Consider the following 72089-nt stretch of genomic DNA (forward strand, 5'->3'; position numbering starts at 1 on the left):
TCCTTCCGATAAACATTCTGGAACTAAGAGCGATATTCAATGCTCTTCAGGCTTGGCCTCAACTAGCTGTGGCCAAGTTCATCAGATTTCAGTCGGACAATATCACGACTGTAGCCTATATCAACCATCAGGGGGGAACAAGGAGCCCCCTGGCCATGATGGAGGTTTCCAAGATAATTCTATGGGCAGAGGTTCACTCTTGCCATCTCTCAGCTATCCATATCCCAGGAGTAGAGAACTGGGAGGCGGATTTTCTAAGTCGGCAGACTTTTCATCCGGGGGAGTGGGAGCTCCATCCGGAGGTTTTTGCCCAGCTGATTCATCTATGGGGCAAACCAGAACTGGATCTGATGGCGTCTCGTTAGAACGCCAAGCTTCCTCGTTACGGGTCCAGGTCAAGGGATCCCCAGGCGACGCTGATAGATGCTCTAGCAGCGCCCTGGTCCTTCAGCCTGGCTTATGTGTTTCCACCATTTCCTCTCCTCCCTTGTCTAATTGCCAAGATCAAGCAGGAGAGAGCTTAGGTGATTTTGATAGCACCTGCGTGGCCACGCAGGACTTGGTATGCAGATCTGGTGGACATGTCATCCTTCCCACCATGGACTCTGCCGCTGAGGCAGGACCTTCTGCTGCAAGGTCCTTTCAAACATCCAAATCTAGTTTCTCTGCATCTGACTGCTAGGAGATTGAACGCTTGATTTTATCAAAGCGTGGTTTCTCCGAATTGGTCATTGATACCTTGATTCAGGCTCGGAAGCCTGTCACCAGGAAAATCTATCATAAGATATGGTGTAAATATCTTCATTGGTGTGAATCCAAGGGTTACTCATGGAGTAAGGTCAGGATTCCTAGGATACTATCTTTTCTCCAAGAAGGATTGGAAAAGGGATTATTGGCTAGTTCCTTAAAGGGACAGATTTCTGCTCTGTCTATCCTTTTGCACAAGCGCCTGGCTGACGTTCCAGACGTTCAGGCGTTTTGTCAGGCTTTGGTTAGAATCAGGCCTGTGTTTAAACCTGTTGCTCCGCCATGGAGTTTAAATTTAGTTCTTAAGGTTCTTCGAGGGGTTCTGTTTGAACCCTTGCATTCCATAGATATCAAGCTTTTATCTTGGAAAGTTCTGTTTTTAGTTGCTATCTCTTCGGCTCGAAGAGTTTCAGAGTTATCTGCCTTGCAGTGTGATTCACCTTATCTGATCTTCCATGCAGATAAGGTAGTTTTGCGTACCAAACCTGTGTTTCTTCCTAAGGTAGTATCTAATAGGAATATCAATCAGGAGATTGTTGTTCCGTCACTGTGTCCTAATCCTTCTTCAAAGAAGGAACGTCTGTTACACAATCTTGACGTGGTTCATGCTTTAAAGTTTTATTTGCAAGCTACTAAGGATTTTCGTCAAACATCTGCATTGTTTGTTGTCTACTCTGGAAAGAGGAGAGGCCAAAAGACTTTGGCAACTTCTCTTTCTTTTTGGCTAAGAAGCATAATCCGTTTGGCTTATGAGACTGCTGGCCAGCAGCCTCCTGAAAGAATTACAGCTCATTCTACTAGAGCGGTAGCTTCCACATGGGCTTTTAAAAATGAGGCCTCTGTTGAACAGATTTGTAAGGCGGCGACTTGGTCTTCGCTTCATACTTTTTCCAAATTTTACAAATTTGATACTTTTGCTTCTTCGGAGGCTATTTTTGGGAGAAAGGTCTTACAGGCAGTGGTGCCTTCCGTTTAAGTACCTGCCTTGTCCCTCCCTTCATCCGTGTCCTAAAGCTTTGGTATTGGTATCCCACAAGTAATGGATGAACCCGTGGACTGGATACACCTTACAAGAGAAAACAAAATTTATGCTTACCTGATAAATTTCTTTCTCTTGTGGTGTATCCAGTCCACGGCCCGCCCTGTCACTTTAAGGCAGGTGTTTTTTATTTTTAAACTACAGTCACCACTGCACCCTATAGTTTCTCCTTTTTTCTTGCTTGTCTTCGGTCGAATGACTGGGGGTGGCAGTTAGGGGAGGAGCTATATAGACAGCTCTGCTGTGGGTGTCCTCTTGCAACTTCCTGTTGGGAAGGAGAATATTCCACAAGTAATGGATGGACCCGTGGACTGGATACACCACAAGAGAAAGAAATTTATCAGGTAAGCATAAATGTTGTTTTTTTGTGTTTTTAATAAATTATATTTTTTAATTAATCTGCGAGTGGATCACTCTACCTACTTTCTGCCTGACATTCTACACAAGAGATATCCCTAACATTTGGTACAAGTTTACTTTGGAAAATTGGATCTACTACCTCATAACATTGGAGATTGTGCCTTGAGGTGAGCTGCCACACCTGCTTAAATCTGCAGTTGTGCCTTGAGGTGAGCTGCCACACCTGCTTAAATCTGCAGCCTGTTCCCACCAGCACATTGGTGTGCTTTTGGAGCATGTGAGTACCCATTTTATATCCAGTACAATGTTGCTGTTTATACTCTTAATGGTCTGCACATGTAGTGCTCCTTTCCTGTGTTTCCTGTAATTCTCCAGCATCACATCAATGAGAGCGTGACTGAATGGGTGAGCTGTCACACCTGTAATAATCTGCAGCCTGTCCCTACGAACACATCAGTGTGTTCTTGGAGTATGTGAGTACCCATTTGGCTATCTTTTGAATTAATTGTGTTTACATCTGACAATACATCACATGAGGCGCCCCTCTGTTCTTTTCCTTTTTGTATAGTATCACCTGGACCTGCCAGTGAGGAGGAGGCAGCCACCACTTGAAAAGCAGCTTATACCTTACCAAGGACATTATACTCTGTTTTTATGCCAATGGTGTTCTAAGAATCATTCCAATTTGTATATAAGATTTATTTCTGTTTGTTTTACACTGCTTTTTACAGACGTGTCAATCTGACACTATTTTACCTTGCATATAGCATATTGTAGCGCCCCCTTGTGTGACTAGGTCACACTGTTTGTATTTATATTTTTAATGTACATATAATTACCCAGTGGCTGTGGGTAAAGCCCAAAATAAGATCATACTTTGGGCTTTACCCGGGTAATCCTAGGTTTACCCAAACGCTTCTGGATAAAGCTAATAAAGTCATACATTTGACTTTACCCGGGTAATGCTAAATTAAACATTTTTATTTTGGATTACACAAACACTTATGTTTTGTACAATGTTTTTGTTACAACAGGAAATTAAACATTTTTATATTTCATATGTGGATTTTTCATATGTTTTCTACCATGTTTTTTTTTATAACAACAGGAAATTAAACATTTTTGTTTTATTGTGTTCTTTGACAGACCAGGCTGTCTGTCGCGCACGCATTCTGTTGGAGAAAATTTAAAATCATGTTGTGGGGGGTGGGACTCATGGTTAGGTTCCCAGAGGTAGCTGCAGTGCCCGAGGCTCTGATTTGAACAGAACTCTCTGGAGCGTATCTGCCCTCGACCGTTAATGCAAGTTCTTTTCTGATTGGTTGAGCATCCAGTGACCTCAGGGAGACACAGAGCAATCAGATCATGCATTTATGGCCGAGGGCAGATACGCTCCAGAGAGTTCTGTTCAAATCAGAGCATCGGGCACCGCAACCGCCTCTGGGAACCTAACCATGGGTCCCACTCCCCACAACGTGATTTTAAAGTCTCTCGGACAGAATGCATGTGCGACAGACAGTCCGGTCTGTCCAAGATCACAATAACAAAAAGTGTTTAATTTTCTGTTCTAAAAAAAATGGTAGAAAACATGAAAAAAACACATATGAAAAATAAAAATGTTTAATTTTGAAATATAAAAATGTTTAATTTTGAAAAATACAAATGTTTAATTTTGAAAAATAAAAATGTTTTGTGAATAAAAATGTTTCATGTTGTTGTAAAACTGTTTAATTTCCTGTTGTTGTAACAAAATATGGTACAAAACATGAAAAATCTACATATGAAATAACAAAACATGGTATAAAACATATGAAAAATCCACATATAAAAATGTTTAATTTCCTTTTGTAACAAAAACTTGTACAAAACATAAGTGTTTGTGTAATCCAAAATAAAAATGTTTAATTTACTGTTGGTGTGTTTTCCTAGCATTACCCGGGTAAAGCCAAATGTATGATATTAGCTTTATCCAGAAGCGTTTGGGTAAACCTAGGATTACCTGGGTAAAGCCCAAAGTATGATCTTATTTTGGGCTTTACTCACAGCCACTGGGTAATCCTAGGATTACCCAATTTCTGACTTTACCCGTAACACATATAATCATTATCTGTATTTATGACTCTTTTGTTAGCACTTAAGGTTTAATACATGCTATTATTATTATTATTATCATTTATTTGTATAGCGCCGCCAAATTCCGTAGCGCTGGGTACAATGATGGGGGTATACAATGACAAAGATCTGTGATACAATACAAAACATAACAAGACTAAACAAATCTAGCACAGGATGAAGAGGGCCCTGCTCCGGAGAGCTCACAGTCTATAGGTTTAGGGTGCAGAGACATAAGGTTGGGGTAGCTTGTTACATCGGTTGTATTTGCAGCAGTGAGTCAGGCAGTTCATGTACATGTATTAGCTTGGTTCGGATGCGGGATGGAGGAGAGATGATAAGCCTCTCTGAATAGGTGGGTTTTCAAGGATCTTCTGAAGCTATACAAGGTTGGAGACAGTCTGATGGAGCGGGGTAGAGAGTTCCAGAGGACAGGAGCAGCACGTGCGAAGTCTTGGAGGCGGGAGTGGGATGTAGAGATAACAGGAGTGTAGAGACGTAGGTCAGAGTTTGATCGAAGAGGACGGGATGGGGAGTATTTCACGATGAGAGAGGAGATATAGTTGGGAGTTAGACTGTTGAGTGCTTTGTAAGTTAGGGTTAATACTTTAAACTGTATTCTGGAGTGTATGGGGAGCCAGTGTAGAGACTGGCAGAGCGGAGCAGCTGATGTAGATCGTCGACTTAGGTAGATGAGTCTAGCAGAAGCATTCATAATAGATTGGAGGGAGGAGAGGCGGTGTTTTGGAAGGCCATTTAAGAGTAGATTGCAATAATCAATGCGTGACAGGATGAGGGAATGAATAAGTATTTTTGTAGTATTTTGAGTAAGGAAGGGACGAATTCTGGAAATGTTGCGTAGGTGTGACCGGCAGGATTTGGTAAGCGTTTGTATATGTGGGTTGAATGTGAGTTCTGAGTCTAGTGTGACCCCAAGGCAGCGGACCTGGGGTGAGGTGTTGAGAATAGAGTCTCCAACCATCAGAGAAATGTCAGGTGTTGGATGTCTCGAAGAGGGGGGAATAAGAAGCAGCTCAGTTTTGGACAGATTGAGTTGGAGGTAGTGTGAAGACATCCAAGAGAAAATTGCAGAGAGGCAGTCAGAAATCTGGTTGAGTAAAGAGGGAGAGATATCAGGAGAGGAAAGATAGATTTGGGTATCATCAGCATATAGGTGGTACTGGAATCCAAAGGAGGCTATAAGTTTTCCAAGGCAGGATGTATAAAGAGAGAAAAGCAAGGGACCCAAGACAGAGCCTTGCGGTACTCCAACTGAGAGAGGCATAGGATCACAAGATGTGTTGTTAAAGGAAACTGAAAACGAGCGGTTTGAAAGATATGATGCAAACCAGGAGAGGGCTGTGTCTCGGATGCCAAATGAATGTAGTATTTTTAGGAGGAGAGGATGGTCAACTGTGTCAAAAGCTGCGGACAGGTCAAGAAGAATTAGTAATGAGTAATGGCCTTTTGCTTTGGCTGATAACAGGTCATTTGTTACTTTAGCAAGAGCGGTTTCTGTTGAGTGTTTAGGGCGGAAACCAGATTGTAGTGGATCAAGTAAGGAGTTAGTTGTGAGAAATTGAGTTAGCCGATTATAGACTAGTCGTTCCAATAATTTTGAAGTAAAGGGAAGTAAGGAGACTGGTCGATAGTTAGAAGGCGTGGAGGGGTCAAGCGAGGGCTTTTTTAGGATTGGTATGATTGTCGCATGCTTGAATGTGTCAGGAAATGTGCCTGCAGTGAGGGATTGGTTAAAGAGATAAGTTAGGGTAGGGGTTAGTGAAGCAGAGAGAAGGGGAATAAGTCGTGAAGGAATAGGGTCAAGTGGGCAGGTTGTGAGATGAGCCGAGGATAGGAGTGCAGAGACTTCTTCCTCTGTTACAGGAGGGAAATAGCATAGATTTTTAGTGTGAACTCTGACTTTTTTTTTTTTATTGAGGTACTAAGTTAGGCATACAAGCAGAATAAACATACAGAGAAAATTGTAATACAACAAATTGTAGCATTGATAGTCAAATGAATACACAACGCCCATATAAAAGCCAACCTTCTGTTACAAACTTAAAGGTCACTCTTGGACCTAGAGTAAAAGGACAAGTCTAAAAGTATAAGAAGGTATAATAGAATAGAGAGACCACTTTTGGATCTCACAATGAAGACCTCAGATTTTATATTTTATTTTGCTATGCAACCAAGTAACATTCTATAAGTAAAAAAAAACGTTTATATTATTAAGAGACTCTGTGGGCCTACCCATGGGCAGATAAAACAGATAATGGTCAGTTCGGAGTACTACTCCAACTACAATATAGATTATACTAGGCATTTAGCTTTAAAAAATTTTTTTATCAGCCACGGAGACAGTGTGTGCTTAATTCTTTTGTTAATATACAAATCTACATCGCCAAATGATCAGCGCAATTAGAAGAGGTGAGGCCAACTCTGAGGGAAATAGCAAGCTTACTATCCTGACTGTGCAACAGGGCTAGGTTGGGGTCCTGTACCAGCATATTAGGGGCTAGGTCAATCTATAGTAAGAGAACAAACTGTAAGACAAATTGTAGCATTGTGAAAGGGCCATGCATGGATTAGTGTTTTATTTGTTTGTGGAGTCAATACTACATATCAGAAGACTTTGCAGAATTCAACCCTGCAGCCATAAACCTAGTTGAGAACAATGTTTGCTATCTAAATATGTCTGATCAATCCCCTAAATTATAAGAAGAAACTATGATGAACATGCCTTACTGTCTCGGCCGCGGACAGTCCAGCATTGGGGATATGTTACATATAGGTAGGAATTGCTACTGGAGTATGGCCACAAGGTTATAGGAGCAGAGGTCATAATAAGAGATCTATTCAAACATGGATGTAAAGAATCCTGAGGAGCTTCTGATTTTCCAAATTGGCTATACCTAACACACAGAGGCCATATGTAAAATTACATTGTTTATCTTGTGATCAAACCCCCATAGTAGCACAACAGCATAGATAGGCTAAAGCATCTTGTACTCATGTTTGTTTTTTACACTAGATATAAATGATAGTACATACTATAACTGTAAACAGTGAACACACATAGGGCTATGCATACCTTTAACCTATTAGCAATTATTTAGACACCAGTGATGTAGTTAGACATACAAGCCCTAAACAGGATGATTAAGTGAACAAATTATTCATGCAGAATCCTAGATATTAAATCCTAACCTTTCTAGAGGAATTAAAGTTGTCATCTAAACACCCCAAACAGTTCAAGTAATCAAGGCAGCAAACCAGATACAGTGCAATTATATAGAAATAAAAAAATAAAGAATTTATTGTACCCATGTTTGTGATATATCTTATATATAAATGATAGTACATACTTTAGCGGTACACAGTGGACATAGAGGGCTATGCATAACTTTAACCTGTTGTTAATTATGTATTATAAACACCAGTATGGCAGCTAGACATACAAGCATGGTAACCAAGTGAACAAAACATTCATGCAGTATCCTAGGCAGTAAATCTAAGAGCTTTCAGACTTATAGTCAACATTTTATGACTGTAAACTGTGCATGGCGGATAGAGGACCATGGCAAACCCCCCAAAAGGGATTAAAGCTGTCTTGTAAGCTGCGCAGTTTGAGTAATCAAGGCAGCGACCCAAATAGAGTGCAATTATATACAGGGGGGATATAGAGATAGCCAGAGCTACGGAATCTGTCCCAGCAAAGGGAAGAATACTTAATAATGCTTGTTGCAATGTCCAAACATTCACCGTCTCTCAAGTCTCAGGCTGTAGTGCCGTCATTAGGATCCTTGTATATTAGTTTTGGACAAGTAAATGACACTTAGCTATAAAACAAAAAGTCCCCATAAAAAGAAAATTATAAAAGCATGTTCCCTATGCTCAACTGCAAGCAACTGAGGAGATTTTAAGATACTTCTCTAGCGTCATCTCCCATATCACTGCTGCACATGTGGGATTTCAGTGGTCATCCGATACCGGACCGCCATGAAAGACTGAGTCTATCAGCGATATTCCCCATAAACAGGGTAAGACAGTGCCTATGCAGGATGAATAGGATCTTTGTACAGTCCACTTCAGGGTTTGCCGTGTACTCTCTACTTCGTGGCACGCAGATTGAGGTTAAACTGCGCAGCTCCTTCACTAGCTGGCTTAAAGGACTAACAGACCTCCTGGCGGCGCGAGAATCCATGATGTGATCTGAGACCACAGCAGCACTCCCTGGGCACAGCTCTACACAAATGTTGTCGGCAATGTGCTCCCCGGACATCTCCCTCCCCTGGGGGTCCGGCTCTGAGTATTGTAGGTAGCAAGGGGTCGCTGTATGGGCTTCATGTTGGAGTTGTAGATCTCCACAAATTTCCTCTGCCGTTATGACTGGATCCTGGGTTGTTAGGTCGTTAGAGCAAAAACACTGATCTATTAGCCGATGCAGCTTAAGAAAATGCTCCTCCAGAAGTACAGAGATTGCTTCTTGGATATAATGCATGATATATGTTTAGACCCACAGAGTTGACAGGTAGCACCTGGTTGCGTTTCAGCACTCATGTAGTGCTGCGTAACGACAGGATAGTAGTATGCCCTGCCGGGGGGGTATAGAGGAGGCCAAGGCTTCCAAGTATCTCCGAGCACTGATGCCAGCAGCAATCTCGTCAATATCAGGCTCATTTGATGCGTTGTTTGCAATAGCCTTCAGTTCTGTATATCATATGTATGGATGGTGCTATTATAAGGTGATATTATAAAAGTAATGCTGAAAAGCTGAAGCAGCATGCAGATGTGCGACCAAACATGGCCGCTGCCCGGAAGTCCCCCCTAGCATAGATTTTTAGATGCTAACCAATACAGATATACTCCGGCACTCAAGGGTTAATCCCAAAAATACAAATCAGCAGCACCTCAATATGATTCAAAAGTTTATTGGAGAGACAGGTACAAAAAATAGCAAATTTTCGGGGACAGCCCCCTTAATCATGCATACATCATATCCTGTCTGCCTTAAATAGTATCAAGGGTTAATACCCGCCGGCATACAAAATAACAAATTTATGTAATACACTAAATATTTTGCTGCAATGAAACAACACATAATTGAACCAACAGTTCCTTTAGGCTTTAAACTGTATGATCCACCATAGATGAAGAAATAGTGGCCCTTTAGAAATTCAAATCCGCCACAAATATAAGCCTATGATTCCAATATTGTGTCTATTTTAAGTTCTTGCAAAGTTCTTTTGGCTTTTAACACCTTCTTGCAAAATGTATATGGCTTATAGTGAGTAATGATATATAACTTTATCCCGTAGCAGGGATTTCATTGGTGATAAGTAACTATTATGTTATGCGTTGTGTTTTATGCACAATACGTATTACCTTTCGGTGTCTGACTTCAAATCCGGTCGTTTCACTTGTGTCCTACCAAGCCATAATAGTAATAACACTCACAATATTTTCAATGGCGTGCAGATCCTTCAGAATTCCTCCGGAGTTAACCACCACTTAAGATGTATCTTAAGTTGAGCACTTCCATACAGAGTAAACAAAGTCACTGCAGCATGAAACGTGTAATCAATAAAAACATTGCCTCGTTCACAGGCAACATGCGTTTCAGGCTCAGCCCTTCTACCTGGCCTGTGTGTAAACTACGTATTAATGGCTATTTAAGCCTCTTGCATCCTATTGTAACGAAAAGTCTTTCTGCATGGGATTTAACTTGTTCATTGGTACATTACATTTGCCTCTTTTATTTACAACCAGGGGTGCCTGGTTTCGTAATATAGTTGTATTCATAATTTTTGAGTTGCTTCTTTGTGAGGTTTAATAAAGCTTTTCCACTATTTTCTAAAATTTATTATATATTTTTTAAAGTGCACAAATTATATTATATAATATGAATTTATGTATTTATGTGTGTATATATGTATTTACAGACATATATACTTATATAAACAAATAAATACATATGTGCTCACATGTATACAGTGCATTGGGGCCTGTAGATGTTCACAAGCAGTTAGGAGTCATTTGATGAACTGGTAATTAATTAATTTATTATGATGATTGCCATTAAACCTCTGACATTGCTACTAGCATTTTCACTACTACTCCACTTCCTGTCTCCGCACCCTTGCATCCTGTTTTCAAACATCCTCCCCCACACATTTATCTATATGTACAACACACACATATTCTACATCTTTCCCCTTTTAAAGAATATATATATATATATATATATATATATATATATATCATAACATAAACCAATAAAATAAAATGCAGCATAACAATAAATAAAAACATTATGTACATAATACTCCATAACATGAAATGTTGTAAGCTTTCAGTGTGTGAGAAAGTCTTTCAACTTTTGATTAGATTTGCACACTCTTCTTAACCGAGTAACAACCAGTGGGGCTTGTAAGTCTGAAACCTCTTGCCTGGAACTGTCAGTGATTTTTTTTAATGGAGTGTTACATCCATATTGTGAAGTGTCATTCTCATTTGGCGCCACAGCAGATGGCCATGCTTGGGGTTCTAAAAAGATTATGGGCACTGATGAGGTGGTCAGTAGGACAGTATGATTCAGCTACCTGTAGGAGGTGATGGTATTTCCTTAAATAGGTCTTACCATTTGAGTGGACAACATAGCTGTTGGGTTGGCAGCCTTTCTTGAAACCATAACCAGTTTGTCAAAACCATGAGTTTTCTCCATCCTTAACACCTACCACCTACACCTATCTTAAGGGCTGTATGTGCTGGATTACATATTTTGTTATATCTTTAAAAAGGTTAGGATGGCATGGAATGTCCTACCTTATATAGCGTCCTGCGGCCACCTACTTTTAGATAATGGAATATCGAGCTGAGGGGGGAGCATGCCTATCATCGTAGGCAGTTCCCTATGATCCAATCCCGGCTTTAAAATGACATTGCATCATGATTTATTTTTTCCATTATATGTTTACATCAGAACTTTATTCCGATCTAAGCACTTGCACCCCAGCATGAAGGGGTTAAATATGTTTGTTCATTCTCTTTTATGTAAATGCACTGTGACTACTTTTCTTTGCAAAAAAATTATTATTAGTATGTTTTCAATTTGTCTGTCTGAACTACGTTTGTGAATTATAATAGCTTTGGGTTTTCTATAGATTTTAACTAAATTGTGGGTTTTTTTGTTTTAATCTACTAGTTTGTGTTTTTCCTATGGACTTCCCATTCCACTAGCCCTGGTTGGTGTCAGTGAATAAAAGTATATCAGTGTGGGCAGGACCAGACTGGGAATAAAAAGCAACCCTGGAAAAAAAAATTCAAAGTGTGAAAATGATTAATGTGACACACTCAAAACTGTTTTTCACTATCTCACAGTGTGACTTGACTAGACACTGCAAACCATTCAGAGAAGGGCTACTTATATGGTACATGGTCTAGTAAATAACATTTACAAGGAAATACTTTGGGGCAGGAATACGTAAAGCTCAGAGGAGAAAAGCAGCACTACCCCCTTAAATTGTAGCTGACCAGCCTCAGCTGCTGTGCCCCTGGGAAATCTCCTGGTATCCTGAAAGGCCAGTCAGACCTTGAGTGTGGGTGCAATAATGAAGAATTTTAGTTAGTCGTTATTACAGAACTATAGTTATGTTAAGTTATCTTCTTAATATAATTTCTGTAACGTTGTCCTAATTATTTGTATTACTTTTTGTCTTTGAAATATTGAAGGGTCCAAGGAACCTTACCAGTTCCCTTGTTATCTTTTGATCATGACCAGGAGAAAAAGTGGCATATGTCCCATCTCACCTGTCCCATTGTCCTACAAAGAGTCATGCTGGGTGAAGGAGGACGGTTATGTAGATGTAGCCATCATCAGATCCCCCACGTCACAGACTTGGAGTATGACCAACTAATAAACAATCAGATGGCATGTAAAGAACAGATCACAGTTGTATGTGTTGTATCTTCAGAGGAAGAATGTAGAGAAGATCGGAGCAAAGATGTATTAGAACAGCTGTATGAAAAGAAGAACCAATACAGAAGTATGCCATGCATGCAGGTATGTAGCTGGCATTATTCTACTATTAAAGGGATAGGAAACAGCTTGTAATTGCAAGATTTTTCTGCACACTAGGTGACACGCAATAGCACCTTGTTTTGATGCAATTGTTTTTCAATGGTCAAATCCCAATCCATCACTTGCATTATTTAGAGGAGCCCATCTTAAATTGTTACTGAAGTAACAACATAATAAAGGGACATGAAACCTAAAATACTTCTTTGATGGTTCAGGTAGAGCATACCATTTTTAAAAACTTTCCAGTTTATTTCTATTATCAATTTTACTTCATTCATTCTCTTGGTATTCTTTGTTGAAGAAGTAGCAATGCACTTCTGGGAGGTATCTGAACACTTTGGTAAGCAAATGACAAGAGTCATATAAGTGCAGCCACCAATCGGCAGCTTGCTGCCAGCTCCTGAGTCTATCTACAGTATGTATGGTTTTCAACAAAGGATACCAAGAAAACTAAGCACATTAGATAATAGAAAGTAAATTGGAAAGTTATTCAAAATTGTATGCTCTAGCTGAATCATGAAAGAAACATTTTTGGTTCCATATACCTTTAAATTCCATTATTTTGCAGTATTTTATCTTATTGTCTCTGCTGAGGCCAATAAGGGACAGATATATGGCAGGGTAACCCACAAAGGGGTTAAATACATAGCTAAAGTCTTGTTTGTTAGCTGCAGAGAACTGCTCCCAAACAGAAAACTGTCTGTGGCTGTGCTCAGTGCTTGTGGCTCCTTGTGTTTAATCCCCTTTACTTAGAGTTGCAGCATCGATAGTGCAAGAATTCCATACTTTAATAAATTAGAGAATGCAATTTAAGCACTATAATGGCCCTTTAAATAATGTGTGAATTTTATGTGAAAAGGTCAGAATTTATTTTTGGTGCTGAATAATAAATTAATCCAAATAATTATCTTAATGCATGTTTATTTAAAGGGACAGTGAAGACAAAAGTAAAAATTCATAATTCAGACAAAGTATGTAATATTATACACATTTCTAAATTTGCTTTGTTCTCTTGATGTAATTTGTTGAAGAGTAAACCATAGGAGTATGTATTGGTCTTTAGCAGTCTAAGGCAAAGTGATTGCAACTATATATAACATTCTCATATACATTGTTGCAAACACTGGTGACAATTAAGTGAAGTGCAGAAATGGTAAACTCTGATGTGCTGTAAAATTATGAGTGCTTTGCCTTATTGCAAACTTCAATGTGAATGTACAGCCAATACCTTTAAAGGGACATGAAAGTTTTACGTTAAATGAAAAACAATCCAAATTCAATTTTAAGCCCCTTTGAAAATAACCATAACTACCATGTTTGTGTTTTCTGGTTTTCAAAGGTGCAAAACACCCAATTTACCTCTGTTTGGCTATATTATAATACTGCAGTAAGCCTTGTGAGCCCGTTTACTGCATACTGTATGCATAGTTCCAACCCGGTAATATCACTGTGTCAACATTATAATTGGTGGGGATCCGTGTATCGATTTCTAGTAGACTAATAAACAGTATATAGCTCTCCAGTAGACTAATAAACAGTATATAGCTCTCCAGTAGACTAATAAACAGTATATAGCTCTCCAGTAGACTAATAAACAGTATATAGCTCTCCAGTAGACTAATAAACAGTATATAGCTCTCCAGTAGACTAATAAACAGTATATAGCTCTCCAGTAGACTAATAAACAGTATATAGCTCTCCAGTAGACTAATAAACAGTATATAGATCTCCAGTAGACTAATAAACAGTATATAGCTCTCCAGTAGACTAATAAACAGTATATAGCTCTCCAGTAGACTAATAAACAGTATATAGATCTCCAGTAGACTAATAAACAGTATATAGCTCTCCAGTAGACTAATAAACAGTATATAGCTCTCCAGTAGACTAATAAACAGTATATAGCTCTCTAATAGACTAATAAACAGTATATAGCTCTCCAGTAGACTAATAAACAGTATATAGCTCTCTAGTAGACTAATAAACAGTATATAGCTCTCCAGTAGACTAATAAACAGTATATAGCTCTCCAGTAGACTAATAAACAGTATATAGCTCTCCAGTAGACTAATAAACAGTATATAGATCTCCAGTAGACTAATAAACAGTATATAGCTCTCTAGTAGACTAATAAACAGTATATAGCTCTCCAGTAGACTAATAAAAAGTATATAGCTCTCCAGTAGACTAATAAACAGTATATAGCTCTCCAGTAGACTAATAAACAGTATATAGCTCTCCAGTAGACTAATAAACAGTATATAGCTCTCCAGTAGACTAATAAACAGTATATAGCTCTCTAGTAGACTAATAAACAGTATATAGCTCTCCAGTAGACTAATAAACAGTATATAGCTCTCCAGTAGACTAATAAACAGTATATAGCTCTCCAGTAGACTAATAAAGAGTATATAGCTCTCCAGTAGACTAATAAACAGTATATAGCTCTCCAGTAGACTAATAAACAGTATATAGCTCTCCAGTAGACTAATAAACAGTATATAGCTCTCTAGTAGACTAATAAACATTATATAGCTCTCCAGTAGACTAATAAACAGTATATAGCTCTCTAGTAGACTAATAAACAGTATATAGCTCTCCAGTAGACTAATAAACAGTATATAGCTCTCCAGTAGACTAATAAACAGTATATAGCTCTCCAGTAGACTAATAAACAGTATATAGCTCTCCAGTAGACAAATAAACAGTATATAGCTCTCCAGTAGACTAATAAACAGTATATAGCTCTCCAAGTAAAACTGCTATACCCCCAGATTTTTTGGGGTTCCTACTCCCATGCAAGTAAATTAAAGGGACATGAAGCCCAGAATATTTATTTTGTGATTCAGATACAGCATGCAGTTTTAAACAACTTTCCATTTTAGTTATATTGTTTAATTGGCTTTCTTCTCTTGGTAACTTTTGTTGAAAAGCATACCTAGGTAGGCTCAGGAGCAGCAATGCAATAATGAAAGTTAGCTGCTAATTGGAGGCTGCACATATGTGCCTCTTGTCATTGGTTCTCCCAATGTGTTCAGCTAGCTCCCAGTAGTGCATTGCTGCTCCTTCAACAAATAATAACAAGGGAATGAAGTAAATTGGAAGGTTGTTTTAAATGATGTACTCTGCCTGAATAATGAAAGAAACATTTTGGGTTTAATGTCTCTTTAAATAATGGATTATATTGCATTGTGGTATCATTATGCTCGTGTTGATTGGAAGTTTGCTTTCTTTGTCTACGGTAATGTTAGTTATTATATACTTCCTTATTACAGAGCCGTCTGGATTCTTTTCGTCTGTTGAAGTATGACATTAACTCATGCAGTGAGCTCACAGGACACACGGGATCCCTACTTGTACAGAGGCACAATGTAGCTCCCGGCATGTTCCTGGTACTGTATGTCTCACATTCTGTGTATTATGTGATATGAAACCCCAAACAAATATTGTGTCATATAGACAGAGCATACAATTGTAAAATAGTTTCCAATTTACTTCTATTGTCAAATTAATTTGTACCCATGGTATTCTTTGTTGAAGAGATACCATACCTAGGTAGTTGTCTGGAGCACTATATGACAGGAAATAGTGCTGCCATTGTGTTCTCTTGCAAAAGGATAATATTCTTGCAAAACTGCTGCCATATAGTGCCCCAGACACGTGCACACTCCTGAGCTTATGTCCCTGCTTTTAAACAAAAGATACCAAGAGAAGAAAAAAAAAATTGGTAACAGTAGTAAATTAGAAAGTTGTTTAAAAACAACAAAAAACTATAAAAATTCCCAATCACCTGAAGGACAAAGTACAATATATATACAATATATACAGGATATATATATATATATATATATATATATATATATATATATATATATATATATATATATATATATATATATATATATACAGGGAGTGCAGAATTATTAGGCAAATGAGTATTTTGACCACATCATCCTCTTTATGCATGTTGTCTTACTCCAAGCTGTATAGGCTCGGAAGCCTACTACCAATTAAGCATATTAGGTGATGTGCATCTCTGTAATGAGAAGGGGTGTGGTCTAATGACATCAACACCCTATATCAGGTGTGCATAATTATTAGGCAACTTCCTTTCCTTTGGCAAAATGGGTCAAAAGAAGGACTTGACAGGCTCAGAAAAGTCAAAAATAGTGAGATATCTTGCAGAGGGATGCAGCACTCTTAAAATTGCAAAGCTTCTGAAGCGTGATCATCGAACAATCAAGCGTTTCATTCAAAATAGTCAACAGGGTCGCAAGAAGCGTGTGGAAAAACCAAGGCGCAAAATAACTGCCCATGAACTGAGAAAAGTAAAGCGTGCAGCTGCCAAGATGCCACTTGCCACCAGTTTGGCCATATTTCAGAGCTGCAACATCACTGGAGTGCCCAAAAGCACAAGGTGTGCAATACTCAGAGACATGGCCAAGGTAAGAAAGGCTGAAAGACGACCACCACTGAACAAGACACACAAGCTGAAACGTCAAGACTGGGCCAAGAAATATCTCAAGACTGATTTTTCTAAGGTTTTATGGACTGATGAAATGAGAGTGAGTCTTGATGGGCCAGATGGATGGGCCCGTGGCTGGATTGGTAAAGGGCAGAGAGCTCCAGTCCGACTCAGACGCCAGCAAGGTGGAGGTGGAGTACTGGTTTGGGCTGGTATCATCAAAGATGAGCTTGTGGGGCCTTTTCGGGTTAAGGATGGAGTCAAGCTCAACTCCCAGTCCTACTGCCAGTTTCTGGAAGACACCTTCTTCAAGCAGTGGTACAGGAAGAAGTCTGCATCCTTCAAGAAAAACATGATTTTCATGCAGGACAATGCTCCATCACACGCGTCCAAGTACTCCACAGCGTGGCTGGAAAGAAAGGGTATAAAAGAAGAAAATCTAATGACATGGCCTCCTTGTTCACCTGATCTGAACCCCATTGAGAACCTGTGGTCCATCATCAAATGTGAGATTTACAAGGAGGGAAAACAGTACACCTCTCTGAACAGTGTCTGGGAGGCTGTGGTTGCTGCTGCATGCAATGTTGATGGTGAACAGATCAAAACACTGACAGAATCCATGGATGGCAGGCTTTTGAGTGTCCTTGCAAAGAAAGGTGGCTATATTGGTCACTGATTTGTTTTTGTTTTGTTTTTGAATGTCAGAAATGTATATTTGTGAATGTTGAGATGTTATATTGGTTTCACTGGTAAAAATAAATAATTGAAATGGGTATATATTTGTTTTTTGTTAAGTTGCCTAATAATTATGCACAGTAATAGTCACCTGCACACACAGATATCCCCCTAAAATAGCTAAAACTAAAAACAAACTAAAAACTACTTCCAAAAATATTCAGCTTTGATATTAATGAGTTTTTTGGGTTCATTGAGAACATGGTTGTTGTTCAATAATAAAATGAATCCTCAAAAATACAACTTGCCTAATAATTCTGCACTCCCTGTATATATATATATATATACAGTATACAGTATATACACACACACACACACACACACACACACACACACACATATATATATATATATATATATATATATATATATATATATATATATATAAAAACAGATGTGAAGTGTATCTACCAAAGTAGTATGATGTTCCAACAAGAATTCAAAAACTGGCTGCAGGTTTCTTTTCACCTGCCTGTTTCTTCCAAGTACTCAATTTCAAATCTGTGACAACAGAAAAAGACACAGCGCAACTCCGATTCACAGATATGATAACAAACATTGCAATCACATATGCACTTACTTATAGAAAAATAGAGGTCTAGTGGTTGCACAGAGTATCCATAGCTGGGGCGCTGAGAAGAACGTTCTACCTGTGGGACGGTATCCAGAGGAATAGCGCCACATTCCTATCGCTGGGTTTATTGGCTTAGACCAGTGGACGGGATCAGAACTGCTGTGCTTTTATCAATGCTTGATGTAAGTGCAAGTTGTGCTGGTTTTTCATTAAAATATGGGAATCAGAGAGTTGAGCTGTATCTTTTTCTGTTGTGACAAGTTGTTTAAAATTGCATGCTCTATCAGAATCATGAAAGAAAAAAATTGTGTTTTATGTCCATTTAATACCTTTTTTCAATTAAGCAGTATATTTACACTACTTTTGTATAGATTATTCCATCATATGAATGACCAAAGTCACTTATTATTTAATAGTCTTCATTTAATGTTATCATGAAAGTAATAAATTGTATAAATAATAGAGATGTGCATTCGGCAGTTTCGGTCATTGCCGAATGTGGAAGTAGGAGGCTATTTTCGGTATTCAGCTCTTTTTGGTCTGTGCAAAACCAGATCTCAGTGTGTTTCTCTTGCACAAGAGGATATTCGGCTCTGAAAAACAGACAAATACCGAAACGGCAGTGAACGAAAATGCTGAATTTGCATCTCTATTTAATAAGTGATTTGTGTTAAATTCTAGCACATATTTTTTTGTAAGTGACGTCACCATGTTTGAGTAACAGGCACAGTAAATAGGAGAAGGGAGCTTTATAGGAGGGGGGTGCTAATAAATCTCCCTTGAGCTCAGCTCCCTTATCTCTTAAAAACTTCCAAGAGACACAGTTGGAAAGGATGGTGAATGTTTGGGGGCATACAACCAGGGCCGTCTTTAATATTGACTGGACCCTGGGCAAAAATTTTCTTGGGCCCCCCCATGCAATTTCGCTCTCCACCCCAGCATCCCAAAAAACAACTAAATCAATTTTTTTTTTAATTATTAGCCCAGCAGTGGATCATCCACTGCTGGGCTAATCATTTAAAAAAAAATTAAATACATTGCAATATGTGAAACTGGACCTAAGCAGTACTAATAAGTAAATAAATATATAAATTCCTCCACTGTGGGTTCATTTAATATTCTTTTGAATGTGATTCTAGTGTGAGGTTAGCTGGTTAAAGAGATTTAGGGCAGCCAATATGAGCAAAGCAAGGTAAAGACTGAGGAGGAAGCATGGAGGTGTAGACAAAAATAAGTTTACTGACTGGAACAGCAGAACTACTATGGGAATCTGTAAAATCTGAGACAGAGACTATAAAAATAAAACTTACATTAATCTGTGAAGTATCAGCATGACACTATACATCAGCCACAGCAGCACATGTCACTTATTTGCTAGGACAAGTTCCCTCTCACCCTGCACTAGACAATGCTGCATGGGGAGTGGCGTGTGTGCACTCACTTATTCTTCCCACTGACACCTTTCTACAAAGCACTGTTCCCCTAACAAACTTCGGTTAGTTGATCTTAGGGCCACAGCAGAAAGACCAGGGCTAAGGGGACCAGCAGACAGGATGCTGTCTGTCCAAGGCTGCATGGATACAGTGTGGGATGAGTCACACAGCCTCAAGACTGAAGAGAGCCATGTATGCAGCTGCACAGATGCTCAAATCCTCACGTCCTTGCCGCTCTAGCTTTCTGCTGCATGCGCCTACAGTCAGCCCTACACAGAAACAATCCCCACTACCAGAGCAGTGATCTGGTAACAGTGGTAACCCCAGTAGGACCTTTTCTGATGCAGTGGGAATGGCTGGATACCAAGTTAAGGCTTTGCATTCAGTGCTGCACAGTGCACATCTAAAACAGCACATGGCAATAGCTTGGCATGTCACATGACACCGGCACGGTCTGGCACAGTTTAAAAAAAATAAATATATATATATATATATATATATAAACAGAGTACTTTTGACTGTGATAGTATTAGGATTGAATGTATGTGTTCCCCATGTCACATCAGCAGTCTGGTATGAACCATAACATAACCATCAACAGAAACTGGGCCCTGGGCAGCTGCCCCTTTTGCCCTGTGTTAAAGACGGTCCTGCATACAACATATACATTAAAAAAAACAGAAAAAATACAACATATTTATATAGGAAGGGGGTCTCTATGTACCTTTAACATGTGATCAAAAAAGGCCTAGAGACCTCCATGTCCCCGTGTTTTAAAGCTTATAACCCCTCTTTAAAATTAAGCCTCTATATAAATTTTAATTGCCACGTGATAACTGTAAGAGCCCCTACGTGCAAATCAAAGTTGTATATATATAAGAAAAGGCTCTAATTTATATGGGGATAATCCCTTCTTCTTTTCCATATAGAGTTTAGGACAAAAAAAACACAAACATTTTTTACAACCTTGTTTATTAAAATTGTAATACTTTTTTTTTTAACAAGAGTGTCTCTGCGCAGTTATAATAGGCCATAAAAAAGTTGTAGAGACCCCCAAGACCCCTTGTTTTAAAGCCCCTCTATAAAATAAAACCCTTATATAAGTTTTAATAGCCAGGTGATCACTGTGGTAATAGTGATTACTTGAATTGAATAAATGTCCATTTATTTGAGAAGAGGCTCATAGGAGCCCCTATGTGCGCATCAAAGTTATATAACTATACCCAAAGGCCCTAATTTATATGAGGGTAACCCCTTCTTTTTTTTTACTATAGAGTTAAGAAAAAAAAACTCTATTGTTTGCAAACTTTATTAACATTTTAATAAAAAACATACATTTTCCACACTTTTTGCTGAATAATTCCTACATGTTGTAATATATACAAGTAGTGGTAGAGTCTAATCCACTGGGTCTCCTTAAAAAAACAAACCAATATATAATATGTGTGGGTTTATCATTGAAATGTGGCCTTCAATGAGGATTAAATGTGAACAGAAACGGAAAAACTCCAAAACAGCTCAGCACAAGAGGTGGAAATGGCTCAGCAGTTAAGGGGTTAAACATTATTAGCCAGATTACGAGTGTCGCGCTAACAGTTACGCACAAGGGTTATCGGGTTTATCGCGGCTGTTTACGAGCGTCGGATGTAGCACTTGTATTACAAAGTCAAAGTAAATGCGACTACTTAAGTGCAATTTAATTTAACATGCATATACATGTCTAAATATGTTTATATATATATATATATATATATATATATATATATCAGCAAACTCAAAAAAAGCACTCACTGGTCTTCAGATAACATATCCAAATAGAATTTATTAGTGACGTTTCGGGACAGATAGCATCCCTTCCTCTGACCAACAGAAACTGCAAACAAACAAACTAATAAAGGCCTGTTAAACCCTCCCCTAAAGAGGCCACCAATGAATGGAGGCCGTGTGCAAACATATCAGGACTGTATCAATAGACAGAAAATGTGCTATAGAATAAATATCTAGTGTCAAAAATAAAGCTTGTGTGGCAACTGTATATCAATTATGAATGGTTAAGCAAACAAAGTGTATACAAATTAAGTGTACAAAAATTACATATATATCCCTCACTTATAGTCCTTAAAAAATATATCCCTGGCAAAGTGGGAGCCTACAAATGGAGCATTCCAAGTTCAGGAGACACACGCCCCCATGGGAGTAAATAATACAAAACATAACCGGTACTAGATCTGTGCGATCAGAATACTAGATCAATCACCTAAAGAAATACAAACAAACCAAACAAATACAGAACAGCTACACCCTTAGTCAACGGCGCAAAAATGTCTCTATCACAGAAAAAACCTATCTACACCTGCATGATCTGACAGTTTGCAGAGCCGATCACAGTGAAACTCAGCCACACCCACCAAAATCCCATTGGTTGGGGACCGAAGAAACAACAAACCACTGATAGGCTCACAACGATAATGGGAGTGCGCTAGTGAACTCACCATGCACATCGCACTCCCAGACAATCTCCTCTCACAATAAGGACGCATCAGATCCGAAATGATCAATAACCCAAGTCCACTGTGTATATTGTACAGCGTTATACTGTAGCACACAAGTTATATGCGGGCATCACAGGCATACACCCTAGTGTCCGCTCCATACAGTCGATCGCGCAAAAACCAGTTCATTGTGCCAAGAGCCACAACAGCAGAGAGAAAAATAAACATACCAAAGATTATCAAAAATATAAAAAGACTGCATGACCGCTACTTATATATTGATATCATAGGGTATTCATGACATGAACGAGCCGATCGTAATGACACTCGGTCACACCTACTCTTACCTGATTGGTTCCGGATCACCATACAACCAACTACTGATAGGATCATTACAGCAAAGTATCAGCAGTCAAAAACAATCATAGAAAATAAACATCCAATACCCATCTAACTCACAACACCCCTAGGGCGACGTGTGTGCAATATTCCTCATAGTTAAAACGTATTAATCTTCAAATCTATAATCAAACTTTAAGCAGCACTGTGTATCAACTCACACGTTGCTGCAGGTACCACAGACCTTCATATCACTATCCTTGATAGCGTCCATAAATACACAATCAATTATGTCTTTCAATTCCCAGTGTGAAAAACCAAAACCAAAAATAAAACAAAAACACAAATAAATAATAACTGTTATTATGCGATTGCATAATGTACACCAATCCGATGTAAACTGAACCGTTGTAAAACGAGGGCCACCTGTATTTATATGTGTATATATGTATTTACAGACATATATACACATATAAACACATTAATACATATGTATACATAAATAGAAATATATATATAAGTGCATGAAAAAACATATTTATGCAATATTAATTTTTAATAAAGTGTTATACTGTGTATTTACTGTAATATGTCACATTCCAATGTTCTGCATATATAATACTTACTGTTCTAAGTATTTTTAAATAGATATTTATATATATATATATATATATATATATATATATATATATATATATATATATATCCATACCTATATATATATATATATATATATATATATAATATATAAATATATATATATATATATTACCAAAATTTTCATGAGATATATGTAGAAATATGTATTTATGAATAAATAGAACATATTCTACTACGTGAAGAAAATTGGAATGTAAAATATTAATATTTTCATGTCAGATTAGTGCACTTGAGATGGAATAATATATGTATACATACCTTTTTGCTCCATTGACCTCTATGGGGGAATACGTTAATGCGGCCGCAACATTCGCATGAACAAAAACTTTTTACTTTTATCTTGTAACACGAGTGCTACCAGATGCACGCAAAAAGCTTACTTCTAACGGCGTTAGCATGCGAGTGGGAGCTTTAAATACCACTCTACTTCCATTCCATTGCCCACAGTGTGCCCTATATTGTCCACAGAACACACTTGACTCTGCACCTGCTCGAAATTATTCTTCCCCCAATCACTCACAGCTCCACCCATGGGCCTCCCTAATTTAGGTTCTTGAGTTTGGAAAATGTTGGGAGAAGTGCTACACCAGAATTGTAGCAGTGGCTGAGGTTCACCCTCAAAACTATAACTACCTCATGTAATGTTCCAGGCTAAAGTTGTTCTTGTGTCACCACTTCTATGGTCTAGCACTCTCACATGTTGCCAAAACTGTGGTTTAAAGAAATAATGTGTCTATTCCAATCAATTAGAAGAGCTATTAAAAATATTAAAAATGTGTCAGTCAAGTTTGTGTGTGGGTTTTACAATCAATACTATTCCAATCCATAAGAAAATGTAAATTAGTATGTTTTTTAACTTTGCACTGTGTACATTACAGTCCATCGGAAAACTATATTGTGAGGGCCCTTTTGTAAAAAAAAAAAATTGATTTATCTCTTCAACAATCTTGGCCATTTGGCATACCTTGGCTTTTTGTACAACTTTTCTTTTGTCCAGTTTATTGCTTTTTGTGCATTCTCCGTTAACTTGTTAGCAAACACAATCAGTTCCTTGTTTTGTCAAAGTTTAAAATATACCTTTAATCACAAACTAAGATAAATTTAGTGGAACGTTCATTTATAATTGTAATGAAGTGTTAGCACATTTTATTAAGAATTAATGTAAAATGGCATGAATTCTGAACTGGAAAGCACTTTATCAGTGGATGATGTTGACTTATAGTTTGTTCTTTTTGTTTTCCAAAATTGGAGGCCATTTCCTAGAAAGTGGCATACAGCCCAACTGGAAGAAATTGGTATCTGTTGATGCTTTGTTGTTGGATGTACCCACAGAATCCTCACCCACAGTTTCTACATCTACAGTCACATCATGGCTCCTTTTTGGGAACATTAAAAATTACAGGCTGAGACTAAATCCTTAAGATGGCCAAGGAGAAAGATTTAGTAAAGTGCTAATGATAATATGGTTATGTAATCAAACTACTTCATAGAGGTTTATGTTATGAGTAGGGATGGTTCTAAACTATTTTGCGGGTTCAAAAAGTTGACCACAAATCTAAATATCAAGGGTACAGAAGATACAGGTGGAGACTTCAACTTCCGGTGCCTATTCGGACCTTTAGTTTCTTGTTTTTGCCCCTTCTCCCAAGTATTGCCACTGCCAATCTAGAAACTGCTGAAGAGCCAATGAGGAGTGAAGTTATACAACCCGCCAATCAATGGCTGTGCTCTGCTTGAGCGCTTCAAAGCTTGTTACTCTTAAACAGGACTTTACCTAACTTAAGGACTGTTTAGGCAAAAGTCGTTAAACATATAAGTTATTTTTATACTTATGTTAAATAGCATAAGACACATTGTTACCTGGGTTAATGTTCAGTGTAAGAAATAATAAGGTTAAATAAAATCTTAACAACAATCACCTAGATTACAAGTTTTGCGCTATAGAGGGTGCAAAACGAACGCAACAAAAGTTGCGTTATTTCACCTTCCATATCGCTGCCGTTACGAGTTTTGAAAAAGCCGGCTTGTGCGTGCGATATGGTTGCATTGAGCTCCATACCGCACAAAATACAAGCGCTGCTTTGACGTGCTCGTGCACACTTTCCCCATAGACCTCAATGGGGAGAGAGTGTTAGGTATTTTTCTAACACCTGCGATCACGGAATGAAAAGCTCCGTAATGCAGCCCCATTAATGTCTATGGGGAAAAAAAGTTATGTTTAAACCTAACACCCTAACATAAACCCCAAGTCTAAACACCCCTAATCTGCCCCCCCCCCCGAGATTGCCGACACCTACATAATGTTATTAACCCCTAATCTGCTGCCCCCAACATCGCTGCCACCAAAATAAATCTATTAACCCCTAATCAGCCGCTCTCTATCGCCGCCACTATACTAAAGTTATTAACCCCTATTCCCCCGCACACCAACATCGCCCACACTATAATAAAGATATTAACCCCTATTCCGCCGCTCCCCAAACATCGCTGCCACTAAATAAAGTTATTAACCCTTAAATCTCTAGCCTCCCACATCACTATCACTAAAACCTATTAACCCCTTAACCGCCAGCCCCCCACATCGCAACAACCTAAATTAAACTATATTAACCCCTAAACCTAACCCTAACCGTATCCCTAAACCTAACCCTAACCGTAACTCTAATCCTAAACCTAACACCCCCTAACTTTAACATAATTAAAATAGAGCTAAATTAAAGTTACAGTTATTAACTAAATAATACCTATTTAAAACTAAATACATACTTACCTGTGAAATAAAACCTAAGCTAGCTACAATATAACTAATAGTTATATTGTGTAGCTAGCTTAGATTTTATTTTTATTTCACAGGTAAGTTCGTATTTATTTTAACTAGGTAGACTAGTTAGTAAATAGTTATTAACTATTTACTAACTACCTAGTTAAAATAAATACAAATTTACCTGTGAAATAAAACCTTAGCTGTCTTACACTAAAACCTAACATTACAAAAATAAAAAAACTACCATTACAAAAAATAAAAAACACTAAAATTACAAAAAATAAAAACACTACCATTACAAAAAATAACAAACGAAATTATCCAAAACAATAAAAATTATTCCTATTCTTATACCCTGTTTAAAAAAAAAAAAAAAACACCCCAAAATAAAAAACCCTAATCTATAATAAACTACCAAGGGCCCTTAAAAGGACCCTTTTTGTAGGGCATTGCCCTAAAGAAATCAGCTCTTTTTCTAAAAAGAAAAACAAACCCCCCCTAACAGTATACAAACCCCCAACCCCCAAACCCACAAAATAAAAATAAAGTAAAACCTAATCTACCCATTGCGCTGAAAAGAGCACTTGTATAGGCATTGTATGGGCATTCAGTTCTTTTGCTGCCCATTAAAAAATGGCTATTCTAAAAAAAAAAAAAAAAACATTACACAAAATAAAAAACAAATTATCCAAAATAATAAAAATTATTCCTATTCTAATATCCCGTTTTAAAAAAACCCACCCCAAAATGAAAGAACCCTAATCAATAATAAACTACCAATAGCCCTTAAAAAATAAAAACAAACATCCCCTAACATTACAACCCCCCCAAACCCACAAAATAAAAAAACCTCACTAAAAAAACTTAATCTACCCATTAGCCCGGAAAAGGGCATTTGTATGGGCATTGCCCTTAAAGGGCATTCAGTTCTTTTAAGAGAAGCCCAAATCCTAATCTAAAAAAAAACCCACCCAAAAAAACCTTAAAAAACCTAAAACTAACCCCTCTTTAGATACTCACAGTTGCTGAAGTCCGGCTTAAACGATCTTGATCCCAGCGGCTCCATCTTTATCCAGACGGCTCTATCTTCATCCAGGCAGATCTATCTTCATCCATCGCGCGACCGGCATCATCTTCATCCCTGCAGAGGTGGAGCGGTCGATGCACGGAGGCGGAGGTCCAAGAGAAAGTCCAATCAGCCAATAGGAATGAGAGCTACTTAAATCCTATTGACTGATTTGAACAACCAATAGGATTTTAGCAGCCCTAATTCCTATTGTCTGGTTTACATTATTCAGCCAATAGTAATGCAATCGTACCCCCAGTATAAAAGTGGTACCTTGCATTTGAATCCTCAGTGTGCGGTGGATGACAGTGGCGTCACTAGGGTTGGTGTCACCCGGTGCGGTAAGTTATGGTGTCACCCCCCCCCCCCCAGAAAGCAGACACACACAAAAACACAGGCAAACACACATACAAACACTCAGACACACTTAAAACATACTCAGATGCACACACAAACACTCGGAAACACACTCAGACACACACACAAAAACACACGCACAAAAACACTGAGACACACACACACACACAAAAACTCAGACACACACATACAAAATATGTAAACTGCACTGCATTAATTATAAAGCTCATGCCTAGAGCTGCTCCCTGGCTCAGCAGAGCATCAAATGAAAGATAAACAGAGCACTCTAAAAATAAATCACTAAAGAAAAGTTTTAGGTGCAAACTATGAAAATTCTGCTCTCTGACTCTGTTCCAAGTCTGTCAGTGCACAGCCCCGGGCCTCGTGCCTACCGCTTCTTATGGCCAATCACCTCTGCACTCTGCCCACCCCCAGACCCCCGCCCGCCCTCCTACCTGTTCAGTGTGCACTTAGTGTACCGTAACCGTAATGGTCTGGTGGGCATCATACGTGGCTCCTTCACTTTAAAGACAGTGTCAAACAGTCATGCGGTCAGGTGCCAGGCATCCCCTCATGATTTGCCAGTTCCCGTTTAGAGAGACAGCACAGCAGTGAGTGACTCCACTGCTCCATATGTCACTGAGCAGTGAGCACAGATAGGCAGGCAGGTTTAGGCTAGCAGCGCAACTTTGCAAGCCCCACGGCATGCCCACAACATTCATAGCGAAATTGGGCAGGGGAGAAGCAAAGTACAAACAAGCAAAAGCAGCCGGGAAAACTATTTGTTGAAATTGCAGCACTGGCTCAAGGGGCAAAATAATTGTGTGTCTACATCTTTTTTTTAAGGTTTTTTTGTGTGGTTTTTTTTTTCCGATTAGGGTTTGGTCTATTTGGAAAAGAGCTGAATGCCCTTTTCAGGGCAATGGGTAGCTTAGGTTTTTTAAGAGTTAGTTTTTTTATTTTGGGGTTTTGGTTTGGTGGTGGGTTTTACTGTTGGGGGGTCTTTGTATTTTTTTACAGGGGAAAAGAGCTGATTTCTTTAGGGCAATGCCCTACAAAAGGCCATTTTAAGGGCTATTGGTAGTTAATTGTAGGCTATAGTTTTTTTGGGGGGGGGGCTTTTTTATTTTGATAGGGCTATTAGATTAGGTGAAATTGGTTTTTTTTTGGATAATTTCGTTTGTTATTTTTTGTAATTTAGTATTTTTTTATTTTTTGTAATTTAGTATTTTTTTATTTTTTGTAATTTAGTATTTTTAAATGTAGATTAAATTTTTTTAGTAGGGTTAGGTTTTTTTAATGTGTAATTTAATTAATTTAATTTGTAGTTATTTTAATTTTAGTCTAATAGTAATGGTAGTTTAATTTATAGTTTAAACTTAGTTTTTTTTTATTTCACAGGTAAGTTTTTATTTATTTTTAGATAGGGATCTTGTAATTTTAATTTAAAGTTAGGGGTTTGTTAGGTTTAGGGGTTAATAGTTTAATTTAGTTTTTGGCTATGTGGGGGGCTGGCGGTTAAGGGGTTAATAGCTTTATTAATGGTAGTGATGTGGGAGGCTAGAGGTTTAGGGGTTAATAACTTTATTTAGTGGCCGTGATGTTGGGAAGAGGCGGAATAGGGGTTAATATATTTATTATAGTGTGGGCAATGTTGGGGTGCGGGGGAATAGGGGTTAATATCTTTAGTATAGTGGCGACGATGTCGGGGAGCGGCAGAATAGGGGTTAATAAAAAAAAATTGTGGCGGCGATGTCGGGAGCGGCAGAATGGGGGTTAATAACTTTAATATAGTGTTTGCGATGCGGGAGGGCCTCGGTTTAGGGGTTAATAGGTAGTTTATGGGTGTTAGTGCACTTTTTAACACTTTAGTTATGAGTTTTATGTTACAGCTTTGTAGTGTAAAACTCATAACTACTGCTCTCAGATGGCGGTACGGATCTTGTCGTTATAGGGTGTTTTCATTTTTTCGTGTGCGGGACTAACGTTGCATTACAGGCTAAAAGGCTTGAGGTACAGCTATACTGACAAGACTCGTAATGGCTGCGTTGCTGTTTTAACTCTGAAATTACCATTTTTTCAGCGTTAAAACACGAATGCAAAACTTGTAATCTAGGTGAATGTATCTTATTTTATTTAAAGGGACAGCAAAGTCAAAATTAAACTTTCCAATTTACATCTGTTATGAAATTTGCCTAATTCTCTTGGTATCTTGTATTAAGAGTAAAACTAAGTAGGCTCATAAGAGCTCAGGAGTGTGCACGTGTCTTCTATGTCAGTGTTTTGCAACATTGTATAACAAAGCTACAAATGATGTTGCAAAACACAGACATAGGCCTCTAGTTATCAACGTGTCTACTTACCTTCCATCGCCGGCCCCAATACGCCCGCCTAAGCTCGCCTACCATCGCCGCCACGGACCTGAAAAATCTTGCCAAAGTTATCAATAAATCTGTCAAAAAGCCACGCACCAAGTACGGGGCGATGAGCAGCGGACTGTGATAGTTATCACTCATCCGATCTCGCTGCTCTTCGGCTTTTTTACAGCTTTATTGACAAGCTGTCACTAAGCACCCACACTAAACTACACTGTTCTACCCCCTATACCGGTGCCCCCGGAGCCCCCCGCAACTAAATAAAGTTATTAACCCCTAAACCTCCGCTCCTAGACCCCGCCGCAACTCTTATAAATTTATTAACCCCTAAACCGCCACTCCCGGACCCTGCCGCCACCTACATAATACCTATTAACCCCTATCCTGCCCCCCTATACCGCCGCCACCTATAATAAATTTATTAACCCCTATCCTGCCGATCCGTACCCCGCCGCAACTAAATAAATTGTTTAACCCCTAAACCGCCGCTCCCGGACCCCGCCGCCACCTATATTAAACTTATTAACCCCTAATCTGCCCCCCCTACACCGTCGCCACCTATAATAAATTTATTAACCCCTATCCTGCCCCCCCTATACCGCCGCATCCTATAATAAAATTATTAACCCCTAAACCTAAGTCTAACCCTAACCCTAACACCCCCCCTAACTTAAATATTAATTAAATACATCTAAATATTATAACTCTTATTAACTAAATTAATCCTATTTAAAAATAAATACTTACCTTTAAAATAAACCCTAATATAGCTAAAATATAAATAATAATTATATTGTAGCTATTTTAGGATTTATTTTTATTTTACAGGCAAATTTCAATTTATTTTAACTAGGTACAATAGCTATTAAATAGTTAATAACTATTTAATAGCTACCTAGTTAAAATAAAGACAAATTTACCTGTAAAATAAAAACTAACCTAAGTTACAATTACACCTAACACTACACTATCATTAAATAAATTATTCCTATTTAAAACTAAATACTTACCTGTAAAATAAACCCTAAGATAGCTACAGTGTAATTAATAATTACATTGTAGCTATTTTAGGATTTATATTTGTTTTACAGGTAACTTTGTATTTATTTTAGCTAGTTAGAATAGTTATTAAATAGTTATTAACTATTTCATAACTACCTAGCTAAAAGAAATACAAAATTACCTGTAAAATAAATCCTAACCTAAGTTACAATTAAACCTAACACTACACTATCATTAAATTAATTAAATAAATAAATTACCTACAAATAACTACAATTAAATACAATTAAATAAACTAACTAAAGTACAAAAAATAAAAAAAACTAAGTTACAAAAAAAAAAATAATTTACAAACATTTAAAAAATATTACAACAATTTTAAGCTACTTACACCTAATCTAAGCCCCCTAATAAAATAACAAAGCCCCCCCTCAAAAAAAAATGCCCTACCCTATTCTACATTAAATAGTTACCAGCTCTAATACCTTACCAGCCCTTAAAAGGGCCTTTTGCGGGGCATGCCCCAAAGAAAACAGCTCTTTTGCCTGTAAAATAAAAATACAACCCCCCCCAACATTAAAACCCACCACCCACACACCCCTACTCTAACCCAAACCCCCCTTAAATAAACCTAACACTACACCCCTGAAGATCATCCTACCTTTAGCCGTCTTCAGCCAGCCGACCACCGATGGAACAGAAGAAGACATCCGGAGCGGCAGAAGTCATCATCCAAGGGGCGCTGAAGAAGTCTTCCATCGGATTGAAGTCATCATCCAGGCGGCGTCTTCAATCTTCATCCATCCGGAGCGGAGCGGAGCCATTTCAGGCGAGCCGACGCGGAGCCATCCTCTTCTACCGACGGACTAACGACGAATGACGGTTCCTTTAAGTGACGTCATCCAAGATGGCGTCCCTCGAATTCCGATTGGCTGATAGGATTCTATCAGCCAATCGGAATTAAGGTAGGAAAAATCTGAGTGGCTGATTAAATCAGCCAATCAGATTGAAGTTCAATCCGATTGGCTGATCCAATCAGCCAATCAGATTGAGCTCGCATTCTATTGACTGATCGGAAAAGCCAATAGAATGCAAGCTCAATCTGATTTAATCAGCCAATCAGATTTTTCCTACCTTAATTCCGATTGGCTGATCCTATTATTATAGGTGGCGACGGTGTAGGGGGGGCAGATTAGGGGTTAATAAGTTTAATATAGGTGGTGGCGGGGTCCGGGAGCGGCGGTTTAGGGATTAACATATATATTATAGTTGCTGCAGGGTCCGGGAGCGGCGGTTTAGGGGTTAACATATTTATTATAGTTGCGGCGGGGTCCGGGAGCGGCGGTTTAGGGGTTAACATATTTATTATAGTGGCGGCGGGGTCCGGGAGCGGCGGTTTAGGGGTTAACATATATATTATAGTTGCGGCGGGGTCTGGGAGCGGCGGTTTAGGGGTTAACATATTTATTATAGTGGCGGCGGGTCCGGGAGCGGCGGTTTAGGGGGTAATACATTTATTTAGTTGCGGCGGTGTAGGGGGGACAGATTAGGGGTGTTTAAACTCGGGGTACCTGTTAGGGTATTAGGTGCAGACATCTCCCATAGAAATCAATGGGATGTCGGGCAGCAGCGAACATGAACTTTCGCTATGGTCAGACTCCCATTGATTCCTATGGGATCCGCCGCCTCCAGGGCGGCAGATTGAAAACCAGGTACGCTGGGCCGGAAAAGTGCCGAGCGTACCTGCTAGTTTTTTGATAACTAGCAAAAGTAGTCAGATTGTGCTGAACTTGTGTGCGGAACATCTGGAGTGACGTAAGAATCGATCTGTGTCGGACTGAGATCGAAGCTTACGTCACTATATTCTACTTTTGCCGGTGTATAGGGCTTGATGTTGTCTTCTACAGAACACTCTTCAATGTTGCCAACTGCTATGCACTTATTTTAAACATAAACAATATTAAAAAAAAATACTTCACAATAAGGTGTTTCACATTGGCTAAACATATGCAAAGAGGGGGAAGGGTTAGTGGGTGTGGTATGGATGGGATCTAAAGTGGCAAGTAACATTTTGGGCTGGTTAGTAGCGTAGGGCTTGCAATTTTGAGCCCTGATATATATATATATTATTCTAAGTGAGGAATATTGGAATGCAAAATATGCATAACTACCTCGGGTTGGCACACGAGTGATAAGTGTTAGTTTTTTTTTTAACAGCACGCTCCATTAAAGTTTATGAGGAGAAGAAGTTAGTGCGGTCACAATATCCAAAGTTAGTGTGCATCGGGTTTTGCTTTCACTCTAACTTTTTACTTTCAACTTGAGATACGCACGCAAACCCACCCACATTATGGGGCCTATTTAACAAATGTCTGTCGGACCTGATCCGACAGTGCGGATCAGGTCCGACAGACATCGCTGAATGCGGAGAGCAATACGCTCTCCGTATTCAGCATTGCACCAGCAGCTCTTGTGAGCTGCTGGTGCAACGCCGCTTCCTGCAGACTCTCGGCCAATCGGCCAGCAGGGGGTGTCAATCATCCCGATCGTACTCGATCGGGTTGAATTCCGGAGATTCCTGTCCACCTCATCAGAGCAGGCAGACAGGTTATGAAGCAGCGGTCTTTGTGACCGCTGCTTCATAACTGCTGTTTCTGGCGAGTCTGATAGATAGGCCCCTAAAAGTTTACTTTGAGCGAGGCTAACGTTGAGTGAAAAAATCTGGCCCTGTATGGGGAATACAAGTTTAATGCCCCTATAAATATTACTGTAACTGCCATGTACCTTTAAAATAATATTATGCATGAAATATATGTTTCCTAATTTCATAGCAAGAATGAGCACCTCAGAAGCAGTCTTTAGTACACATTGCAGCTATGCACTCACCATTGTACAGTTATTTTGACATTGTCAATATCATGGCAATAAATACATTTGTGTTGAATTAAACATCTGAATAAATGTACAGTATCTGGAACAATCCCTCACAGAGACTGAAAATGTTTGTTATTTACCCCCTAGACACAAATACTCCTTTGTTCCCAGCATGAACTTCCTGCCATATGGATAACTATTGTATATGATATCCAGTTTCACATTGCCTGTATTCCAACAGGAATAGATTTAAAGGGACACTGAACCCATTTTTTTTCTTCTGTGATTCAGATAGTGCATGCAATTTTAATCAACGTTCTAATTTACTCCTATTATCAAATTTTCTTCATTCTCTTGGTATCTTTATTTAAAAAGCAAGAATGTAAGTTTAGATACCGGCCCATTTTTGGTGAACAACCTGGGTTGTTTTTGCTGATTGGTGGATAAATTCCCCCAACAATAAACAAGTGCTGTCCAGGTGTCTGAACCAAAAATTGACTCGCTCCTTAGCTTAGATGCCTTCTTTTTCAAATAAAGATAGCAAGAGAACTAAGAAAAATTGATAATAGGAGTAAATTAGAAAGTTGCTTATAATTGCATGCTCTATCTGAATCATAAACGAAAAAATGTAGGTTCAGTGTCCTTTTAACACCAATGTTTATTGCAATAAAAATTACAGTGTCAGCTTATTTCTTATCATTCCACTAACGTATTATTTGAGAAAACATTACACAAGGTTATGCTTATAGCCAGCTTATTACTGACATTCTCTTTAGCATTACATCATACATTATGTACAGTCTAGTACATATTCACTCTCATGCTTCTAAACATGCTGAGCATTACTTACTGAATTGCTGTAAGCTGATGATCCTTAGGGATAAATACCGTAAATGCTGCTTTTTTTTTTTACTTAAAGGGACAGTAAAGTCAAAACTAAACTTCCATGATTTAGATAGAGCATGCAATTTCAAAGGTACAGTCTACACTGTATTAATGCTTAAGCCGTATCTTAGGTTGCGTAATGAACAGCCTCCTACACCCCTTTTACCATATTACAGCAGGAACGGTAATCCAGTAATTTTGAAAAGTATAATGTATTTGACCATTTCGAAATGGGCACAAAAGCCCCCCTCCCTCCTTTTTGCTACCTATACTGCTTTCTCCATATCAGTTACACTAATGCACATAGCAACGAGTGACGTATTATTCAGCCAATAAGGCTTTTAGTAAATGTGTTAAAGGGCACAATACAAAGAACAACTGGAGAGACACACATAATAAATATTGTATGTTTGCACTGCAGCACATATGCACAATAACAACTGGAATCACACACAATAAATCATATTTATTTGTGGAGGCAACTTGCAACAACAAATAGAGGTATAAAATAAAAATCATTTTTATTTTCTGAATCATATTTTCCAAATGAGGCTAGCTGCACAGAAGTTCTGGATGATCAGTTGCCTATCCCTTGCACATGCGCGATTCAGCATCAGCGCTGCTTCATAATCTCACTAGTGTTGTTTACTCCGATTGGATGACATATACCTGGCACCGTTGTACTGGCAAAATACGTTATAGAATACGTTATAAATTTCAAAATGGCTGAATTATTATTCCAGCTGCAATATGAGGAAAGGGGTGCAGGATGCTGTTCGTTAGGGCTTAAGGATTACTACAGAGTAAACTGTCCCTTTAAATATCTTTCTAATAGACTTCCATTATCAAACCTGCTTTGTTCTCTTTATATCCCTTCTTAAAGAGTAAATCTAGGTAGGCTGGTTGGAGCTCAAGAGCATGCACATTTCTTCAGCAGTCTATGGCAGTAGCGTTTGCAACAATGTATAACAGTGCAAAATGTTGCAAACACTGCTGCCAGATGTTTAAATATACTTGCACACTCCTGAGCTCACATAGGATTACTATTTAAGAAAAGATACAAAGAGAACTACACAAAATTGATCATTGAAGTGAACTGGACAGTTGTTTAAAACATCATGATCTATCCAATCCATTTAATTTGAATTTTGTCTAACCTGTCCCTTTAAGGTTTATGATGGCATAAAACTATTATTTTGTTATTAATAGTTAATAATAGTGGAGAGTCCAGTATGTTAAAAAGTATGTTAAAAAGTTTTTTTACTCAAAAAAATGTTTTGTCATCCATATAGGGCAGCATTTAACCATGTAGGCATTTATACCTGGAAAAATATAAAGTAAAATATGTTTAATGGACCATTACACACAGTACAATTACATAATCAACAAATGCATAATGAAAAGATAATGCAATAACACTTACAGATGAGCAGTACATTTATTTCTTGCATTTCCCTGCCCACTGTATCATGTGATAGCCATCAGCTAATCACAGACTGTGCACAATTTGAGTATACCAAGCAGAAGAGTCACTGAGTACAAGCGCACATAAATCTCACCATCCTTAGGATAACGAAGTAGATAAATCCGTAGTAATTTCTTTTTCCCGGCACACTGGAGAGTTATGAGGTAGGCTCATATGCTAATTTCTAAACCCTTGAAGGCCACCTCTCATCTGAAAGCATTTTAAAGTTTTTACAGCTAGAGGGAGTTAGTTCATGTGTTTCATATAGCTAATACTGTGTTCATGCACATGAAGGTTTTTAAGAGTCAGCACTAGCTGCCTGAAATGCAAGTCTGTCAAAAGATCTGAGATAAGGAGGCAGTCAGCAGAAGCTTAGATACAAGGTAATCACAGAGGTAAAAAGTATATTTCTATAACAGTGTTGGTTATGCAAAACTGGGGAATGGTAAATTATTATCTATCTTTTTAAACAATAACATTTTTGATGTTTATTATCCCTTTAATAAGCTCCTTTATTTGTAATGATGCACAGGGGTCTTACCATTCATTTGTCCATATTCCACTCCTGCCCTAGTATTACTAATGACTGATGTAAGAGACAGCCGGTCAGGCATTAAATGCTGTATTTTAGTCATACAGGAGTTGTATGTTCTTTTAATATTGAAAAATAAATTATTTTAAAAGTTCAAATCCTATAATAAGAGTTTTGCTAATATTGATTTAGAAACATTTTCCTTTTTAGTTGCTCATTGTTTCTTTCCTTATTAGATGTATATTCGTGGGAAATTGTTATTTGCAAACTACATTTTTAATGGATATAGCAGATCCATAAAAGATCTTCAGAAGCAAATAGCAAAGACTAGGAGTGACCACCAAATGGGATACTGTCTTCCTAAGGATTTCAAATTCAGGTAATTATTTACATATATATTTTACACATTTAAAAAGGTTTTCTGCAACAATGTTTCTTGCCAATAGGGGATATAGACCATTAAAAGATATTGGCCTAGATTACAAACGGACAGCAGAAATATTAGCACCACCAAGCACTAAAACTGCTCAAGTTAAATAAATAGTGCTCATATTCTTGTGCTGATATTACAGATTGAGCAGAAGCCTCAGGCAAGCTAACATCAGGTGGTTGGATAGCGCAGCTTTGCTACCTCCCTTCCCTCGTAGACTTCTATGGGGTGTGCTACAAAATCTGAAGGTGTAATAAAGCAGAAAGTGCGTTAATAGATACATCACTAAAAATAAAGGGGGTTTCATTCATCAACCTTGTAAAAAAGGATGCTAAACTCACCCTTTCTGTGCCGTTGCACAACTCTAAATTCAATTCAGCAGCTATGGCACAACGATCTTCTACCAATGAGGTGCCGCTTGCACCTCTGAACCAATAGCGTTGTGGGAATACAGAAACCTGTCAGCTGACATGCATCACTATTGGTTCAGAGTTGCAAACGTCACCTCATTGAAGGAGATCGTTGTACCGCTGAATTTAGTGCTGTGCAACGGCACAGAAAGGGTAAGTTTAGCACCCTTTTTTACAAGGTTGATGAATGAAACTCCTCTTGTTAAACGCTTGGATTTACTATCACATTTTGCATCGTTCGGGTTACCGCTTGCACAAAATAAGTTTTTTTAGGAAATTGTAATACAAACACAACCCGACTAGCGCAAAAAGCTTAACTCTAGCAGAGTTTTCGCTATCTCGGGGGGGGGGGAACTCATGTTCCTGTGCTAATAAAACAAAAAAGAAACATTTTCTTTCCAGACTTGTGGAGGCTTTTCTCTTGTATGCACACATACATACACATAAATACACACGTTTAGACTTAGACAATGTCCATACATACATAAATACAACAATCAAATATACATCCAAATGTGTGTGTATATATTATTTATTATTAGCGGTTATTTGTAGAGCGCCAACAGATTCCGCAGCGCTACTATATATATATATATATATATATATATATATATATATATATATACACACATATATATATATATATATATATACATACACATATATACATATACACATATTTACATACATACACAAATATGCCCCTACACATATACACACACATATATATCCAAACATATAAATACACACACATGCATATACACTTTTCAGGTCTTCCCAGTCCAACACCTTGTCATATACCATATCTGTTTAAGTCACTGTTTCAAAAGGGACAGTCTAGTCAAAATTAAACTTTCATGATTTAGATAGGACATGTCATTTTAAACAACTTTACAATTTACTTTTATCATCAACTTAACTTTGTTCTTTTTGTATTATTTGCTGAAAACTAAACCTAGGTAAGCTCATATGCTAATTTCTAAGCCCTTGAAGGCTGCCTCTTATCTCAGTGCATTTTGACAGTTTCCCTACTAGACAGTGTTAGTTCATATGTGCTATATAGATACCATTATGCTCACTCCCATGGAGTTATTTATGAGCCAACACTGACTGGCTAAAATGCAAGTCTGTCGAAAGCACTGAGATAAGGGGGCAGTCTGCAGAGGCTTAGATACAAGGTAATCACAGAGGTAAAAAGTATATTAATATAACTTTGTTGGTTATGCAAAACTGGGGAATGGGTAAAAAAGGAATTATCTATCTTTTTAAACAATAAAAATTCTGGAGTAGACTGTCCCTTTAAACATTTATTTTAATATTAAGCATATATTTTACTTTAATATGTATATATATATATATATATATATATATATATATATATATATGTCTGTGTGTGAATTACTTTGGTATATTATAAATATATTTTGTTATACATAGTCTAGCCCAGCGGTATGTGTTAAGCTAAAAAAAAAGATGGTCGCGTTTATATTCTCTCATAAATCTTTTTTTTACCTTTGAGTTGTAATACCAGATTGTGTGCTATTCTTAGCACAGGGTCAGAATACGGATAGCGCACCTGGCACTATCAGTAATGTTCTACTTGTAATCTCGGCCGCTATGGGTGGTACAATTTTGAGTATTTAAAGAGAAAGCAGCTATACTAGCAGTACAGAGCCTAAAAACTCGGACTATAAAGAAAATAGTTTTTTGCAAAAACCTCTGCTACCGCATTGTATAACTAACAATAGAGTGCTTCCCTAAAGCATATGTTTCAATCAACAAAATTTCAAAAATGTTGTCTGTGGCCCCCATTAAATTTTTTTAAAACATGGCATCAAACGTGTACAAAATTGACACTGTTGTTTAGTTTTTTTCTCAAGTGAACTATTCACTTTTTATCTGTCACCAGTAAAGTGTTAAATGTCTGTGACTGTTCCAAATCACTAATTAGATAGAAAATAGTACTTTGTAAGCACCTGGCCTGGACACTGAGGTTTGCAGACTAATAAACTGGGCCATTAAACCTTTCATTAAAATAGTTATTGCCTGCAGCACTCTCAGCTAAACCAGAGAGATCACAGAGAAGAATAAAGCAATCAAGAGTTTCTTCCATGCAGGGAGAGAAAGCAAATGAAAAGAGAAGCAGTGGGTGGCTAAGAAGAGCTAAATCAGGTCACATGCAGCTCGGACTGGTAACGCTTCATTTGCTGGACAGGCTAAGATCTGTATTCCTGTTTCTCTGATTGCATAAGTGTAGATGATTGATGGCCAAAGGTATCTAGTGGGGTTAGTTAGTGACAAATTAGAACTGTCCAAATTATAAAAAATACTTTGAGAGATATTCTTTATTTATCCAGTTAAAGGGATACTAAACCCAATTTTTTTTCTTTAATGAGTCAGATAGAGCATGCAATTTTAAGCAACTCTTCGTTCTCTCGCTATCTTTATTTAAAAAGCAGGAATGTAGAGCTTAGGAACCAACCCATTTTAGGTTCAGCACCATGGATAGCGCTTGCTTATTGGTGGCTACATTTAGCCACTAATAAGCAAGTCTAACCCAGGTTCTCAACCAAAAATGGGCTGGCTCATAAATGTTACATTCCTGCTTTTTAAATAAAGATAGCAAGAGAACGAAGACAATTCATAATAGGAGTACATTAGAATTGCATGCTCTGTATGAATCATTAAAGAAAACAAATTTGGGTTTAGTATCCCTTTAAACTGAGAGTGTGTATGTATAATATATATATATATAAAAATATATATTATATATATATCAGCATCTGTTGAGAGTAGAACAGTGGTGTTTTCTTATCTGTAGCAGTTTGAGGTGTTTGTAGTACTCTATAGACATGTGCATGGCGAAAAAATTCGGTTCGGATTTTTTTGAATTTCAGTTCAGAGTGATTCGAATTCGGAAAAATTTGAATCAATTCGGTTCGGATTTGTTTCGGATTCATTCGGATTCGAATAAATTCGGTTCGGATTTGTTTCGGATTCATTCGGATTCGAATAAATTCGGCTGGGTTCGATTCGGTTCGGTTCGGAAATTCGGAATTTCGGTAAGTGTTAGGTGGGATTAGACTAGTATTATGTACTAAATTCGGCTGGATTCGGTTCGATTCGGTTCGGAATTTCGGTAAGTGTTAGGTGGGATTAGATTTATACTGTACAATAGTAGTGTAATCCATGGCCATCCGAATTTACCGAATAAATCCGAAGTAATTCGGATTTATTCGGTAAATTCAGCAGTATTTTAATTCGGAAATTCGGTTCGATCCGAATGGCCGAATTTGCTGAATTTTCCGAATTTCCGAATCGATCCGAAACGAATCGCACATATCTAGTACTCTAATGGTGTTGTCTTTTGCCTCCCTAAATATCATAAATTCTACCTTGTCAGTGTGAATCAAGTGGGGCAGTATTCAATTCAAGCGGGAGGCAAGTAGTTTGGCATAAATCTTGACTTCTATGTTTATTAGTAAAATCAGTCTGTAATTACTTACATTATCAGGTTGTTTACCGGGTTTCGGGATAACTGAAATAGATGCTTCCAAAAGGGTTTAGGAAAATTTAGATCCTTGGTCAGTAGAGGGGTATAAAGATAATAATTGTGGGCTTAATTTTAGCTTGAAAAGCTGATAACATTTCAGGGTTAGGCTGTCGGGTCCTGGTGATTTACCAGTAGGCAATGGCTTAATGGTATTCTGTACTTCCTGTAAGGTGAACTGGGTATCAATATTAGCTCTATCATATTCAGATAGGGTCGGGAGCTGTACATAAGATAAGTAGTTTTCAATTAAAGTGGCTTTTTCATTAAGTTAAGGTGAATCGATTTTATAAAAAGAGGTGTAATAGCAAAGCAAACCCAAGGGTTCTGAGAGCTTCCTAATGATATTAGTAAGTTGCCTTTTTTTAAGAGATCTAGTTAGGAGACAACCTGTTTTATTATTTTCTACAAAAAACTTGGCCTCAGCAGCCCAGATGAGCATTAAGAATCAAATATTTGTTTAATATCTCTCTAGCTAATAACAAGTCAGCGTTTTGTTTATGTAATGACTCTAGGAAGTGTAATATGTTAGTGAGTAATGTAAAAAGGGAGGATTTTTTTGTGTGCTGAATGATCTCTCCCCTGGATGTAACATGCATATACTTCCCAATCATTGATGTCTGAGGTCGCTGCTGGGTCATTGATTGTGAAGTAATCAGTGGTCTTATCTGAGATACACTTAAAGGGACAGTCAACTCCAAAAATGGTATTGTTTAAAAAGAAAGATAATCCCTTTATTACCCATTCCCCAGTTTTGCATAACCAACACAGTTATAATAATATACTTTTTACCTCTGTGATTACCTTGTATCCAAGCCTCTGAAGACAGCCCCCTGATCACGTGACTTTTTTATTTATTATCTATTGACTTGCATTTTAGCCAATTAGTGCTGTGTTGTACACAATCCACAGGCGTGAGCACGATATATATATATATATATATATATATACTGTATATATATGTGGCCCATATATAGTAGTCTCCTGTTGTGAAAAGCAAATAAAAAAGCATGTGATAAAAGGCTGTCTGTAGTGGCTTAGAAACAGGCACAAATGTAGAGGTTTAAATGTTATAAAGTATATTAATATATCAATGTTGTGTGTGCAAAGCTGGGGATCGGGTAGTAAAGGCATTATCTATCTATTTAAACAATAGCAATTTTGGGGATGACTGTCCCTTTAACAACTTCTGGGTTAGTAAATATAACATCATTAAGTCTCCAGCTAGTTCTATTAATGGGTTTAGGGGACCAATTAAAAGTACTGAGGACTATTCCATGGTCAGACCATGAGGTCTGAAAAATTCTAAAGTCAATTAAAAAGAGAGCATGTTTTGGTCACAAATGATATAATCTAGCCTTTGTAGATATGTTGGGCGGTTGTAAAAAAAAGGTGAAATCCTCCAAGACTCACATAATGTGAGACTTTGTAGTTCTAACCAGTTGGCTTTCATTTGTTTGGAGTGGAGGTAAGATGTACCTGTGGAGGTATCTAAAGCAGGATTTATTGAATAAATTAATTTTTTTCTTTCATGATTCAGATAGAGCATGCAATTTTAAGCAACTTTCCAATTTACTCCGATTATTATTAATTTTTCTTCATTTTCTTGCTATCATTATTTGAAAAGCAAGAATGTAAGTTTAGAAGCCGGCCCATTTTGGTTCACAACCTGGGTTGTCCTTGCTGATTGGACAGCACCAATAATCAAGTGCTGTCCATGGTACTGAACCAAAATTGTCTGGCTCCTTAGCTTAGATGCCTTCTTTTTCAAATAAAGCTAGCAAGAGAACGAAGAACAATTGATAATAGGAGTACATTAGAAAGTTGCTTAAAATTGCATGCTCTATCTGAATAATGAAAGAAAAAAAATGTGGGTTTAGTATCCCTTTAAGGTCTCTGCTGAGTATTACTGGGCATTTGGGTATATCTAGAAGTTTATTAGCTCCAGTTCAGAAGAAAGACGGAGAAGGATGATTTGGGGCGTAGATATTCGTAATGTGATTTGTTTACCTTCATATAAACCTATTAATATTGGGGCGTGTCCGAACCGTGATCAGAGATGGTCGCACTTTTCCTGAGCTCCGTCTGAGTTCTCAATAAGCCGTTGATTATTTGAGAATTTCTACAGAACAACCCTACCTTTTTTGTACTCATTACACGTAGCAGCACTATATACTCAGAAAGGCTGATTTGTATTTTTGAAGTTGGAGCAGGAACCGGACAGAAGGCTTAGAGCAGCGGCTCAATTATAAGCAGCGTCCCCCCCTCGAGAGATCGAGGGCCACCTGGTTGCAGCTGGACACGATCAAATAACAATAAAGATATTCATCCCACTACCAACCAAATCGGAAAGGTTTACAGTCAGGACTGATTTTGTTATCACTGGTTCCCAATATAAAGAGCTGCGCCACGACCGTTTACTTTTTAAAATGGCCGACAGAGAGGAGGATGACTATCAAGATATATTTGACAATGTGCACTGGCGCAGGATTGAAGAGCTTTGTTTGTGCCTAATGGATATTGCTCAGCAGGAGGCCCTAACACCACGCAACTTCGCTATGACTCTCTCACCTGTAGATGAGCCCGGACAGCGGGAGGAAGAGCTAGACAACAACGCCATCTTGTCTGATGATCCCCTGCACAACGCGGTAAATATAGAACTGCTAAATACCAGGCAAGGTGTTGTTTATGAGGGGGCAGCATCTACGCTACTAACACTGGATCTGCATACCATACTGAGTGATTTTCGGCAGATTGCAGAACACGGTTTGCATGCCACGGCCCCGGGGTCTTTGGGGGGGCCCCTGGACGCTAAGACTTTAGGATACTCACTTTATGGGACTGTCGATTCGCCCAGGACCCAGGATACATGCGGTTTTTCACCGGTGATTCTGGGACTACTACATGACTGTCTGGATTTCCCGGGTAGCACAGACACCTTTAACTCTGCTGCCCTGTTGAGACTTCTATTGTCAGGGGCTGTGTATATAAAAAGCGCACCACGAGACTGTCAGATCCCCACCATAGTCCAAAATCTTCGGCAGCTAAGACATGGAGATAAAGGATCTTAGGACTCAAAATGCTGAAGATAAGCAGTAGCTGAATCTATATTACTTTGAGAACTTGCTTGTTAGTTAAAGTTTTAATATTTTGTGCATTATATGCATTATTACATATTGTCTGGCGGCAGATTGTTTTATGCTAATTAACTATGAATCTGGGTTAGTATAACTCAATTCAGGTACATTCTAATATACATACAAGATAAGTACTGGAGAACTTGGAGTATGGGCCTATTCCTTGTGCTAAAATCATTTTGGATGCTTTGTTGTATTTAAAACTGGTACTGTATTTACTTGCCTGTAGGGGTTAACACTACTTACTGAATATCTCTTAGAGGGGCCAATATAGGGCATATGTATTAGTCTACACAACACACCAAAGAATCACAGAATACCCCTATTATAACCGCTTATAAAGATGCCCCCATTCACTGAGGATGAACAGTTTAGACTCCTTTAATTTCATATTAGCTGTGATTGATTGATGCATCTTGTAAGGTGCACAAATTAATGTCTCTAGACCTTGCGGCTTGCGGCCGGAGCTACTGGGAAGGAGACGGGCGTGTTACCACACACACAATATAGCTCTATATCTGGATGCTTATAGTTACTCTTTGCAAGGATCCATACAACTACATTATATTAGGCATACTGCGAAGTACTAGATCTTAAAGTCTGCCCCGTATGCTTTGATATGTTTAAGATGGAATGGCCCAATTACTTAAAAGTGCTGTTTATTGATTTTCTTTTTCTCCCGCAGTCCAGTACCCTATATTGGTATGCTTTGGAGAGCTGGGTGCCATAACTGTCCTGTATCTATCCATCAGTCCTGTCATATTAACTTTCCACCACTCAATATGTCCATGCTGTAAGAGGAGTGAGATAAAATTAAGTGATGTCTAGCTGCAGCTTTTGCATTGATATTCTACAACCTAACATCTACCACACGTTCTAGAACAATGCATTTTTGTTTGTTTTTATGTTTTAAAAATAGAAAAGAGATTCCTCACTTGGGGTCCAAAAGTGGCCCTTCTTATCTATGGTTACCTACTAAGTTCTATGCTTACTGTATCTCAATGTGGCCCAAGAGTGGCTGCTTAACATATCCGGTAGGTACAGAGTATAAGTGGTACATACTATTCACATTGTAGGTGCAGTTTGTCATTCAATTATACAGTGCATTTCATTGACTTGTTTTAATAACTCACGCTGTTGTAATCTGTTTCTTTACTTGATGTTTTGAGAACCACTGTTTATTTGCCTTGCAAAGAAGCCAAAGAATCTCAATAAAAAATAAATAAATAAATAAATAAATAAATAAATAAATAAATAAACCTATTAATATTACAATTCTACCTTCAATATCTTGGTGACATTGTAGTAATTCGAATGGATTACCTCGTCTGAAAGATATTCTTACTCTGCTCTTTCTGCCAGAGCTAAGAAGATGTTGATCATAATATCTAGTAGAAAGCTTAGACTCTCTAGACCTCTTGATATGCACTCTAGATGGTCTCAACTTCTTAGGGACCCAACAAGGTTCCTTACACTTTGACATTTACATTGTAACTATAATTGCTGAATAAGTAAGTTTAATTGTTGCTTTTTGCTGTTACATCATTTTGTATTCATGTTGTGCTGAAAGGGGTTATCATATGTCAAACTAATATTCATGAAAAGTAATTGGTACCTTTTTTCTCTCTACAGGATATTCCATTAAAGGCTGATACAATCACATCATATGAAAAACCACTCATTTTTGGAATAAGGAATTATACTTTTTATTTTGCAAATGAAAGAAAAAAATAAAATAAAAGTAACAACATGAACTATTTTATGATTTATTGTATATGAAGGTAAAGACTCCATATAAATGCACATTTTCAGTGTAGGATACTTTTTTGCCTTAATAACACAAATCACATTAAACAGAGAAATAAGGCAAATCATAAAATAATCCATAGTCATCACAAAGATCTTACCCAAATCTGCTGGGGCCATCTTCCTAGCAAATGCATATCTCAAAATACAACTTATTAAAACAAATACAGGGTACAATGCCTGTTTTCACACTAATGGCTTAAATAGACATGAAATCCAATTTTTTTTCTTTCTGGTTCGGATAGTTCAAACTATTTTAAACAACTTTCCAATTTACTTCCATTATCAAATGTATTAACTTGGTATCCTTTGCTGAATGAGCAGCTAAGCACTAGTGGGAGTTAGCTGAGCACAGCTTATAAAAAAACAGGCATATACGTGCAGCCACCAAGCAACAGGTAGTGCGTTGCTGCTCATTTGCCTACCTAGGTATTATCTTCAACAAAGGATACCAAGATATAGAAGCAAATTAGATAATAAAAGTAAATTAGAAAGATGTTTACATTTGCATGTCCTAACTGAATCATTAAAGTTTAATATTGACTTTACTGTCCCTTTAAATAGCATGTGTCTCACCAACATCAACCATACGGTGATATTTAGTTAAAACTAAGATCTGCTCACTGGAGGAACTGCTCTGTAATCAGTAACCATTCTGCTTCTCTTCCTAATTTTATCTGGAAGCAGGTGATAAAACAGTGCTGAGTTTACATTTGCTTTGCTGTGATCTTATTTGTTTTAACCATAAACTCATAGGATTTCACCATGAACCTATGAGATTTCAGAGTAAACTTCCTTGAACTGAGGAGCAAATGAAGGTGACTGTGCCTATCCTTGCTAGTGTCAGGACAAGCAACATGGATGTGGTTACTGGAGAAACGTCTTCCTTTTTAACATGGATATGTTCATGATATTTTCTAGTCAGTTTGTTTACATAAAAGCTGCATTACTTTTAATGAATGCAACATATTGGTAAAATGCCCCTTTAAAGGGACACAAAAGATAAAAAAAATGTTACAGCAGTTTATAAAAGCACTATTGCTTGCATCTAACTGTGGGCCAGATTACAAGTGGAGCGGTATTTAATGCTCCTGCTCGAGCGTTAACTCCACTAGAAGTAAGTTTTTTGCGCACATCAGGTTGTGCTCGTATTACACGTTGAAAGTAAACTGTTTTCACTCACACACTAACACGACAAAGTTTAAAAATCCAAACTTACAATATAGCGCACGCACACGATAACCTATTCCCCATAGAAGTCAATGGAGAAACAAAATGGAAGAAAACCTAAGACCCTACTCACGCGCAAACACGATCGCATATTCTCAAGTGCACTAAGCCAACATGAAAACATGGAACTGTTAGCGCTCCACTTGTATTCTAGCCCTGTGTGTTTAACCCCTGAAGAGATGTTAAAGAGACATCAAACCCAATTAATTGTTTTCTTTTATGGTTCAGACAGAGCATGTGTTTTTAAACAACTTTCCAATTTACTTCTATAATCTAAGTTGCTTCATTCTCTTGGTATCCCTAGTTGAAAAGCATACTTAGGTAGGCTCAGGACCAGCAATGCTGGGAGAAAGCTGCTAAATGGTGGTTGCACACAAATGCCTCTTATCATTGGTTCACCAGATCTGTTCAGCTATCTCCCAGTAGTGCATAGTTGATGCTTCAACAAAGGATAACAAGAGAATGAAGCACATTTGATAATATAAGTCAATTGGAAAGTTGTTTAAAATCACATTTTCTGAATGATGAAAGAAAAGTTTTGTGCTTCATGTCCCATTAAAAACATAGATAAAGTACTAATGCACTTTTGGGTGCTAGCTGACACATAAGGTGAGACAAATAACAAGAGGCATAACTTCTAACAGTCACCTATTACCAATGAGTCTCCAGTAATGCATTGCTGCTCTTGAACCTACCTAGATATGATTTTCAAAGGATAAAAAAAGATCAAAGTAAACTTGATAACAAGAAAAATGAGCCTTTAAAAATTGATTGCTCTATGTGACCCATAAAAGTATATTTTTAGGTTTCATATCTCATTTATCTCAAAATAATAATAACTAACACTAAACCAACATCATATTAAGGACATAACATTTAAAAAAAATCAAAAGAGCATAATGCTAACATTTTCTCCTAAATGCACTTATATTATAATATTCAACAATTTAATTTGAAATATTAGTCCTAATAAATGTCACTGTGGAAATACTAATCAACGTTCTTTTTATTGTTATTTATCAGGAATAAGTGTATTTATTTAATTACCTTGATTAGAAAAGAAGTATAAATTATTTAAATTTCATTTATGGATTATAAATTCAAACCACATATTCCTTATGCACATTTTTTAGATGTATATAATTTAATTGTATGTACTCTTCATACAACCTAATGATTTTATCCATTTCAAGTGTAAAATGTTGCAAGAAAAATATGCATTTTATTAAAACATTTTTGAAATATGTTGTATTTTGTTTTGAAATATATACTATAATACTTTTATAAAATCTAACTATTGTCTTGGACTCCATATTTAAATAAATCACAATGTTTTCCAGCTTTAGAATAAATGATGAGCACAAGCTCATATGTGAAATAAATCAGAATATAAACCCAGTTATATTAATTCATGTAAAATCAGTTTGTGTAGCTATTGTTATAAAGTACTCAACAACATCTACTTATGGAACAGAGCAACAAACAAGTGTAACATTATCCAGAATAAAGTACAAATATTACCTGGTGCAATTACTTATGCACAAGAATACAACAAACTGTGATTTGGGGGGGGGGGGGGTTGTGTGATCTGAGATCTAAGCTGTCACTTGATGCTGCAAATTGATCATCATCTCTTAAAGGGACATCCCAATGTAAAGTGTGTAGTTGTGCATAATGAAACAACTTCTCAATATACTTTTATTATTTATTCAGGTCTAAAAATTGAGGATTTTGTAATTCTCAGAACTTAAAAAATGCACCCTGCTTATTTTTAAAGGCTAACCCTACTGCATATACTATATGGTCAAATGTATGTGGACACCTGACCATCACACCTGAGGTAAGGCACTGATGATGGACAAGAAAGTCTGGTTTACAATTAGCATTTAAATGAATCCCAAAGGTGTTCAATAGGTTTGAGGTCAGGGCCCTGTGCAAGCCACTTGAGTTCCTCCACACCAACCTCATCAAACCATGTATTTATGGTAGACCTCACTTTATGCACAGGGGCACAGTTATGATGAAGAGGAAAGGGCCTTCCCCAAACTGTTTACACAAAGTTAGCAGCATTAGTAGAGGTGTTCACATACTTTTGGCCATATAGCATACATTTGACTTTAAACTAATATTATGACTATAACTAACCTTGTTGTCTGCAGACTAAAATTCAGATTGGCTACTCCAAATAAGGCAAACAGTGGAGTTTGGCTATTGAAAAACAATTATATCAATTGTATTGACTTGTCTGATATGTTATTCTATAGCAAGGCAACATACATGTCTTCTAATTAAATGGTGTTTACTGGCCCTTTAAGTATAAGGACATTTTTCACAAACTTTGTGAAGAGTGAAAATTAAAAGCTTAGTACAGTATCAGTGGTATAGGGGGTACTCATGGGGGGAGACCTCATTTCTGCACCCGATTCCGACTTTTATACTGCTCTGTTTGCTTTATATCTCCTGACTGCCGAGAGCACTGGGCATATAGAAGCGGCCCTTCTATGCACATTTAGGTCAGCTGAATACCAGTGGTCTCATTCTAATGCAAATAGTACTCCCCCCATTTAAACACATTTTGCAAAGATACAGGACTATATCATGTTCCATCTGTAAACTTAACAGCATAAGAAAATAATATCAAAATAGTAAAGTGTTATATGCTGCCTTATAACCACAATGTTAAACGACCAACATTTGCAAAATATAATGCAAATTAAAATAATAGAATTATAGCAAGATGTTAAAACCAGGCAATGATATCAACACTGATTCATGCTACATATCAACTTAGGCAGAATGATGACTGTTAGGATCATCTTATAGGAATTATGTTTACTTATTTATGTGTATGCCACAATACACAGGGGAAAGTATTACAAGTAGCAAAGACTTTGGTCATAAGAAGAGATTTAGCTTAAATTAGTAATATTTTTACTATTGTCTGGGGTTGTCATGTTCCTTGTTCAGAGGAGAATTGCCTGGTATTTCAGGGCTGGACTGACCTTACTTGGCGGGATCAGACTGATATACTTAAGGAAAGTCTTCCTCTGTGAAAAGCACAACTGGTCTAAAAGAGGCTGCTCCTGGGTGGTAAATCGCCATAGAACTAGCTGATGAGCTGTTGTTCATTCCTGGTAGAGCGCTTCTCTCTTTGTGTGTAAATACTATTTTATCTTTATAACCACAATATGAAACAACCAACATTTGTAAAATATAATGTAATTTAAAATTATAGAATAATAGCAACACGTGAAAAACAGGTTAATAATCATTGATGCAATAACAGGCAATGATATCAACACTGATTCATGCTACATATCAACTTAGGCAGAATGATGACTGTTAGGATCATCTTATAGGAATTATCTTTACTTATAGACAACTATTTATGTGTATTCCACAATACACAGGGGAAAGTATTACAAGTAGCAAAGACTTGGGTCATAAGTAGGGATGGGCGAATGTTTCGCAACATTCGAAAAACGGCACCAATTTTAACACATTCGTTCGTTCGAATCGAATTTCGAATGTTTACATAACATTCTAACATTCGATTTTCAAATGTTCGGTTTCAAATTTTACGATTACATTCGAAAATATTCGAATTCGAAAAATTTGAATTTAGATTGTAATAGTATTTCTAATGCTTTTTCTATAAATGTAATATTCGAATTATGAAATATTCGAATTCGAAAAATTCTAATTTAGATTGTAATAGTATTTCTAATGGTTTTTCTTTAAATGTAATATTCGAATTATGCAATACGTGTATTCGAATTAGAAAAATTCTAATTTAGATTGTAATAGTATTTCTAATGCTTTTTCTTTAAATGTAATATTCGAATTATGCAATACGTGTATTCGAATTCGAAAAATTTGAATTTAGATTGTAATAGAATTTCTAATGCTTTTTCTTTAAATGTAATATTCGAATTCGAAAAATTCGAATTTAGATTGTAATAGTATTTCTAATGCTTTTAAATGTAATATTTGAATTATGCAATATTCGAATTCGAAAAATTCGAATTTATTTTCAAATTCGAAAAGTTCGAATTTATATTCGAATTCGAAAAATTCGAATTTCGAATGTAGACATTCAATATAATTATAAACATTCGAATTCAAAAGTGACATTCGAAAACTGTAAATAACATTCGATTTTTCGAATTTTTAAGAATATTCGTTCTTATCGACATTCGAATTTAGAATTCGAATTTCGGTAATAACATTCGTTCTACATTCGAAATTCGAAAATTTGCACATTCGCCCATCCCTAGTCATAAGAGGAGATTTAACTTGAATTAGTAATATTTTTCTGCCTTTAAAAAGAATATTGTACACCCCTTGCTTTTGTGTAAACATTTTACCTGTGAGAGGCTCCCTAGAGAGGCGAAAAAGCAATTTAATTTACCTGCAAAAACTGCAAATCAAATAAACTGGTATAGGCAATTTGTAGCATGTTCAAACCCTAGGTTATGGATTTGCTTTTTGGACTCTCTAGGGAGCATGAGACAAAGAACAATCTTTTAACAAAAGTAACACATGAGCCATTCCCTATAATAAGTCCTCCTCTGGTTATGCTGATAAGTGAAATAATCTGCTGAACTGTCTTACACTTAGTTTTTGTATTTCACGTTTTTGATCTTGTGTGCAGTGAAAAGTATAACCACGTGCTTCTTTTAATCATGAAATGTTTATTTAGACCATCTAAAATAGTCACAAGCATTTTCTTTACTGCAGCACATTCGTTTTTGCAAAAAACAAACAACAAAAAAACATTTACAAATTAGGAACAGTGTTTTCAAGTCAAAAAAACATAAAATAACAAAAGAAGTAAATATGACATAAGGGCATAGATTCAATAAAACATGTTGGGGAAATTAATATAATCTCACTGAAGAAAATACAGCAACTTTGCAATTCATAAAGATTTGCAACCGTTCCTTGTCCCAGCATTATAGTCAATGGAGCCACATTTTTATTGCAGCCATTCACTTCTCAATGCACAGGACGAGTTTGATTGCAGAGGATACTGGCATTACAAAAGCGTTTTCAAAACAGTACAAAAACCAGTTTGTTATCGGTGCAACAATGGGAGGGGCAGGACTGGGGCAGCATGTGGGGGCTTGCGGAATGCCACCAGGGTGGAGCTGTGGAAGCCACTGGCAGAGAGGTAGTGGGTGAAAGTTTTGAGGGGGACACATGGAGGCAGCAGTCATTGGGGCGGCAAGTGGTATTACAATCCACTCTAACATATGCAAAAAAAAGAAAAAAGAAAAATAACATTTAAAAAAAAAAAATACCAAAAACCTGGTCGGCTTTTAAATAGCGAGGCACGACCATGAGGCAAGATACTTCATGACAATAGAGTCTATAAATATTACAGGTTTTGTTGAAAAATCTGGAGCACACATTGAGAATGCCCTGGAACGCCCAAGGTCACCTCCTTCACATCTGCAAGATCGCCAAAATAAAATTCACTCTATTTAGACTACTTTACCAAAACAAAACAAATATGTGGATATGTAAAGGGCCGTTATAGTGAAAAAATTACACGCTCTCATTTGTGTAATTTTAACACTATCGACCCTGCAAATCTATGTGTTAAATCCCTACACAGTGGATAAACACATAGATAAAGTGATGTTTGGGAGCAACATAGACAGGGGCGTTGCTAGGTGGCAAAAAGATTAGGGGCTTCATCCCAAGGGTATATTTGATGCCCTTCTCTCAACTTATTGACCCCTCCCAAAATCCAGCCCATCACACATTGTGCAAATTGCATTGAGTGGGAGAGAAGAAGGATAGACAGAGGGAAAGAGATGAAGGAGAGAGGGAGGCAGAAAGAGGGAGAGAGAGGGAGAAGAGATGGGGAGAAAGTGAGAGGGGAGAAGGAGATACAGTATATATAAAGGAGAAAGAGGAATCGAAGGAGAGAGAGATGAGGGAGAGGGAAGAGGGAGAGGAGAAGTAGAGAGAGTAGAAGAGAAAGGTACAGAAGAAGGAGAGAAAGAAGGGAGAGAGAGAGGGAGACAAAGAGGGGGGAAGCGAAAGAGAGAGAGAGAGAGAGAGAGAGAGAGAGAGAGAGAGAGAGAGAAAGAGAGACGGAGAGATGAAGGAGAGAGAGAGAGAGAGAGAGAGAGAGAGATGAAGGAGAGAGGGAGATGAAGGAGAGAGAAATGGAGTGAGAGAAAGAGATGGAGAGAGAGATGACGGACAGAGAAATGAGAGAGAGATAAAGAGAGAGAGAGATTAAGGGGAGAGAAAGATGAAGGAGAGGGAGAGAGATCAAGGAGAGAGATGAGAGAGAGATGAAAGAGAGAGATATGAAGGAGAGAGAGAGATCAAGGAGATATAGATGAATGAGAGAGATGGAGAGAGAGAAAGAGAGAGAGAGAGAGAGAGAGATGAAAGAGAGAGGAAGGAGAGAGAGAGTGAGAGGTAGACTTGCTGTTTTGGTTCATTTTGGACCGATTCAGATTTTTTCGAATTTAATTTTCGGATCGATTTGAATTCGGATATATTCGGATGTATTTGTTTCGGATTCAAATAAATTTGGATGTACTCGGTTCGGATTCGATAAGTACATTTGTAAATTCGGTATGTGTTAGGTGAGATGGGCTGTGTATTAGACTAGTATTATGTACCGTATATTAGGTGTTACCCATCTGAATCAACATAAGTACCAACCTCACAGGTACCAGTTACACAATATGCAGAGAGCTAGCAGAGGTATATAATGTAATACACAGCACATCCCACCTAAGTACCAACCTCACAGGTACCAGCTACATAATGTGCCCTGCAGAGAGCTAGCAGAGTGATATAACCTAATATACTGTACAATAGTGTAGTGTTAAGTGTATTTGTAACTTAGGTTAGGATTTATTTTACAGGTAATTTTGTAATTATTTTAACTAGGTAGCTATTAAATAGTTATTAACTATTTAATAGCTATTGTACCTAGTTAAAATAAATACAAAGTTGCCTGTAAAATAAATATAAACCCTAAAATAGCTAGAATGTAATTATTAATTATATTGTAGCTATTTTAGGGTTTATTTTATAGGTAAGTATTTAGTTTTAAATAGGAATAATTTAGTTAATAATAGTAATATTATTTAGATTTATTTAAATAATAATTAAGTTAGGGGGTGTTAGGGTTAAATTTAGGTTTAGGGGTTAATACATTTAATGTAGGTGGCGGCGTTGTAGGGGGGTCAGATTAGGGGTTAATAAATTTAATGTAGGTGGTGGCGGGGTCCGGGAGCGGCGGTTTAGGGGTTAATACCTATAATGTAGGTGACGGTGGGCTCCGGGAGCGGCGGTTTAGGGGTTAATACACTTTTGCCTAGATTTAGAGTTCTGCGTTAGCTGTCCAAACCAGCGTTAAGGGGTCCTAACGCTGGTTTTGGCCGCCCGCTGGTATTTAGAGTCAGTCAGGAAAGGGTCTAACGCTCACTTTCCAGCCGCAGCTTTTCCATACCGCAGATCCCCTTACGTCAATTGCGTATCCTATCTTTTCAATGGGATCTTTATAACGCTGGTATTTAGAGTCTTGGCTGAAGTGAGCATTAGAACTCTACCGACAAGACTCCAGCCGCAGAAAAAAGTCAGGAGTTAAGAGCTTTATGGGCTAACGCCGGTTCATAAAGCTCTTAACTACTGTGCTCTAAAGTACACTAACACCCATAAACTACCTATGTACCCCTAAACCGAGGTCCCCCCACATCGCCGCCACTCTAATAAAAATTTTTAACCCCTAATCTGCCGACCGCACACCGCCGCAACCTACATTATCCCTATGTACCCCTAATCTGCTGCCCCTAACATCGCCGACACCTACATAATATTTATTAACCCCTAATCTGCCCCCCCCCAACGTCGCCGCTACCTAACTACACTTATTAACCCCTAATCTGCCGACCGGACCTCGCCGCCACTATAATAAATGTATTAACCCCTAAACCGCCTCACTCCCGCCTCAAAAACCCTATAATAAATAGTATTAACCCCTAATCTGCCCTCCCTAACATCGCCGACACCTAACTTCAAGTATTAACCCCTAATCTGCCGACCGGACCTTGCCGCTACTCTAATAAATGTATTAACCCCTAAAGCTAAGTCTAACCCTAACACTAACACCCCCCTAACTTAAATTTAATTTAAATCTAACGAAATAAAATAAATCTTATTAAATAAATTAATCCTATTTAAAGCTAAATACTTCCCTGTAAAATGAACCATAATATAGCTACAATATAACAAATAATTATATTGTAGCTATTTTAGGATTTATATTTATTTTACAGGCAACTTTGTATTTATTTTAACTAGGTACAATAGCTATTAAATAGTTATTAACTATTTAATAGCTACCTAGTTAAAATAATTACAAAATTACCTGTAAAATAAATCCTAATCTAAGTTACAATTAAACCTAACACTACACTATCAAAAAATTAATTAAATAAATTACCTACAATTACCTACAATTAAATAAACTAAACTAAATTACAAAAACAAACACTAAATTACAAAAAATAAAAAAAGATTACAAGAATTTTAAACTAATTACACCTACTCTAAGCCCCATAAAAAAATAACAAAGCCCCCCAAAATAAAAAAATGCCCTACCCTATTCTAAAATAAAAAGTTAACAGCTCTTTTACCTTACCAGCCCTTAAAAGGGTCTTTTGCGGGGCATGCCCCAAAGAAAACAGCTCTTTTGCATTTAAAAAAAACATACAATACCCCCCCTAACATTACAACCCACCACCCACATACCCCTAATCTAACCCAAACACCCCTTAAAAAAACCTAACACTAAGCCCCTGAAGATCTCCCTACCTTACCTTCACCACGCCGGGTATCACCGAAGTCCGAAGTCTTCATCCTATCCGGCAAGAAGAGGTCCAGAAGAGGGTCAGAAGTCTTCATCCTATCCGGCAAGAAGAGGACATCCGGACCGGTAGACATGTTCATCCAGGCGGCGTCTTCTATCTTCATCCATCCGGCGCGGAGTGGGACCATCTTGAAGCAGCCAACGCGGATCCATCCTCTTCTTCCGGCGACTCCCAACGAATGAAGGTTCCTTTAAGTGACGTTATCCAAGATGGCGTCCCTCGAATTCCGATTGGCTGATAGGATTCTATCAGCCAATCGGAATTAAAGTAGGAAAAATCTGATTGGCTGATTGAATCAGCCAATCAGATTCAAGTTCAATCCGATTGGCTGATTGGATCAGCCAATCAGATTGAGCTTGCATTCTATTGGCTGATCGGAACAGCCAATAGAATGCGAGCTCAATCTGATTGGCTGATTGGATCAGCCAATCGGATTGAACTTGAATCTGATTGGCTGATTCAATCAGCCAATCAGATTTTTCCTACCTTAATTCCGATTGGCTGATAGAATCCTATCAGCCAATCGGAATTCGAGGGACGCCATCTTGGATGACGTCACTTAAAGGAACCTTCATTCGTCGGGAGTCGCCGGAAGAAGAGGATGGATCCGCGTCGGCTGCTTCAAGATGGTCCCGCTCCGTGCCGGATGGATGAAGATAGAAGACACTGCATGGATGAACATGTCTACCAGTCCGGATGTCCTCTTCTTGCCAGATAGGATGAAGACTTCGGACCCTCTTCTGGACGGATCGGTGATACCCGGCGTGGTGAAGATAAGGTAGGGAGATCTTCAGGGGCTTAGTGTTAGGTTTTTTAAGGGGTGTTTGGGTTAGATTAGGGGTATGTGGGTGGTGGGTTGTAATGTTGGGGGGGGGGTATTGTATGTTTTTTTTAAATGCAAAAGAGCTGTTTTCTTTGGGGCATGCCCCGCAAAAGGCCTTTTTAAAGGCTGGTAAGGTAAAAGAGCTGTTAACTTTTTATTTTAGAATAGGGTAGGGCATTTTTTTATTTTGGGGGGCTTTGTTATTTTTTTAGGGGGTTTAGAGTAGGTGTAATTAGTTTAAAATTCTTGTAATCTTTTTTTATTTTTTGTAATTTAGTGTTTGTTTGTTTTTTGTAATTTAGTTTAGTTGATTTAATTGTAGATAATTGTAGATAGTTTAGTTAATTAATTTATTGATAGTGTAGTGTTAGGTTTAATTGTAACTTAGGTTAGGATTTATTTTACAGGTAATTTTGTAATTATTTTAACTAGGTAGCTATTAAATAGTTATTAACTATTTAATAGCTATTGTACCTAGTTAAAATAAATACAAAGTTGCCTGTAAAATAAATATAAATGCTAAAATAGCTACAATATAATTATTCGTTATTTTGTAGCTATATTAGGGTTTATTTTACAGGTAAGTATTTAGCTTTAAATAGGATTAATTTATTTAATAAGATTTATTTTATTTCGTTAGATTTAAATTAAATTTAACTTAGTGTTAGTGTTAGGGTTAGACTTAGCTTTCGGGGTTAATACATTTATTAGAGTAGCGGCGAGGTCCGGTCGGCAGATTAGGGGTTAATACTTGAAGTTAGGTGTCGGCGATGTTAGGGAGGGCAGATTAGGGGTTAATACTATTTATTATAAGGTTTTTGAGGCGGGAGTGAGGCGGTTTAGGGGTTAATACATTTATTATAGTGGCGGCGAGGTCCGGTCGGCATATTAGGGGTTAATAAGTGTAGTTAGGTAGCGGCGACGTTGGGGGAGCAGATTAGGGGTTAATAAATATAATATAGGGGTCGGCGATGTTAGGGGCAGCAGATTAGGGGTACATAGCTATAATGTAGGTTGCGGCGGTGTACGGAGCGGCAGATTAGGGGTTAATAATAAAATGCAGGGGTCAGCGATAGCGGGAGCGGCAGATTAGGGGTTAATAAGTGTAAGGTTAGGGGTGTTAAGACTCGGGGTACATGTTAGGGTGTTAGGTGCAGACTTAGGAAGTGTTTCCCCATAGGAAACAATGGGGCTGCGTTAGGAGCTGAATGCTGCTTTTTTGCAGGTGTTAGGTTTTTTTTCAGCTCAAACTGCCCCATTGTTTCCTATGGGGATATCGTGCACAAGCACGTTTTTGAAGCTGGCCGCCTCTGTAAGCAACGCTGTTATTTAGAGTTGAAGTGGCGGTAAATTATGCTCTACGCTCCCTTTTTGGAGCCTAACGCAGCCCTTCAGAGAACTCTAAATACCAGCGTTGTTTAAAAGGTGCGGGGGGAAAAAAACACGCGTAGCTAACGCACCCCTTCTAATGCAAAACTCTAAATCTAGGTGTTTATTAGGTTTTGCGGTGGGGGATTGCGGTTGACAGGTAGATAGATATTGCGCATGCGTTAGGTGTTAGGGTTTTTTTGGAAGGCATTTTAGGTAGTTATGGGGCTCCAATACTCCATTTTCGCCACTTAAGGCCTTGCACTGGATATTGGATTCCAAATTGCACGGGTTTTATATGTTAGTCTATGGGTGAAAAAACTACGTCCGACGGGTGAAATATACATGCTGCATTCATATGCGGCGCTGTATATAGGATACCAAACCTGCGCAAAAACCGGCGTCGCCGGCTTTTGCGGGCGACGCTGCATATCGGATGGGGTCCCTGGGTTCTGTGAAGAAGGGACAGTGCGGCTCCCCCAGAGCACTATAGGTAAATATTTTACCTTTGAAAGCTAATTTAAATGAAACTAATATATTCTAACTTATTTAGTTACTGTATAATTTGTTTTCTTTAGAATTAGTGCATCCATTTGGATATTTGCTTCGTGAAAATGAAACAAATATCCTTATTTTTATTTGTAACTAAACTAATGTATGTCTAGATTTCAGCACTAAAAATACAAATTGTGACGTCCCAGCCTGAGAATTTCTATAAAGCCTGTATAAAATATTAACCAATAAATCACTACACCTCAACAACGACAACAACTTGATCAGAGGAAAACACCAGAAGATTGTAAGTAGTCCCTATTGTCATGGCACTAAATAGGGGATCTATGTACTCTAGAGAAGTATGGCAAATACAGGGTTAAAAATCTAAATCCATTTACATAAACAGGAATCATATAGAGTCCGATATGAACACAAAAATGTTATTGTATCTTTTTATATGTATGAAGTATCAAGAAGGAATAGGACTTGATCCATGAAGCATGATGTTACCAAACTGTCATTAATACCAATAATTCAAGAAAGTCACAGCTGTCATTTAGACATGCGCCATTAATCCAAAGTCCAAGCAACTAAATGACATTGATCTTAAAGAAGCAATTGTCTTCCCTTTAATGTGTTCCCAATAACCTATTTTAACTGTTGGAGTGTTAAATTGATTACAAATTGCTTCTTTACTTTATTTTGGCATTTAAAACATCTGCTTTTGCCTGCCTGTTGTATCACCACCTATACTGAACATTTTAATACCTAACCCCTTAATTGCTGAGTCATTTCCACCCTGTGCTGAGCTGTTTTGGAGTTTTTAGATGCTGCTCAAATCAAGCCCTACTGTAGGCAATTTTTCCATGAGAAACCTACACATATTATATATTGTTGGTTTTTTTCAGGAGACTTAACAGATTAAAACAATGTTATTTTATTAATATATCATAATTTAAAATCTGTACAACAAAATATGTGAAAACATTTATATTTTGTATTTCAATTTTAATAAATAGCCAAAAGAAAGAATGGGCTATCCTGATATAACTAAGGGCCTTTCTGTATCGCTATGTAACTTTGTTCTGCATATAGGGGCTCCCATGAGCCTCCTCGCAAGTAAATGGACATTCATTCACACCAGGTGATCACTATTACTACAGGGATCACCTGGCTTTTAAAACTCAAATAGGAGCTTTATACTAAAGAGGGGCTTCTGCAAGGGTTCATGGGGGTCTCTAGGCTTTTTTGATGACCTGGTATAATGTTATAAAGTGCTTCAACAAGTATATTTTATTTTTTAAATTGTGCTTTGACTCTATACCCCCAAGGCACACACCATTAGAAAGAGCAGGTGAAACTGGACATAGTAGATTGCACACTGAGATGAGGGTCCTGCTCTGCTGTTCACCCTTCTCCAAGTTCCACCAGAGAGCTACAGGGACCAGGATGCTCGACTAATAGCAATATTTACAGTGATTAAAGGGTCTTTCATAATTCAGATAGAACATACAATTATAAATAAATGTCACATTGTTTGCTACTATTATCAAATTTGCTTAGTTCCCTTGAAATCCTTTGCTGAAGGAGCAGCAATGCACTACTGAGATCTAGCTGAACACATCTAGTCAGCTAATCACAAGAGACAAATGTGAGTGGGCACTAATCAACAAATAGCTCCCACTAGTGTAGGATATGTACATATTCTTTTCAAACAATGGATACCAAGAGAACAAAGTACATTTGAAAATAGAAGTGAATGTAAAAGTGTCTTAAAATTGCATGCTCTATCTGAATCATGCAAGTTTAATTTTTATTTTCCTATCCCTTTAAGCTCTGTAGTGAAGAAGCTCTTTCCCTCCCATACAAATATCAGACGAGGCTTAGTGCAGTAGAGAGTAACGCACTTTAATGGTCAAGACACAGGGTTTTTATACAGTACAAGGTGTAAAATGTAAACATGAAAAAGCCAATCACATACTGCCCCCTACTCTCCCCTCTTGTGTCCAGATCCCGCCAGGAGATAAGGACTTAGGACATAACATTAAGCCCTGCCCATTTTATGTCCGGTAACTTTAACTGCAAAACGCTTGGATTCTAGAGGGAACACCCCCAAGTGTTAGGTATCATTTTAAAGCTCTTGTTCCCACGCTCTGTGAAAGTTTGGTGTATATGTGTCACATGGTGCGGGAGTCACAAGCCTTTTTGTGTTTACTGGGTGCTCACAAAGTAGCGTAGCCAGGATTGGTAGGGGGTTTCATGGGTGCAATAAAATACATCCTGGCGGCTAGATTCATTTCCTGAAAAGGGTGGGGGGTTTTAGTGGATGGGGCTCATAGTTAAATAGGGCAGAAAAAAAAGAAATAAAGGGACTTGTTGCAGGGCTGAACAAGAAGCACCAGACTTTGGGGTCGAATTATCAAGCTCCGAATGGAGCTTAGTGCCCCTGTTTCTGCGCGAGCCTTCAGGCTTGCCGGAAACAGCAGTTATGAAACAGCGTCTAAAGACCGCTGCTCCATAACTTGTCCACCTGCTCTGAGGCTACGGACATCAATCAGCCCGATCCTATACAATAGGGCTGATTGACATCCCCTGCTAGCTGCCGATTGGCCTCGAATCTGCAGGGAGCGGCATTGAACAAGCAGTTCTGGTGAACTGCTTGTGCAATAATAAATGCAGAATGCGTATGCTGTCTGCATTCATCGATGTCTATCGCATATGATCCGCTGAGTGGATCATGTCGGACAGACCAATGATAAATTGGCCCCTTTGTGTCTCAGAAGGCAATTACCTTTCAAGTGAGGTCTCTAGGACTTAGGGGAGCTGAGATTGAGGGGTTTAAATACTTCCCATCCAGCTCCCTTAAAGGGTCAAAAATCCAATATTAATTAACTTTCCAATTGATTTCTATTATCTAATTTGCTTCTTACCTTTTTTTTAAGCCTAATTGTAATGACTAAATTCCTTCAAAATATGTTTTGTATCAACAGATTTAGAAAAAAATGATGTTGTCAATATATTTCAAATCTTTTTTTATCTTTACATCCAAAAAATGCAAAGCCGACATTAATGACTTCATATTTCAAAAAAATATTCTACTGATTGTTATTAAACATTTCAATAAATCCAATCAAAGTTTCTCTTGTTCTATCCCATAGGAGAAAAATGTAATCAATATAATGTAACCAAAGACCCCTTTGTAGCCTAACAAGCCAGAATACAGTTAAACATTCAATAGGAACGTCTATTAACTTTCTCATTAACTTTCTCAAAATTGGTACACATTATTCCTATATTCCTACTAATAGATCTCCTAATTTTCAGGTAGGATGGCTTCTGCAAATGTGAGGTCATGGTGTGTTTTACTCATCTTCAAGAGAGGAATGAAACTCATTGCTAGACATGGGCATCTTTATTTTTCCAGAATTTAGCATTTGTTTGCTAAACAAATCCTGAATATGGCCACAGGCACAACATTTGTTTGTTTTTAGTGCTGGATACATCAGTGTGAAAGGGCAACACACAAAGATCTGATATCTGGTGCTATATTAAAAAAAGACGTCCTACCTACTATTGCTTCATAATAATAATAACCATCTCCAACAGTCACATAATTAACATGCTCTGCTTTCTAAAGTGCAATTGCAAAAACATATATCTCCTGACTGAGGCCTAGATTTGGAGTTCGGCGGTAGCCGTCAAAACCAGCGTTAGAGGCTCCTAACGCTGGTTTTAGGCTACCGCCGGTATTTGGAGTCAGTGATTAAAGGGTCTAACGCTCACTTTTCAGCCGCGACTTTTCCATACCGCAGATCCCCCTACGCCATTTGCGTATCCTATCTTTTCAATGGGATCTTTCTAACTCCGGTATTTAGAGTCTTGGCTGAAGTGAGCGTTAGAAATCTAACGACAAAATTCCAGCCGCCTGAAAATAGCAGGAGTTAAGAGCTTTCTGGCTAACGCCGGTTCATAAAGCTCTTAACTACTGTACCCTAAAGTACACTAACACCCATAAACTACCTATGTACCCCTAAACCGAGCTCCCCCCACATCGCCGCCACTCGATTTAAATTTTTAACCCCTAATCTGCCGACCGCCACCTACGTTATACTTATGTACCCCTAATCTGCTGCCCCTAACCCCGCCGACCCCTGTATTACATTTATTAACCCCTAACCTGCCCCCCACAACGTCGCCGCCAGCTACTTAAAATAATTAACCCCTAATCTTCCGACCGCAAAGCGCCGCCACCTACGTTATCCTTATGTACCCCTAATCTGCTGCCCCTAACACCGCCGACCCCTATATTATATTTATTAACCCCTAATCTGCCCCCCTCAACGTCGCCGACACCTGCCTACACTTATTAACCCCTAATCTGCCGAGCGGACCTGAGCGCTACTATAATAAAGTTATTAACCCCTAACCCGCCTCACTAACCCTATCATAAATAGTATTAACCCCTAATCTGCCCTCCCTAACATTGCCGACACCTAACTTCAATTATTAACCCCTAATCTGACGACCGGAGCTCACCGCTATTCTAATAAATTGATTAACCCCTAAAGCTAAGTCTAACCCTAACACTAACACCCCCCTAACTTAAATATAATTTTAATCTAACGAAATAAATTAACTCTTATTAAATAAATGATTCCTATTTAAAGCTAAATACTTACCTGTAAAATAAATCCTAATATAGCTACAATATAAATTATAATTATATTGTAGCTATTTTAGGATTAATATTTATTTTACAGGCAACTTGGTATTTATTTTAACTAGGTACAATAGCTATTAAATAGTTAAGAACTATTTAATAGTTACCTAGTTAAAATAATAACTAATTTACCTGTAAAATAAATCCTAACCTAAGATATAATTAAACCTAACACTACCCTATCAATAAATTAATTAAATAAACTACCTACAATTACCTACAATTAACCTAACACTACACTATCAATAAATTAATTAAACACAATTGCTACAAATAACTACAATTACATAAACTAGCTAAAGTACAAAAAATAAAAAAGAACTAAGTTACAAAAAATAATAAAATATTTACAAACATAAGAAAAATATTACAACAATTTTAAACTAATTACACCTACTTTAAGCCCCCTAATAAAATAACAAAGCCCCCCAAAATAAAAAATTCCCTACCCTATTCTAAATTAAAAAAGTTACAAGCTCTTTTACCTTACCAGCCCTGAACAGGGCCCTTTGCGGGGCATGCCCCAAGGATTTCAGATCTTTTGCCTGTAAAAAAAAACATACCATACCCCCCCCCAACATTACAACCCACCACCCACATACCCCTAAACTAACCCAAACCCCCCTTAAATAAACCTAACACTAAGCCCCTGAAGATCTTCCTACCTTGTCTTCACCATACCAGGTTCACCGATCCGTCCTGGCTCCAACATCTTCATCCAACCCAAGCGGGGGTTGGCGATCCATCATCCGGTGCTGAAGAGGTCCAGAAGAGGCTCCAAAGTCTTCCTCCTATCCGGCAAGAAGAGGACATCCGGACCGGCAAACATCTTCTCCAAGCGGCATCTTCAATCTTCTTCCATCCGGTGCGGAGCGGGTCCATCTTGAAGCAGGCGACGCGGATCCATCCTCTTCTTCCGTTGTCTCCCGACGAATGACGGTTCCTTTAAGGGACGTCATCCAAGATGGCGTCCCTCGAATTCCGATTGGCTGATAGGATTCTATCAGCCAATCGGAATTAAAGTAGGAATTTTCTGATTGGCTGATGGAATCAGCCAATCAGAATCAAGTTCAATCCGATTGGCTGATCCAATCAGCCAATCAGATTGAGCTCGCATTCTATTGGCTGATCGGAACAGCCAATAGAATGCGAGCTCAATCTGATTGGCTGATTGGATCAGCCAATCGGATTGAACTTGATTCTGATTGGCTGATTCCATCAGCCAATCAGAAAATTTCTACCTTAATTCCGATTGGCTGATAGAATCCTATCAGCCAATCGGAATTCGAGGGACGCCATCTTGGATGACGTCCCTTAAAGGAACCGTCATTCGTCGGGAGACAACGGAAGAAGAGGATGGATCCGCGTCGCCTGCTTCAAGATGGACCCGCTCCGCACCGGATGGAAGAAGATTGAAGATGCCGCTTGGAGAAGATGTTTGCCGGTCCGGATGTCCTCTTCTTGCCGGATAGGAGGAAGACTTTGGAGCCTCTTCTGGACCTCTTCAGCACCGGATGATGGATCGCCAACCCCCGCTTGGGTTGGATGAAGATGTTGGAGCCAGGACGGATCGGTGAACCTGGTATGGTGAAGACAAGGTAGGAAGATCTTCAGGGGCTTAGTGTTAGGTTTATTTAAGGGGGGTTTGGGTTAGATTAGGGGTATGTGGGTGGTGGGTTGTAATGTTGGGGGGGGGGTATTGTATGTTTTTTTTTACAGGCAAAAGAGCTGAAATTCTTGGGGCATGCCCCGCAAAGGGCCCTGTTCAGGGCTGGTAAGGTAAAAGAGCTTGTAACTTTTTTAATTTAGAATAGGGTAGGGAATTTTTTATTTTGGGGGGCTTTGTTATTTTATTAGGGGGCTTAGAGTAGGTGTAATTAGTTTAAAATTGTTGTAATATTTTTCTTATGTTTGTAAATATTTTATTATTTTTTGTAACTTAGTTCTTTTTTATTTTTTGTACTTTAGCTAGTTTATTTAATTGTATTTATTTGTAGCAATTGTGTTTAATTAATTTATTGATAGTGTAGTGTTAGGTTAATTGTAGGTAATTGTAGGTAGTTTATTTAATTAATTTATTGATAGGGTAGTGTTAGGTTTAATTATATCTTAGGTTAGGATTTATTTTACAGGTAAATTTTTTATTATTTTAACTAGGTAACTATTAAATAGTTCTTAACTATTTAATAGCTATTGTACCTGGTTAAAATAATTACAAAGTTGCCTGTAAAATAAATATTAATCCTAAAATAGCTATAATATAATTATAATTTATATTGTAGCTATATTAGGATTTATTTTACAGGTAAGTATTTAGCTTTAAATAGGAATCATTTATTTAATAAGAGTTAATTTATTTCGTTAGATTAAAATTATATTTAACTTAGGGGGGTGTTAGTGTTAGGGTTAGACTTAGCTTTAGGGGTTAATACATTTATTATAGTAGCGGTGAGGTCCGCTCGGCAGATTAGGGGTTAATAATTGAAGGTAGGTGTCGGCGATGTTAGGGAGGGCAGATTAGGGGTTAATACTATTTATGATAGGGTTAGTGAGGCGGATTAGGGGTTAATAACTTTATTATAGTAGCGCTCAGGTCCGCTCGGCAGATTAGGAGTTAATAAGTGTAGGCAGGTGTCGGCGACATTGAGGGGGGCAGATTAGGGGTTAATAAATATAATATAGGGGTCGGCGATGTTAGGGCAGCAGATTAGGGGTACATAGGGATAACGTAGGTTGCGGCGGTTTACGGAGCGGCAGATTAGGGGTTAAAAAAAATATGCAGGGGTCAGCGATAGCGGGGGCGGCAGATTAGGGGTTAATAAGTGTAAGGTTAGGGGCGTTTAGACTCGGGGTACATGTTATGGTGTTAGGTGCAGACATAGGAAGTGTTTCCCCATAGGAAACAATGGGGCTGCGTTAGGAGCTGAACGCTGCTTTTTTGCAGGTGTTAGGTTTTTTTTCAGCTCAAACAGCCCCATTGTTTCCTATGGGAGAATCGCGCACGAGCACGTTTTTGAGGCCGGCCGCGTCCGTAAGCAACTCTGGTATCGAGAGTTGCATTTGCGGTAAAAATGCTCTACGCTCCTTTTTTGGAGCCTAACGCAGCATTTGTTTAAACTCTCGATACCAGAGTTAAATTTATGGTGCGGCCAGAAAAAAGCCCGCGGAGCGTTAACAGCCCTTTTACCGCCGAACTCCAAATCTAGGCCTGAATGTGCCATTGAATAGTGTTTATTTGCAGTGTTTTGTAATTCGTCTTACAGGAAACTGAAGGTTTTTTACTTCTGGTCAATCATCGTTTTCCCCAGTAATACAATGAATCATGTGACTGAAATCTACAATGATTAAGTAGTTTTGGTTAATTGAATGGGTTTACCTCACACAACCCCAGTCTAAATACTCTGCCATTCATGTAGCACAGCTTCAGAATTCTTTTTGTCTTTTTAAAATGGGTCAAAGGTGAAAAAAATAGCATGCTGTGTTTTGTTATTCCGGGCTGGTAAACCACTGAATTCCTATTTCAATGAAGAAAAAAAACACATCCTTAATAGCAAGAGATCCCCACTTGTGAGATTTTGGCAGCAACGTACAGAAACCGGTTGTCACAGGAAGAAAACAGGAAGAATTAAAGGGACTGATAGCATTTTTTTTAAATGTATAAAAACTGTAGAGAATTCTTTGCCCTGTACCTAAAAAAAACTTGAAATGTGTTTTAATTGGGTGCCAAGCATTAACTTGGGGCATTTATAAAACACAAAGGTGGACAATTTTGTCTACTGCAGACTCTAATTAAAGGGGCATAAACACCTCTTGCCAAAAAGCAAAATATTTGAGCTAAGATTCTTAAACATACTGCAAATTATTTAAACCAGCTAATTGATTTGCAGCATTTGCTGGTTACAAACATTTGGCTAGATTACAAGTAGTTTCGGTAAAAACTTGCGCTGCTATCGAGCCTTTTTCTTTCCAGCGCTCACTTTAAACAACGCTGGTATTACAAGTTTTCTGAATGGCTGCGTTAGCTTCAGAAAAGTGAGCGTTGAGCAAATTTAGCGCCACTAAACTGCCGCAATCCCGCCTCGCAAACACTAGTTCAATTTTATTAACCCCTAATCTGCCCCCCCAATGTCGCTGACACCTAACTACAATTATTAACCCCTAATCTTCCGACCCCAACGTCGCCACTACTATAGTAAAGTTATAAACCCCTAAACCTAAGTCTAACCCTAACCCTAACACCCTCCTAACTTAAATCTATTTTTAATAAATCTAAATAAAATTCCTATAATTAAATAAATTATTCCTATTTAAAACTAAATACCTATCAAATAAACCCTAATATAGCTACAATATAACTAATAGTTACATTGTAGCTATTTTAGGATTTATTTTTATTTTACAGGCAACTTTGTATTTATTTTAACTAGGTAGAATAGCTATTAAATAGTTATTAACTATTTAATAAATACCTAGATAAAATAAATACAAATATACCTGTAAAATAAACCCTAACCTAAGTTACAATTACACCTAACACTACTCTATAATTAAATTAATTACCGAAACTACCTACAATTAAATACAATTAAATAAAATAAGCTAAATTACGGAAAAAAAAACACTAAATTACAGAAAATAAAAAAGAAATTACAATATTTTAAACTAATTACACCTAATCTAATCCCCCTAATAAAATAAAAAAGCCCCCCAAAATAATAAAATTCCCTACCCTACACTAAATTACAAATAGCCCTTAAAAGGGCCTTTTACCTGTAAAAAAAATACAATACCCCCCCAACATTAAAACCCACCACCCACACACCCCTACTCTAAAACCCACCCAATCCCCCCTTAAAAAAAACTAACACTAACCCCCTGAAGATCACCCTACCTTGAGCCATCTTCACCCAGTCGGGCCGAACTCTTCATCCAATCCGGCAAGAAGAGGTCCTCCAGAGGGTCCGAAGTCTTCATCCTATCCGGGCAGAAGAGGACATCCAGACCGGAAGAAATCTTCATCCAAGCGGCATCTTCTTTCTTCATCCTTCCGGAGCGGCACCATCTTGAAGACGTCCGACGCGGAACATCCTCCTTGACCGACGACTAGACGACGAATGACGGTTCCTTTAAATGACATAATCCAAGATGGCGTCCCTCGAATTCCAGTAGTTTAGGTAATTAATTTAATTATAGAGTAGTGTTAGGTGTAATTGTAACTTAGGTTAGGGTTTATTTTACAGGTATATTTGTATTTATTTTATCTGGGTATTTATTAAATAGTTAATAACTATTTAATAGCTATTCTACCTAGTTAAAATAAATACAAACTTGCCTGTAAAATAAAAATAAATCCTAAAATAGCTACAATGTAACTATTAGTTATATTGTAGCTAGCTTAGGGTTTATTTTATAAGTAAGTATTTAGTTTTAAATAAGAATAATTTATTTAATTATAGTAATTTTATTTAGATTTGTTAAAAATAGATTTAAGTTAGGGGGGTGTTAGGGTTAGGGTTAGACTTAGGTTTAGGGGTTTATAACTTTACTATAGTAGTGGCGACGTTGGGGTCGGAAGATTAGGGATTAATAATTGTAGTTAGGTGTCGGCGACGTTGGGGGGGCAGATTAGGGGTTAATAAAATGTAACTAGTGTTTGCGAGGCGGGAGTGCGGCGGTTTAGTGGTTAATACATTTATTATGGTGGCGGCGATGTCCGGTCGGCAGATTAGGGGTTAATAATTGTAGGTAGGTGGCGGCGCAGTTGGGGGCGGAAGATTAGGGGTTAATAAATATAATGTAGGTGTCTGCGATGTTAGGGGCAGCAGATTAGGGGTTCATAGGTATAATATAGGTGGCGGCGATGTCCGGTCGGCAGATTAGGGGTTAAATAATTTTATTATAGTGTTTGCGATGTGGGGGGCCTCGGTTTAGGGGTTAATAGGTAGTTTATGGGTGTTAGTGTACTTTGTTGCACTTTAGTTAAGAGCTTTATGTTCCGGCGTTAGCCCATAAAACTCTTACAAAGAAAAAAGAGGTCTAGAATTAGCACAAATTTGGCTACCCTGAAAGAAAGAGGTTAGTTCCAATATACCTCCAGATAATGACTAATGGTAAACAAAGTACAGGGAAAGCTAATGAAAGCTGCTAACATAATAGAGGGATAAAAAAGTAAAAATATATTATGAAAGATTAAAATTGCTGAATTGAATATTTAAAAATATTTATTAAACACCAATACCTAGCTAAAATATGTATGGGTAAAGAAACAAAAACAGTTCAATAAAAAACAATTTGATTAAAAAACCACAGGTGGTATAAAAATATATATAATATGAAATATAGCAAACAAGTCCGTTGTAGAAAAAACAATGGTTCAGTTCTATTTCGAGGAGAGCGTCTAAATAAGTTTGTGGCTGAATGAATAAAACAATTGAGTGAAAACTTGGCAATGACTCGACAGATGATCTGCAACCAGGTTAATAACCTTAATGTATTCGTTAATTGACCAAAGCGACTCACCCAGAATACAAAGCCTTTGTGGTAATGCTTCTCCTTGTGCAGAAAATAAATGTATATGTATGAAGCACGTTTGCCCCTTAAAAACAACAGATTACCTCTCAGGTGAACGGTATTGCTTCACCGTATACCGAAATGGGTTGGCTGTTCAGCGTGTGCGGGGTCACGTGATGGTTAGGACCAATCAGGAACACGGATTGCCGGGTGGTCTGTGTGTCAGCGTTTCAGAGATGTCTGCAGATTCTAAGTATCACAATGAGCCAAGATGGGTATTAGATGGTGAGTAACAATGTTACATTTAAACATGGATTGCTGTAATAAAGTTCCAAATCAAACAACAGAGCGCTCTGTGTGTCAGTTTTTGTCTCAATAGTAAACAATCCCAGTAGTACGGATCAACGCGTTTCAGCTTGTGTAGGCTTTCTCAAGGCTCTTAACTACTGACTTTTATATGCGGTAGGAGTCTTGGAGGTAGAGCCTGTACCGCTCACTTCTTCCAAGACTTGTAATACCAGCGTTAGGAAAAGCCCATTCAAAAGATAGGATACGCAATTGACGTAAGGGGATTTGCGGTATGGAAAAGTCGCAGAAAGAAAAGTGAGCGGTACACCTGTACCTGCCAGACTCGTAATACCAGCGGGCGTTAAAAAGCAGCGTTAGGACCCCTTAACGCTGCTTTTTAAGGCTAATGCCAAACTCGTAATCTGCTTTTTGCCTCTTAGGCAATGTGGATCAAGCACAGTTTTACACAAAAGTGAATAGTGAATAAAAACACACCAGGCTACAATGTTGTATATAGTTGCACAATCAAATATATATATTGCAAGAGACATGAGGTTTTGTTCTTATTATTTTTAAACTGTTTCTGTTTTTTGAGGGATATAGCAATATAAGCTGTCTTTAATATTCTACAGTCTTAAAGGATCATCATAGTGTAAAAATAAAATAATATTTTTCGCTAGAGCATTTCTTTTTAAACTTTTTTTCTTATTTTACTACTTGTTTAACCCTTGCAAAGTGGTTAAATACATAGTCACAGTTGTGCTACTGTGTAACTCCAGGGGCCTGATGACTAGGGATGGGCGAATGTTTTGCAACATTCGAAAATTGAAACAAATTTTAACACATTCGTGCGTTTCGAATTTCGAATGTTTGCCCAACATTCTAAAATTCGTTTTATGTAATAGTATTTCTAATGCTACCTTTAAATGTAATATTCTATTCAAATTTTTCTAATAATTTGATTCGAATTATGCTATTCGAATCTATATATTTGTAATAGTATTTCTATTGATCTCTTTTAATGTCATCTAGATTGTAAGTTCCCACGGTAATAGGGCCCTCAATTCCCCCTGTATTTGTCTGTAAAATTTTGTCTCTTATTGTATTGTTTCTCCGTTGTACTTTTTTCCCTGTACCCATGCGCAGCGCTGCGGAATCTGTTGGTGCTTTATAAATAAAGAATAATAATAATATTCTAATTATGCAATATTCAAAATAGAAACATTCAAATTAATATATTTGAATCTATTATGTTTTAATTTACTAAATTTCCTACCACATAAAACATTGAACTTCTGAATAGAATTTGTTAAATCGAATGTGGATATTTGATTTTATTATGAACATTCGAAAACTAATGTAACATTCAATTACAGAATTTTAATGGGTTTTCATTCTTATAAACATTCGATTGTCCAAAACGAATGTGCACAGGACTAATCATTCTACCAAACGACTTACACTTTCATCACATTCGCCTATCCCTACTGATGACCTAAAGCTCTCCTCTCAGGTGAGATGCTCTAAGACGTCTCGTCAGTATGGTGAGGTCCCTCAAAGAATTTTAGAAACACAGAGAGATATTTATATCAAGGGTTCTGTATGTGAAGGAGAGACTCATATATTACAATATAAGGTCTCATATATATATATATATATATATATATATATATATATATAGATACATAGATAGATAGCTCTAATATATATATAGCGGCAAGTATTTGATCAATGGACCGCAGGTGAAGATACTGCTAGTGAGCAAATGAGTTCCTGCCTGGTGTGTAGCATTAACAGGATATTAAACCCTTTTTGAAGTAATAGAAGATCATTTTAAAAGATGCTAATGAAATAGATTTTTTTTTAACAATTAATTGTTCCTTTCAGTCTTTTACTTTTCAATTAGTTGCAATATTCTGGCAACTCTGGGGTTAAAATATACAATATGTTTTAATATATCTCATGATTTCAGTTTCAGTTGTCTTAAATAAAGTTGACTGAATAAAACATGAGCGGCTAGATTACGAGTTGTGCGTTAGGCTTAAAAAGCAGCGTTG

At 37.7% G+C, this 72089-nt stretch overlaps 1 long non-coding RNA gene across 1 annotated transcript; it reads left to right on the plus strand.

Moving 5' to 3' along the window:
- The first annotated feature begins 15613 nt into the window (after positions 1-15613).
- LOC128665035 (uncharacterized) lies at positions 15614-45640 on the plus strand. The gene is made up of 3 exons (XR_008402973.1): positions 15614-15733; positions 36596-36738; positions 45519-45640. It is a non-coding gene; the product is annotated as an uncharacterized LOC128665035 (long non-coding RNA).
- The last annotated feature ends 26449 nt before the right edge of the window (positions 45641-72089 follow it).

Source organism: Bombina bombina, chromosome 6, assembly GCF_027579735.1.
Source record: "Bombina bombina isolate aBomBom1 chromosome 6, aBomBom1.pri, whole genome shotgun sequence".
NCBI classification, from domain to species: domain Eukaryota; kingdom Metazoa; phylum Chordata; class Amphibia; order Anura; family Bombinatoridae; genus Bombina; species Bombina bombina.